This window comes from Ranitomeya variabilis, chromosome 4 (assembly GCF_051348905.1).
Source record: "Ranitomeya variabilis isolate aRanVar5 chromosome 4, aRanVar5.hap1, whole genome shotgun sequence".
Taxonomy (NCBI): Eukaryota; Metazoa; Chordata; class Amphibia; order Anura; family Dendrobatidae; genus Ranitomeya; species Ranitomeya variabilis.
This window is the reverse complement of record NC_135235.1, coordinates 276,806,514-276,878,602: the sequence shown is the minus strand read 5'-3', so window position 1 is coordinate 276,878,602 and position 72,089 is coordinate 276,806,514.

Sequence of the window (72,089 nt, the reverse complement as noted above, 5' to 3'; positions counted from 1 at the left end):
TAACGTCAGCTGTTCCCCTGCTGTGTGTGTGGCAATCCCTCCTACCTCCTCCAACCTCCTCCAACCTCCTCCTCCTCCACCTGTCCCTGGGCTCCAACACCGCCAGTTGCCGTCCAGAAGTGCTGTACGCACAGTCAACAGTCCCTCCTCTGTTATTGGGGTTCAGTAACGTCAGCTGTTCCCCTGCTGTGTGTGTGGCAATCCCTCCTACCTCCTCCAACCTCCTCCTCCTCCACCTGTCCCTGGGCTCCAACACCGCCAGTTGCCGTCCAGAAGTGCTGTACGCACAGTCAACAGTCCCTCCTCTGTTATTGGGGTTCAGTAACGTCAGCTGTTCCCCTGCTGTGTGTGTGGCAATCCCTCCTACCTCCTCCAACCTCCTCCTCCTCCACCTGTCCCTGGGCTCCAACACCGCCAGTTGCCGTCCAGAAGTGCTGTACGCACAGTCAACAGTCCCTACTCTGTTATTGGGGTTCAGTAACGTCAGCTGTTCCCCTGCTGTGTGTGTGGCAATCCCTCCTACCTCCTCCAACCTCCTCCAACCTCCTCCTCCTCCACCTGTCCCTGGGCTCCAACACCGCCAGTTGCCGTCCAGAAGTGCTGTACGCACAGTCAACAGTCCCTCCTCTGTTATTGGGGTTCAGTAACGTCAGCTGTTCCCCTGCTGTGTGTGTGGCAATCCCTCCTACCTCCTCCAACCTCCTCCTCCTCCACCTGTCCCTGGGCTCCAACACCGCCAGTTGCCGTCCAGAAGTGCTGTACGCACAGTCAACAGTCCCTCCTCTGTTATTGGGGTTCAGTAACGTCAGCTGTTCCCCTGCTGTGTGTGTGGCAATCCCTCCTACCTCCTCCAACCTCCTCCAACCTCCTCCTCCTCCACCTGTCCCTGGGCTCCAACACCGCCAGTTGCCGTCCAGAAGTGCTGTACGCACAGTCAACAGTCCCTCCTCTGTTATTGGGGTTCAGTAACGTCAGCTGTTCCCCTGCTGTGTGTGTGGCAATCCCTCCTACCTCCTCCAACCTCCTCCTCCTCCACCTGTCCCTGGGCTCCAACACCGCCAGTTGCCGTCCAGAAGTGCTGTACGCACAGTCAACAGTCCCTCCTCTGTTATTGGGGTTCAGTAACGTCAGCTGTTCCCCTGCTGTGTGTGTGGCAATCCCTCCTACCTCCTCCAACCTCCTCCTCCTCCACCTGTCCCTGGGCTCCAACACCGCCAGTTGCCGTCCAGAAGTGCTGTACGCACAGTCAACAGTCCCTCCTCTGTTATTGGGGTTCAGTAACGTCAGCTGTTCCCCTGCTGTGTGTGTGGCAATCCCTCCTACCTCCTCCAACCTCCTCCTCCTCCACCTGTCCCTGGGCTCCAACACCGCCAGTTGCCGTCCAGAAGTGCTGTACGCACAGTCAACAGTCCCTCCTCTGTTATTGGGGTTCAGTAACGTCAGCTGTTCCCCTGCTGTGTGTGTGGCAATCCCTCCTACCTCCTCCAACCTCCTCCTCCTCCACCTGTCCCTGGGCTCCAACACCGCCAGTTGCCGTCCAGAAGTGCTGTACGCACAGTCAACAGTCCCTCCTCTGTTATTGGGGTTCAGTAACGTCAGCTGTTCCCCTGCTGTGTGTGTGGCAATCCCTCCTACCTCCTCCAACCTCCTCCTCCTCCACCTGTCCCTGGGCTCCAACACCGCCAGTTGCCGTCCAGAAGTGCTGTACGCACAGTCAACAGTCCCTCCTCTGTTATTGGGGTTTAGTAACGTCAGCTGTTCCCCTGCTGTGTGTGTGGCAATCCCTCCTACCTCCTCCAACCTCCTCCAACCTCCTCCTCCTCCACCTGTCCCTGGGCTCCAACACCGCTAGTTGCCGTCCAGAAGTGCTGTACGCACAGAGCCAAACACCTCGCCAATGTGTTAGTGGGGTTCAGCACCGCCAGCTGTTCCCCTGCTGTGTATACGGCAACGTGTACTGCGACCGCCACGCAGACACAACAAGTTAAATGTAAGGGAACCTGACCCCCCCCCCCCCCAGGCGTTTGTTACTGAAGGAGCCACCTTGTGCAGCAGTAATGATGCAAAGGGAAAAAGTGCCTCTTTTCGTGATGCTCCTTGCACATGCTGAACCTAACACTTATGAAATGTGTCCCCACACAGCGTTAAACCGTCCGGTAGGTGGAACTTTCCTTTGTCGTGTGACGCAGCACAGCCATCATTTTTACCCCCTTGGCGCCGTGCGCCCCCTCCTCAGCGTTGTTTGAATCTGTCCCGGAGCCTGCGCTGTTAGGTTAGCCCTTGGCCATGCACACATGTTGCGCTGCCCGTCTTCTGACCTCATTTGGTGTCAGGCTGGCTGCGCCTGTGCGGGTGCGCTGGCCGAGATCCCGCCTCGCAGTGTCGTCTAATGTAATCCCACCGCGGGCCTGTGATCCGTGCCCGTGCGCAGTGCATATCCTCTCCTCTCACTCCCCTCCCTACGGCTTCTTCAGACTGTGCGATGTCAGCTGGTCCCTAATAGCATGCCACGGCCGTGACACCGCACAGTCTGAAAAAGCCGTAGGGAGGGGAGTGAGAGGAGAGGATATGCACTGCGCACGGGCACGGATCACAGGCCCGCGGTGGGATTACATTAGACGACACTGCGAGGCGGGATCTCGGCCAGCGCACCCGCACAGGCGCAGCCAGCCTGACACCAAATGAGGTCAGAAGACGGGCAGCGCAACATGTGTGCATGGCCAAGGGCTAACCTAACAGCGCAGGCTCCGGGACAGATTCAAACAACGCTGAGGAGGCGGCGCACGGCGCCAAGGGGGTAAAAATGATGGCTGTGCTGCGTCACACGACAAAGGAAAGTTCCACCTACCGGACGGTTTAACGCTGTGAGGAGACACATTTCATAAATGTTAGGTTCCGCATGTACAAGGACCATAATTAAAAGAGCTAAGTTTACCTTTTCCAGCATTAGTGCTGTACACAATGGCTCTTTCAGCTACAAACGCCTGGGGGGGGGGGGGGTTAAAGGTTTCCTTTCAACTTGCTCGAGTGCAGGCTTCGGCCTACACTCCGCTCCCCCTGCTCCTCCTGCTGACCCTGGGCTCTAACACCGCCAGTTTTTGCCCAGATGTGCTAGCTGCACAGAGAAAAACACCAGCCAATGTGTCAGTGGGGTTCAGCACCGCCAGCTGTTCCCCTGCTGTGTAGCCGGCAACGTGTCCTGCGACCGCCACGCAGACACAAGAACTGAAATTGAAGGGAACCTGTCCCCCCTCCCCCAGGTGTTTCTATGTTTTACAGCTACCTTGAACAGCAGTAATGCTGCATGTGTTCAAGGTGGCTCAGAAACTTATTCTCCTTGCCCATGTTGAAGTGAACACGTCTAAAATGTGTCCTCTGTGACCATTAAAACGTCCCTCAGGTGTGATTTGACTTTGTATTGACACACGCAACAAGCTCCTTGGTAACGCTGCCCGTCTTCTGGCATCATTGTTTGGCTGGCTGCGCCTCTGCGGCCGCCCTGACCCACACAACGCCCCTCGTTGTCTTATTTAATGGGACTGCGAGGGTGTGATTGATGGGCAGGATCAGTGCATCAGTTCGCCTGTCCCTCCTCTCCTTCCGCCTTCTTCGGACTGTGCGGCTTCATGGCCGTGGCATGCGATAAGGGATCAGATGACGCCGCACAGTCTGAAGCGGGTGTAAGGACCCGAGTGTGAGAGGCCAACATATGTGCTGCGCCAGGCCCTGAATCCCAGCCCCGCAGTGTTTTAACAATGTTAAGACACTGCGGGGCTGGGATTCATGGGCATCGCGAACCGCACCGGCCGACATTACATGATGCCAGAAGATGGGCAGCGCTAACGGCGCTAGGCCAGGGGATAACACGACAGCGCAGACTCCTGTACAGCAAATAACAACGCTCGGGAGGCTGCACCCAGCACCAAGGTGGGATTCTTGACACCTGTGCTGCGTCTCATTACAAAGGGAACTCTCGCCTCCATTACACAGTTTGACTGTATAAAGGGCTGAATGTTATACGTGTTCCATTCAGCGTGTGCAAGGAGAAAAATTACAAGAGCAACCTTTGACTTGCGCAGCACTGCTGCTGCATAAGCTGTGGCTCTTCTACTTTGTAACCCCTGAGGGGGGGTTAAAGGTGACTTTTGAAATCGGTTCAATTAGGCTTCGGCCTACACTCTGCTCCACCTGCAGAGCCCGGGCTCCAACAACGCTAGTTGCTGTCCGGAAGTGCTGGCTGCACAGAGCCAAACACCTCGCCAATGTGTCAGTGGGGTCCAGCACCGCCAGCTGTTCCCCTGCTGTGTAGCCGGCAACGTGTCCTGCAAAAGCCACGCAGACACAACAGACCCAAAGCTGCCGCCAGTGCAGGCTTCGGCCTACACTCCCCTCCCCCTGCTCCTCCTCCTCCTGCTCCTCCTCCTGCTGACCCTGGGCTCTAACACACCGCCAGTTGGGGCCCAGATGTGCTAGCTGCACAGAGAAAAACACCTCGCCAATGTGTCAGTGGGGTCCAGCACCGCCAGCTGTTCCCCTGCTGTGCAGCCGGCAACGTGTCCTGCAAAAGCCACGCAGACACAAGAACTGAAATTGAAGGGAACCTGTCCCCCCTCCCCCAGGCGTTTTTACGTTATCCAGCCACCTTGTACAGCGGTAATGCTGCATGTGTGCAAGGTGGCTCAGAAACGTATTCTCCTCGCACATGTGGAACTGAAAACACGTCTGAAATGTGTCCTCTGTGTGACCATTTAACCGTCCTGGTGGTGTGACTTTCCTTTGTAATGACACGCTGCAACCCCCTTGGTAGCGCTGCCCGTCTTCTGGCATCATTGTTTGGCTGCCTGCGCCTCTGCGGCCGCCCTGACCCACACAACGCCCCTCGGTGTCTTATTTATTGGGACTGCGAGGGTGTGATTGATGGGCAGGATCAGTGCATCAGTTCGCCTGTCCCTCCTCTCCTTCCGCCTTCTTCGGACTGTGCGGCTTCATGGCCGTGGCATGCGATAAGGGATCAGATGACGCCGCACAGTCTGAAGCGGGTGTAAGGACCCGAGTGTGAGAGGCCAACATATGTGCTGCGCCAGGCCCTGAATCCCAGCCCCGCAGTGTTTTAACAATGTTAAGACACTGCGGGGCTGGGATTCATGGGCATCGCGAACCGCACCGGCCGACATTACATGATGCCAGAAGATGGGCAGCGCTAACGGCGCTAGGCCAGGGGATAACACGACAGCGCAGACTCCTGTACAGCAAATAACAACGCTCGGGAGGCTGCACCCAGCACCAAGGTGGGATTCTTGACACCTGTGCTGCGTCTCATTACAAAGGGAACTCTCGCCTCCATTACACAGTTTGACTGTATAAAGGGCTGAATGTTATACGTGTTCCATTCAGCGTGTGCAAGGAGAAAAATTACAAGAGCAACCTTTGACTTGCGCAGCACTGCTGCTGCATAAGCTGTGGCTCTTCTACTTTGTAACCCCTGAGGGGGGGTTAAAGGTGACTTTTGAAATCGGTTCAATTAGGCTTCGGCCTACACTCTGCTCCACCTGCAGAGCCCGGGCTCCAACAACGCTAGTTGCTGTCCGGAAGTGCTGGCTGCACAGAGCCAAACACCTCGCCAATGTGTCAGTGGGGTCCAGCACCGCCAGCTGTTCCCCTGCTGTGTAGCCGGCAACGTGTCCTGCAAAAGCCACGCAGACACAACAGACCCAAAGCTGCCGCCAGTGCAGGCTTCGGCCTACACTCCCCTCCCCCTGCTCCTCCTCCTCCTGCTCCTCCTCCTGCTGACCCTGGGCTCTAACACACCGCCAGTTGGGGCCCAGATGTGCTAGCTGCACAGAGAAAAACACCTCGCCAATGTGTCAGTGGGGTCCAGCACCGCCAGCTGTTCCCCTGCTGTGCAGCCGGCAACGTGTCCTGCAAAAGCCACGCAGACACAAGAACTGAAATTGAAGGGAACCTGTCCCCCCTCCCCCAGGCGTTTTTACGTTATCCAGCCACCTTGTACAGCGGTAATGCTGCATGTGTGCAAGGTGGCTCAGAAACGTATTCTCCTCGCACATGTGGAACTGAAAACACGTCTGAAATGTGTCCTCTGTGTGACCATTTAACCGTCCCGGTGGTGTGACTTTCCTTTGTAATGACACGCTGCAACCCCCTTGGTAGCGCTGCCCGTCTTCTGGCATCATTGTTTGGCTGCCTGCGCCTCTGCGGCCGCCCTGACCCACACAACGCCCCTCGGTGTCTTATTTATTGGGACTGCGAGGGTGTGATTGATGGGCAGGATCAGTGCATCAGTTCGCCTGTCCCTCCTCTCCTTCCGCCTTCTTCGGACTGTGCGGCTTCATGGCCGTGGCATGCGATAAGGGATCAGATGACGCCGCACAGTCTGAAGCGGGTGTAAGGACCCGAGTGTGAGAGGCCAACATATGTGCTGCGCCAGGCCCTGAATCCCAGCCCCGCAGTGTTTTAACAATGTTAAGACACTGCGGGGCTGGGATTCATGGGCATCGCGAACCGCACCGGCCGACATTACATGATGCCAGAAGATGGGCAGCGCTAACGGCGCTAGGCCAGGGGATAACACGACAGCGCAGACTCCTGTACAGCAAATAACAACGCTCGGGAGGCTGCACCCAGCACCAAGGTGGGATTCTTGACACCTGTGCTGCGTCTCATTACAAAGGGAACTCTCGCCTCCATTACACAGTTTGACTGTATAAAGGGCTGAATGTTATACGTGTTCCATTCAGCGTGTGCAAGGAGAAAAATTACAAGAGCAACCTTTGACTTGCGCAGCACTGCTGCTGCATAAGCTGTGGCTCTTCTACTTTGTAACCCCTGAGGGGGGGTTAAAGGTGACTTTTGAAATCGGTTCAATTAGGCTTCGGCCTACACTCTGCTCCACCTGCAGAGCCCGGGCTCCAACAACGCTAGTTGCTGTCCGGAAGTGCTGGCTGCACAGAGCCAAACACCTCGCCAATGTGTCAGTGGGGTCCAGCACCGCCAGCTGTTCCCCTGCTGTGTAGCCGGCAACGTGTCCTGCAAAAGCCACGCAGACACAACAGACCCAAAGCTGCCGCCAGTGCAGGCTTCGGCCTACACTCCCCTCCCCCTGCTCCTCCTCCTCCTGCTCCTCCTCCTGCTGACCCTGGGCTCTAACAAACCGCCAGTTGGGGCCCAGATGTGCTAGCTGCACAGAGAAAAACACCTCGCCAATGTGTCAGTGGGGTCCAGCACCGCCAGCTGTTCCCCTGCTGTGCAGCCGGCATCGTGTCCTGCAAAAGCCACGCAGACACTTGCTCTTGTACCTTCTGCTCCCCATCCTGGTTCCAGTACCGTCAGCTGGTTCCGGGCAGAGCCTTTGGCTTAGGTGCCTCCCTTTGGTATCCGAGTTCCACCAACGTCAGGTGGTCCTTGGTAGTGCTTTCAGGCACGGGTACCTCCTGCTTAGTAACCGGGTTCCAGTAACGTCAGCTGGTCCTCGGTAGTTCCATTGGCTCTTGGACCTTCGGCTACCCATCCGGGTTCCAGCACCGTCAGCTGGTTCTCGGCAGTGTCTTTTGCTCTTGTACCTTCTGCTCCCCATCCTGGTTCCAGTACCGTCAGCTGGTTCCGGGCAGAGCCTTTGGCTTAGGTGCCTCCCTCTGGGTATCCGAGTTCCACCAACGTCAGGTGGTCCTTGGTAGTGCTTTCAGCACAGGTACCTCCTGCTTAGTAACCGGGTTCCAGTAACGTCAGCTGGTCCTCGGTAGTTCCATTGGCTCTTGGACCTTCGGGTAGCCATCCGAGTTCCAGTTCCATCAGCTGGTTCTCGGCATTTTCTCAGCCTTCTTGTACCTTCTGCTACATTTCCAAGTTCAAGAGACTAAACACAATGACCCAGAAGACCACCCCTAAGATGACGACGACACCAGAGACGACAACCACCGTGATGACGACGACCCTGGAGACGATGACCCCGAAGACCACCCCGATGACGACGACCCCGGAGACGACGACCCTGAAGACCACCCCGATGACGACGACCCCGGAGACGACGACCCTGGAGACGACGACGACCTGGAAGACCGAGAAGCAGAAGAACAAGAGGCTGCAGAACAAAGAGCAGAAGGACATTAAGCATAACACAAAATATCAGAGCAAAAAATATTATGTAAATTATAAGCAGAAGAAGACTAAGCAGTGTATGGGGGTGAGTCCGTTCCTCCTCGTGGTGCCCCTGGATAAAGCCTGATGCTGCAGGCCAAACTGAACGCGGACAAATGTAACTGTTTTGTGACAGGCAGAACGGAAGGTGTAATCTTCAAACTTTTATAGATAACAACTACGGGAATGCCTGTCACAAATAAGAATATGATGAAGAAGTTGAATATGATGAAGATAATAGTAAAATAAAAAGAATATGAACAATGTAACCCAAAAAATAATAGGTAGAAGATGAAGAAGAAGATGAATAAGGTGAAGAAGTTGATGTCAAAGAAGCTGATGATGAGGATAATTAAGAAGAAAGCGTGGGAGAAGTAAAAAAGAAGGTGAAGGGCGTGGAAGTAGTGAAACATCAATATCTGACATAAAAAAAAAAAAAAAAACATAGTCAAATTCTTTCTAACGCCGAACTTCATAAAAAAAAATAAAAAATCCTGCTATTCTATTACATTGGGCTAAACCTCTGTCCCTTTAATATCTCCGCCACGTCCCCCAATACATCCTACAATATTCTTAGTTGTTTTCCTTCATGTAGAATGAACCTACAAGTGTATAAAGGGTTTATTTTAATTCCGATATTTTCGTCCCATTGACTTGCATTGGGATCGGGTATCGGTATCGGATTGGATTCCGATACTGTGACGGTATCGGCCGATACTTTCCGATACCGATACTTTCCGATATCGGAAAGTATCGCTCAACACTAGTCCTGAGCTGCAGTACCTGTAAATAGCCACTACATGGGGTATGGAGTTGTGTCTTTCTGGCTCTTCTGCTGGATGCGGCTGAATAGTGACGTTATCAGGTGTTGTACCCCAACTGATCTGATATTAATTACTTCTCCAAAGGAAAGGACATCAACATTTTAGTGCTGGACAACCCACTTAATCTTTATGTCAATTCCTTTTCTATTTTTAGTTCTCTCATTTCACCTAGGAGGGTTTCAGAGCACATTCTTGATATTCTGCAGATATCAGGGCTCATACGTTTTTGACAATTAAAGAAGCACTCCCAAAGTTTTTACCCTCTTAATATACTGCAATCACCATATTATATAGCAATCTGTACTTTCAATTGCTCATTTTGCCTTTCTACCTAGTTAATTTATCATTTTTCCATTAGTTCTATGACATCATGTGACTAAAAACTGATTAGCTGAATACTTCAAAGCTCTATGTAGAAACAGACATTCTATTTTCATGCAAGAGTCATCATTTGATCTACAAGCCTACCTTACTGCAAATTCCCTGGCAGCCCATTTCTATACCCTCTTCAACCCAGCAGTTTCATTCCTCCCTGTACCAGGGGCATTGCATTTATAGAAAATTGTAGTTCTAATGATGACTCATGCAGGGAAAAAAGAATTACTGTTTCTACATAGAGCTCAGAAGGATACAACTGGTCAGTTTTTAATCACTTGATGTCATAGACCTTATGGAAAAGAGAAGAATTAACTGGGTAAAAGGGCAAAATGAGGAATTGTAAGTAATCAATTTATATACAGTATCAAGATTAACAGAAAATAATAAAGTTGAATATCTAAGGTTGAACAGTAGATGAAAGCAATAGTAATGGGATATTATGAAGTGAAGATACCATAGATGAGCACTCTTTCTTCTGTCATGCACATGATTTCTTCTAGATTTTGCAGATACATTAATGCTCCACACTTGATTTGAAGCAGCTATATTAGCAATCTGCCTTCTGAGAGCGCAAACATAATTAATGATAATTATCAAAAGGTTTGCTTGAATGATCATGTGTATATTGAATTTTCCTCCACGTTGGTGTTTATATGATGTAAAATTAAAAAAAGAAAAAGTTTAACTCTTTCTTGACAATTCTCAATATAGTTTCCTTCTACAGAAACCACACAGTGATATATTATAATATCTATATATATAATTGTCTAAGGGTTTTTCTGTCTGTCTGTCTGTCTGTCTGTCCTGGAAATCCCGCGTCTCTGATTGGTCGAGGCCGCCAGGCCTCGACCAATCAGCGACGGGCACAGTATCGACGTAGATGTCATAATGGTTGCCATGGCGACGATGATGTCATAAAGGTTGCCTCGACTAATCAGTGATGGGCACAGTCTGCCACGAATTCTGGAATCATCATTGTCCATATACTACGGGGACATGCATATTCTAGAATACCCGATGCGTATAGAATCGGGCCACAATCTAGTATATATATATATTATGACTACATACTTTGGCCAAAAAATGTAAGCCCGTCCACCAACGTCAAGGTAATCTCATGGATCGGATGGGTCCCTGACCTGACTGCATAGTGTGAACACTTACCTCTGGCTAATATCATGGTAAAGCCTGCATTTATAGGAAGGTCGGAACCAACTGTATTTGGATGTAATTAAAATCACAGCAAGGGTGGGGTGTTCAAGTCAGAAAAAATAGTACATAGCAAGTAATGATAAAACTGACTGAACAGAGAACTAGGTCTGAACTGGTGAATAACCAAAAACAACTTACATAGCAAATAGATAAATAGCTGCACTCAATTGTACTAAAGCAAGGGAATGTGTGATTCATGAAATGCGAATAGCATAATGGCTTGTGAAATCTATGAAAAAACACATGAGATGCTTAGCACAAAATTTGGCCAAAAAATGTGAGCCCATCCACCAACGTCAAGGTAATCTCAAGGATCGGATGGGTCCCTGACCTGACTGCCTAGTGTGAGCACTGGCTAATATTATGCACCAGTTCAGACTAGTTCTCTATTCAGTCAGTTTACCATTACTTGCTATGTACTATTTTTTTCTAACTTGAACACCCCACCCTTCACCATGCTGTGATTTTAATTAGATCCAAACACAGTTGGTTCCAACCTTCCTATAAATGCAGGCTTTACCATGATATTAGCCAGAGGTAAGTGTTCACACTAGGCAGTCTCTGTTCAGTCAGTTTACCAATACTTGCTATGCCTACATATTGTTTTACCAGCCTAGGAGTAAATTTATACACCCTGCACTAAAAATAACTATATATTTATATAAAAACTAGATGGAGGCCCAATGATATCGCATCGGGAGGGCAATAATGTCACAATGGGGGCAGGCATGCGGAGCTGTTGTTGCCTAATGGCATCCTGTGATAATCTAATGACTTTTGCATCAGGGGACTCATGTGCTTGACGCCTATGCTTATATGCATAGTTTTTGTCCCAGAGATGCTGTTGCTCTTCAAGAGTCTCATTTGCCCTTTGTTGTCTTCAATGTTGTGCCTTTGCTGCTTTCCTTTCATTGTCATTGGTGTACGTTTTATGAGGAGCCATGTCAGCGTTGATATTTGCTTTTTAAAGGGGTTTTCCCATGAACAAAAGTTAATTTTAAAAATTGTCTGTCTCTGACCGTGTACCGAACATACCACAGCTCTTGGGCAGGGGAGGAAGCAAAAGACAATACTGACATTACAGCAGGGGATCGCAGAGGATACATTTTGTGAGGTAAAATATTTTTAAAAAACAGTCAGTGAAATATTTTACCTCAGAAAATGAATCCACTGTGATCCCCTGATGTAATGTCAGTATTATCTTTTGCTTCCTCCCCTGCCCAGGGGATGTGGTATGCTCCGTACACTGTCAGACAAAGTCAATTTTTAAAGTGAATTTTCGTTCGTGGGAAAACCCCTTTAATGTGACCGGCTTCCTCTGCCTGTAGAATCAGCTGAATGATTCACTGCTCCTGTGCAGACAGATAGCGGTGTTCACATTAAAACTGTGCATGCACTCCTCCTGTACAAAGATGGCTGCAATTAGTGAATCATTCGACTGATCCCAGTGGTGGAGTGTTCGCGACGGTGTTCCGCTGGTGGTAACACGCAAGAGGCTGTGTGAGTGCGTGAGTGTTGCATACAGCATATAAAGTGTGTGTGTGGTGTTCCACTGGTGGTACCATCCAATAGGTTGGTACCAGCAGCAGTTTCCATATTGAATCACCCATCACTTAGGTGTCCCAATATGGTGGTCGGTGAACTTCCTCAGCTTGGAATTCTGGGACACGGTGACATATGGACCGAACAGGAGATGAAAACATTACAAGGCAATTATATAAATAGATTATTTTTTTATTTATAGAGTGTTAGGCACCAGGATTCTCCCTCTGCCCAAGATGGATCACAAGCCTTATCTTCTGCGGTATTCCATTCGGTCTCAACCGCAGTAGATGTTGCTCAGCAAAGATGTCGGTCTCAGCGTCTTGCTCAGACTCGGGCTGTATGCATTGTTACCGCTGCCTCTCCAGGTTCAGCTATGCTAACTAACAATAGTCATTCCTGAGACTAAGTCCAGGATTCGCTCTACTGAGCATGCTTGTGAGGTGGCAACCTCTCATTGGTGCTTGGTCGTCAGCTGCTCAGGTCCTGTTGCCAGCTCCGGATTGGCCCATGAGCAAGGTCCTGTCTGATTGGCACAGTCTATAAAAGGATCTTTGGCGCGCCCGGCAGTGCGCTAAGATCATAAGAGTTTTGTGAATGTGTGGAACTTAACAGTAGTGTGGACTAGTCTGCGTGTGCTCAGGGCACAGCCTCATGTGCTATACACTGAGTGACATTTAATTCAGTGCGAGCTAACTAGCTCTCGCAGTCTTGTTCCGCCATTGTTCATACTAGCTGCAGTTTTCCATCTCTGCACGTTGGACCCTGGGATGCGATAGCACTTCATCTTAATTTATATTTAGTACAATCCTCCAACCCTAACAAAGAGTCTATGATTTATTGCAAACTGTTATGTTTTCTTTCGGATAAGCATTTGGAGCATACTGGCCAATTGGCATCCGTGCACAGTGTAGATGCAAATAGATGGGCATGCTGCTCATGTTCCTCCTTAAAGAAACAATTATAATGTAATGTGAACTGTGATGTATAATGTGAATTGTGATGCACAATAAAGATGTTAGTAGTATTGATGGGTGTAGTTTGACAGTAGGTATAGTTAGAGTTAATGGTTGTGGATCGCCCCCACAGTAAGGGCAATGGGGTACTCGGTACCGAGTCCTTCGGTTTGGGGGATGTCACGGTGGCCTGACCCGATACCGTGGCCCTTAGAGGGGCGTCCAATGAAAGGGAGAATAGTTTGTATAAAGTTTGTGACACCACCTGTGGTATTCGGTCAGGGTGACCGACGCTGCGGTGAGGGGTCCGCTGGGGTGATGTTATGGCAGCTAGATGGTATACCTTCCTACAGGTGAAGTGTGTCCCCAGGGCTTCCCAGAAGAGTAGATGGTGATGGTGGACGATGTAAGGCGCAGGGAAGAACGAGGACACAAGGTTGCAGTCTCTTTACCTTTTACTGAAGACTTCAGCATCCACAGTTCAGGGTACAGACCACAGGGTAGGTAGAGTCCAGCCAGTCCGAAGGCAAATCCAGAGTCCCCTTCTCCAGGTGGAAATCAGTAGCCTTCCTACTAGCGCCTGTGTGTTGTAGTCCCTCCCTGCTGAGCAACTCGGTAAGGTCCTCACAACTCTTGTAGATGTTCTAAATGTTATTTCTTCCTCTCTGTCCCCCAGATGGTGTGGATAGGACAACCCGTATGACTGATGGCCTGAGGCTTGTTTATAGGGACCCTAGAGACGCCCCGACCCCCACAATTTGCCACTGTGTCTTCTTAGGTATTAAGGTCGGGCAGTCAACTTGGAATTGACTGTCCTGCCGGTCTCTGAAGTAATGCATAGAGTCAATTACTCCCTCATTGTTCCAGCCACCGGCTACGTGCCTCAGAAGGAGGCAGCCTATTTCAGGGCAGAACTCCTCCTGGTGTTTTCTCCTTGTGCTGTGACTTTTGTTTCTCACTCTCTACAATACAATTCTCTTCGTGTCATTTCTTAGGATGCTGCCGCACGTGGGGCAGGCGCAGCTCCGTGTCTTTCTGTCTCGCTAGGCCTCTGTCAGGATCCCACCCCTGACAGGGACCCTCTGTCTGCAGCTCAGATGTTCCTCCTATTACCCTGTCTGCCTGACAGGTGTTGCCTGGGCAAAGCCCAGCCAGCGTCTCTCTAACTTTCTATCCAGCCCACCAGTTTTACCCTTCTGTGAGGAGTGCCCTAGTAGATAGGAGCAAGGCTCCCCCTGGTGGACTGGAGTGTGAAGTGTAGTGTATGGTTTGTGATACCTGGTAGGAAGATCTCCTTTGTTAAATTCAGACGTAATATCACTCCCCCTGGTGGAAGAATGAAATTACTGCAATGACCAGGACTCTGGGGCGCTGCAGTTGGGTCTAGCCCAGAGTGGAAGGGACTCAGTTGTAGGGAAAGTGACAATTTCCTGGTAGCAAGGCAGATAGGGTCTGGAATGCATAGAAAATGGACTTAAGATCAAAAGTGAACAGTGTCGCATTTTCAGTGTCCCTAAGTGAGTGGAGAGCAGAGGAAAGAGATAGCTAGATCCAGAGCAGAAGTGACTAAGAGATAGAGTGCTCTACTAGACACGGGTCCTGGGAGATGACACCTAGCCGCAAGGTCCAGAGTTTACAACTTGATGAGGTAATGGGCTTAGACAGGATTGAGTAAGTAGGACGAGTAGAATTCCCCAGGCGAGAGTTCCAGAGCATCAGCACTAGAGAAGAGGAGTACAGACCATACTGGCTCCCTGAGAGGAAAAAAGACATGGAACTGCGGATCGAGTAAATGACTTGCTAAACAGGACTGTAGTGTCTATCTTGTGGTGAAGTAGTGAGAAACAGTAGAAACACAATTAAAGAGACTAAAGAAACTAGGTGAAGATAGAGAACAATAAATAAATGAGTGCAAAAGAAAAGTTCATTATTACTATTATTATTATTATTATTATTATTATTATTTATTTAGATAGCACCATTAATTCCATGGTGCTGTACATGAGAAAGGGGTTATGTTCAGAGTTATAGATATTGTTTACAGTAAACAAATTTACAATGACAGACTGGTACAGAGGGGAGAGGATCCTTTCCTTGCGGACTCACATTCTATGGGATAATAAGACTGCGTACCCACTATCTCTTGTACATATTCCCTACCAACTTCCTGTTCAGTAAAACGTTTATTTTTTGAAGGTGGTCTCCCTCATTGAAATGTTAAACATCTGGTCCTAGCTAACCAGCAACATTGGCTACATGGGGCCTGCATGGGCATAGCGCCCTCACAGCACAAGTCCAGACACCCAACCAGGACCCTCACCTTTATGTAACGTGCTGGGGCTCAAGTAACTTGCCTACAGCTACCACCATGCGCCACATTATATAGAGTTGAAATTTATTTTTTTTAATGGCGTCATGCCCCATTTCAAGGCCATGGTCTCTAATTTCATGTGCTCAGCCCACTTGACACCACATTTTCTGTCTCACTGAGACATTGCACATAAGAAACCTTCCAGAATCAAAGGATTGCGGGAGTTTCGTAGGATCCCAAGAGATTTGTTAACACTTTTCGAGTCCAGGAGGTCTGTGTTTTTCAGGGGAAGAGTTGGCAAGTATAATTATAAGAGGTTCTCTAAGATTTGAAGGATCTGTCATAGCAGACATGGTCCATGAAGATGAGTAGCGCTTTTTGGGGAAAAATTTATTATTTCTTCTAAACTAATTCAATTTGTTTAAATTCTCAATTCAGGAACTCGGAACTCAACACAAGACGTAAAATATGTTGTTTTATAGTATGAATATAAAGCTCATATATAGCTTTTAATGATTTTCCATGCCACCACCAGTCTAAATATTTTTATTGAAATGGGTATCCAAAAAATGTTGACATAACTGGTTATGTTTCTGAAAAAAAACCACACTTTTTTTCAAATCCTAGATGATTGTGGAGACACGGGAATAAGCGGGAGCTCTAGTCCGCATGGACCAGGGATCATCCCACTGAACGCCCCCTCTCCTTTTATTGTGGGCCTAATACAACTCAGAAAACACAGGGTGAGGGTGAAACAGGGTGGCAATAATTTATTGAACCATCACCAAACAATGACATATAGAGCAGTCTCAGCAAATACCCAAGATGGTGCAAATTACAGTCTACTCCTCTTGGCTTACTGAAAATGGACTTCTAGTTAATTAAGATGAAATGCTCTTTTTAAAAGGACTGCATCTTTTTTAACTAAAGAAACCAAGATAGAGACAAATATATTTTTTCGTCTCTGTTTATGAATATGGTCCTCTGTTAACAGCATCTGAATATATATATATATATATATATATATATATATCACAGCAGCATGATAGATTAAAATAAATAGAAGACTGGAGATGTAATATCTACAGGAGAGTGTCATGGACATGCTCTGTGATCTGAACTAAGGTCAAAGAGCAAGGAGGAGGTGAGCTGTGACATTACCTATTGTAAATGGTGGATCCTGTGTTATCTACTGTATATAGAGGTGTTATCAGTCATTGTACAGGAGGAGGAGGATGTGAGCTGTGACATCACCTATTGTGAACGGTGGATCCGGTGTTATTTACTTTATAAAGAGGTGTTATTAGACATTGTACAGGAGGGGGAGGTGAGCTGTGACATTACCTATTGTGAATGGTGGATCCTGTGTTATCTACTGTATATAGAGGTGCTATCAGTCATTGCACAGGAGGAGGAGGTGAGCTGTCATATCACCTATTGTGAATGCTGGATCCTGTGTCATCTACTGTATATAGAGGTGTTCTTATTGCACAGGAGGAGGAGGTGAGCTCTGACATCATCTATTGTGAATTGTGGATCCTGTGTTATCTACTGTATATAGAGGTGTTATCAGTCATTGTACAGGAGGAGGAGGTGAGCTGTGACATCTCCTATTGTGAATGGTGGATCCTGTGTTATCTACTGTATCTAGAGGTGCTATCAGTAGTGTTGAGCATTCCGATACCGCAAGTATCGGGTATTTGCGGTATCGGAATTCCGATATTTTCCGTATATCGGATACTGGAATCGGAAGTTCCCAGAATTCAATCTGCCCGAATTCAGCCAATGAGGACTGATTAGAAGTGTGGGCACATCCTGTTCTGCATGGTGGGCATGTAACTACTGGCATGGCTGTTAAATCCATTGTCCTTTTTTGCAATTAGTGCAGCCTGCTGCACATTTTTTCAAATATTTCCTATTAGTGGCTTTCCACCTGTATCCAGCTAAATTGTGTAAAAACACTACATAGGATTACATTGAGGAGCTTTTTTTGGCCTTGCAGTGCCGTTTACGGCTGTCTGCACGGTCTCTGTGTGAGTGCACATCGCTCTGTAGTCTGTCTGCAGCCACAGCCGGTTGTAGTCACCTTAGGGTGTGTCACTGCCTCATACCGTTAAATCCATTGTCCTTTTTTGCAATTAGTGCAGCCTGCTGCACATTTTTTCAAATATTTCCTATTAGTGGCTTTCCACCCGTATCCAGCTAAATTGTGGAAAAACACTACATAGGATTACATTGAGGAGCTTTTTTTGGCCTTGCAGTGCCGTTTACGGCTGTCTGCATGGTCTCTGTGTGATTGCACATCGTTCTGTAGTCATTTCTGCAAAACAAATAAATAAATAAATAATAAAGTTCGCCAAACACACCACTTTACAGTTGTGTAGGCCACATTAGCTCATATTAAAGTCTAGTCCACACTTTAAAAAATTAATGTTTCTTATACCTGTTAGGAGCTGTTCAGGAATAAGCACACTAAGCCCTTAGTACTTTTCTGCTTATCTTTATCAGTCAACCAAGATGAAGAGGGCAGGGAGTAAGGCACGTGGGTGTGGGCGTGGGCGCGAAGCAGGGAGAGGACGTGGGGATTCTGTGCCTGCTGCGGGCACCGGTGACTCATCATCACCCAGTTTCAGCAGGGAACAGTCCTTCATGCGCAGCTTTGTTGGAGATCGACGTACACCGCTGCTGCGTGAAGAACAAATTGAAGCCGTTGTCGGATGGATGGCAGCTAACGCATCGACTTCAGTTAGTGCAACATCCTCTCAGGCACAGAGCACTGGAGAGCACCCATCTGTCTCTTCACCACCTGCCAAATTGCCCAGGCAGTCAGAGAGCCCAGGACAGGAGCCATCTCTACTTCTGTTCTCTGAATCTCTTGGCTTGGAAACAGGGGGCCAGCCAAGCAGCATTGGAGAAATGGAAGAAGAGGCAGTGTGCAGTGATGCCCAACAGCTTTGTCTCTCTGACTCTGAAGGCAGGTGGGCCAGTGCCTCCGGTCACCACACCGCAGTACGCATCTGATGATGAGACTCAGGTGCCACTTTCTGGTGCGTACTGTGCTGCTGAGACTACCCAGGAGGAGCAGTTGGTGGCAGAGGGTAGTGTAGATCATAAGGTCCTTGACCCATCGTGGCGTGAGGTACAGGAAGGTGGTGGGAGCAGCTCTGAGGAAGAGATTCCCCGAACGGGCCAAAGAGGGAGAGGGAGGGGGAAGACTGCGGTTCCTGTAGCCTCCACTTCGGCACCCGTTAGGAGCATGCCTCTTCCAAAAGCCAAAACGGGAGCTCCCAAGACTTGCAGTGCCTGGTCCTTTTTTGACACAGTTGCAGATGACATTTGCTTTGTTAAATGCAAGGTGTGTCATCAGAAAGTCAAAAGAGGGAGAAATGTCAGCAACCTCAATACCACAAATATGTGGAAACATGTGCGGACCAGGCACGCGGTGGAGTTACAAAAACACACTGAAGACCTAGGCTAACCAACAGAGGCAGCTACCACCTCTTCAGCTCGTGTTGTTGCCTCTTCCTCCAGCTCCCACACAGCTGGTTCGGCTTCCTCACAGGATCGCCATGGAAGAACCTCTGGCACTGTTGTCCAGACACCCACTGTAATTCCACCCGCAGCACCACGTTCCCAGTCATCCTCACACTCCCAGCCCAATCTACAGCCATCGGTAGCACAGGCATGGGAGAAAAGGTGGCCATTCTCGGCAAACCACCCCCGAGCACAGGCTCTGATTGCTGGCATTGCAAAACTACTGTCCCTTGAAATGCTGTCATTCAGGCTGGTGGAGACTGACAGCTGCCGTAACTTGATGGCATTGGCAGTCCCACAATACAATGTGCCCAGCCACTTTTATTTCAGCAGTCAAGCCATCCCTGCCCTGCACAAGCATGTGGAGGGACACATAAAACACGCGCTACTGAATGCCGTTAGTAGCAAGGTCCACCTCACCACCGATGCGTGGACCAGTCACCATGGACAGGGGCGATACCTTTCCCTCACTGCCCATTGGGTTAATGTTGTTGAGCTGGGTACAGATCATGCGAGTGGTGCAGGATGTGTTCTGCCAACTGCAAGGATTGCAGGAATCCAGTCTGTACGCATTCACTCCTCCTCATACACAAGTTCCTCACAATCATCGCTGCAGGAGCCGTCACAGTCCACCTCCACATGGACCCGTGAACGTTTACCTGTTACGACCGATATGAGCACAACTGTGGCGAAATGTCAACAGGCTGTCTTGAAATTAATTTCTTTGGGGAATCGAAGCCACACAGCGCAGGAGCTCTGGAATGCCATCAAGCAGGAGAGCGACGTGTGGTTTGTGCCAGCGAATCTCCAGCCAGGTATGGTAGTGTGTGACAATGGCCGAAATCTGGTGGCAGCTCTGGCCCTAGGCAACCTCACTCACATCCCATGTCTGGCACATGTGCTCAACTTGGTCGTGCAGAGTTTTTTGAGGGACTATCCGGATCTTGATGCACTGCTGCACAAGGTCCGCCTAGAGTGTGCTCACCTGCGGCATTCCAGCATGGCAAGATCGCGCATTGCAGCGCCGATTCCACCTTCCGTAACATTGCATCATATGTGACCTACCCACCAGGTGGAATTCTACGTTACATATGTTGGAGCGGTTGTGTGAGCAGCAGCCAGCAGTAATGGAGTACCAGCTGCATCAGGCGCAAAGAAGTCGCACTCCGCACCGTTCAGACTTCACAACCACTGAGTGGGCCACTATGAAGGACGTCTGCCAGGTTTTGTGTTACTTCGATGATTCCACGCGGATGGCAAGTGCAGATGATTCACTAGTCAGCATGACTGTCCCCCTTATCTGCCTGCTTCAACAAACACTGCAAGCGCTAAGGGATGATGTTGTGGAAGAGGTGGAGGATGAGGAGTCACCAATTCCATCAGCTTCTAGACAGTCAGCGCTACGGGGTTTTCACAAAGGCCTAGGCAGGGGACACTTTGTGAGGAGGATGAGGAGGAGTCATTGGAGGAGGAAGACATCGGTCCAGAGGAGGGAGTTACACAATTCTCCAGTAGTCAGTGTGTAGAGCGAGGGTGAGGTGATGCAGAGCAGGCAGAGATCACGCTTCAAGCAGGGGACAGCATTTCTTGGCCAGTTGGCAGTCTGCAGCACATGGCTGATTACATGCTGCAGTGCCTGAGAAACTACCGCCGCATCACTCACATTCTCAACACGGCTGATTATTGGGTGTACACCCTCCTAGATCCTCGCTACCGGGACAACTTACAAAGCCTCATAACACCATTGAACTGGGAGCGTAAAATGCGGGAGTACCAAGACTTACTGGTGAATTCCATCATCTTCTCCAGTCCAACTGAGAGCAGTGCTGCTAGTGCTTTACAAAGCAGCTCAGTGCGTCGAGGCAGTGGAGGAAGCTCTGCACAAAGAGGGAGCAGAATCAGTGCCTCAGCACAAGGCAAGACCAGTATGGCCCAACTGTGGCACAGTTTTGTGTGCCCGCCACACATGTCTACACCATCACAGATGGCTCCAGTCAGCAGGAGGCAACGTTTCCGTCAGATGGTGACAGACTACATGTCTTGCCCTCTTACTGTACTCCCAGACGGCTCTTCCCCCTTCAAATTTTGGGTCTCTAAGCTGGATACATGGCCGGAGCTAAGCCAGTATGCATTGGAGGTGCTGGCTTGCCCTGCTGCTAGTGTATTATCGGAACGCGTCTTTAGTGCCGCAGGTGATGTAATAACAGACCGTCGCATGCGACTATCCTCCGATAACGTTGACCGGGTTACTTTTCTGAAAATGAACAAGGCCTGGATCTCGCAGGAATTTGCCACTCCTCTTCCAGATTAAATAATTGGTTGGCTACAGTATCCAGGTCTCCTGTTGCGTTCATGTTTCTACCACCTGAACTGTAATCCCTGGGCTCCAACACCGCCAGTTGATGCTCAGAAGTGCAGGCTGCACAGTACATGACCCAGTGTTATTGGGTTTCAGTAACGTCAGCTGATCCCCAGCTGTGTAGCCGGCAATGTGTCCTGCGACCGCCACGCTGACACAACTACTGAAATTTAAGGGAACGTGACCCCCCCAGGCGTTTGTTACTGAAAGAGCCACCTTGTGCAGCAGTAATGCTGCACAAGGAAAAGGTAGCTCTTTTAGTTTAGCTCCTTGCACACGCAGAACTTAACACTTATAAAATGTGTCCCCTCATACCGTGAGACCGTCCTGGAGGTGGGACTTTCCTTTGTAATGGGACACAGCACAGCCGTCATTCCTACCCCCTTGGTGCCGTGCGTCGCCTCCTCAGCGTTGTTTGAATATGTCCCGTAGCCAGCGCTGTTATGTTATCCCTTGGCCATGCGCACTTACCACTGCCCGTCTTCTGACATCATTTGTTGTCAGGCTGCCTGCACCTGTGCGGCCGCACTGCCCGAGATTCCACCTCGCAGTCTCTTCTGATTTAATCACACTGCGGGCCTGGGATCCATGGGCATGCGCAGTGCTTATCTTCACCTCAGGCTCTCACTCATCTCACTCTGCCTTCTTCAGACTGTGCGCCGTCAGCTGATCCCTAATAGCATGCCACAGCCGTGACGCCGCACAGTCTGAAGACGCCGGAAGGAGTTGAGTGAGAGGCGAAGATATGCACTGCGCATGCCCATGGATCCCAGGCCCGCAGTATGATTACTTTAGACGACACTGCGGGCTGTGCGGACGCACAAGCGCAGCCAGCCTGACAACAAATGATGTCAGAAGACGGGCAGCGCTAAGTGCGCATGGCCAAGCGATAACATAACAGCGCTGGCTACGGGACAGATTCAAACAATGCTGAGGAGGCGGCGCACGGCACCAAGAGGGTAGGAATGACGGCTGTGCTGAGTCCCATTACGAAGGAAAGTCCCACCTCCGGGACGGTCTCACGGTATCAGTGGACACATTTTATAAGTGTTTAGTTCTGCATTTGCAAGGAGCATAATTAAAAGAACCACCTTTTCCTTTTGCATCCTTAGTGCTGCACAAGATGGCTCTTTCAGCTACAAACGCCTTGGGGGTGGGGGTTAAAGGTTCCCTTTCAACTTCCTCCAATCAGGCTTTGGCCTACACTCTGTTCCTCTGCTCCTCTTTGATTCCCTGGGCTCCAACACTGCCAGTTGCTGCCCGGAAATGCTGTCTGCTCAGTCAACAGTTGATCCTCTGTTATTGGGGTTCAGTAACGCCAGCTGATCCCCTGCTGTGTTGTGGCAATACCTCCAGCCTGCTCCTCCTGCTATCCCTGGGCTTCAACACCGCCAGTTGCTGCCCAGAAGTGCTGTCTGCACAGTCAACAGTTGCTCCTCTGTTATTGGGGTTCAGTAACGCCAGCTGCTCCCCTGCTGTGTTGCGGCAATACCTCCAGCCTGCTCCTCCTGCTGTCCCTGGGCTTCAACACCGCCAGTTGCTGCCCGGAAGTGCTGTCTGCACAGTCAACAGTTGCTCCTCTGTTATTGGGGTTCAGTAACGCCAGCTGCTCCCCTGCTGTATTGCGGCAATACCTCCAGCCTGCTCCTCCTGCTGTCCCTGGGCTCCAACATCGCCAGTTGCTGCCCGGTAGTGCTGTCTGCACAGTCAACAGTTGCTTCTCTGTTATTGGGGTTCAGTAACGCCAGCTGCTCCCCTGCTGTGTTGCGGCAATACCTCCAGACTGCTCCTCCTGCTGTCCCTGGGCTTCAACACCGCCAGTTGCTGCCCAGAAGTGCTGTCTGCACAGTCATCAGTTGCTTCTCTGTTATTGGGGTTCAGTAACGCCAGCTGATCCCCTGCTGTGTTGCGGCAATACCTCCAGCCTGCTCCTCCTGCTGTCCCTGGGCTCCAATACCGCCAGTTGCTGCCCGGTAGTGCTGTCTGCACAGTCAACAGTTGCTCCTCTGTTATTGGGGTTCAGTAATGCCAGCTGATCCCCTGCTGTGTTGTGGCAATACCTCCAGCCTGCTCCTCCTGCTGTCCCTGGGCTCCAACACCGCCAGTTGCTGCCCAGAAGTGCTGTCTGCACAGTCAACAGTTGCTCCTCTGTTATTGGGGTTCAGTAACGCCAGCTGCTCCCCTGCTGTGTTGCGGCAATACCTCCAGCCTGCTCCTCCTGCTGTCTCTGGGCTTCAAAACCGCCAGTTGCTGCCCGGAAGTGCTGTCTGCACAGTCAACAGTTGCTCCTCTGTTATTGGGGTTCAGTAATGCCAGTTACTCCCCTGCTGTGTTGCGGCAAAAATTAAGGGAACCTGTCCCCCCCACCCAGGCGTTTGTTGCTGAAAGAGCCACCTTGTGCAGCAGTAATGCTGCCCAAGGAAAAGGTGACTCTTTTCTTTATGCTCCTTGCACACGCTAAACCTAACACTTATGAAATGTGTCCCCTCACACCGTGAGACTGTCCCGGAGGTGGGACTTTCCTTCATAATGGGATGCAGCACAGCCATCATTCCTACCCCCTCAGCGTTGTTTGAATCTGTCCCGTAGCCTGCGCTGTTATGTTAAGTGCGCATGGCCAAGGGATAACATAACAGCGCAGGCTCCGGGACAGAATCAAACAACGCTGAGGAGGAGGCGCACGGCGCCAAGGGGGTAGGAATGACGGCTGTGCTGCGTCCCATTACGAAGGAAAGTCCCACCTCCGAGACGGTCCCACGGTGTGAGGAACATAATTAAAAGAGCCACCTTTTCCTTTTGCAGCATTAGTGCTGTACAAGATGGCTCTTTCAGCTACAAACGCCTAGGGTGGGGGTTAAAGGTTCCCTTTCAACTTGCTCCAATTAGGCCTCGGCCTACACTCCGCTCCTCCTTGATTCCCTGGGCTCTAACACCGCCAGTTGGTGCTCGGAAGTGCTGGCTGCACAGAGAAAAACACCCGCCACTGTGTCAGTGGGGTTCAGCAACGCCAGCTGTTCCCCTGCTGTGTAGCCGGCAACGTGTCCTGCAAACGCCATGCAGACACAACAGACACTAAGCTGCCTCCAGTGCAGGCTTCGGCCTTCACTCTGCTCCTCCTGCTGACCCTGGGCTCCACAGCCATCATTCCAACCCCCTTGGTGCCGTGCGCCGCCTCCTCAGCGTAGTTTGAATCTGTCCCGTAGCCTGCGCTGTTATGTTATCCCTGGGCCATGCACATATAGCGCCGCCCGTCTTCTGACATAATTTGTTGTCAGGCTGCATGCGCCTGTGCAGCTGCGCTGTCCGAGATCCCGCCTCGCAGTCTTTCTGATTTAATCACAATGCGGCTCTGGGATCCATGGGCATGCACAGTGCATGTCTTCACCTCAGGCTCTCACTCATCTCCCTCCGCCTTCTTCACACTGTGCAGCATCAGCTGATCCCTAATAGCATGCCACGGCCGTGACGCCGCACAGTCTGAAGAAGCCGGAAGGAGGGGAGTGAGAGGCGAAGATATGCACTGCGCATGCCCATGGATCCCAGGCCCACAGTGTGATTACATTAGACGACACTGCCAGGTGGGATCTCGGGCAGCGCGGTCGCACAGGTGCAGCCAGCTTGACACCAAATGATGTCAGAAGACGGGCAGCGCTAAGTGCGCATGGCCAAGGGATAACATAACAGCGCAGGCTCCGGGACAGAATCAAACAACGCTGAGGAGGAGGCGCACGGCGCCAAGGGGGTAGAAATGACGGCTGTGCTGCGTCCAATTACGAAGGAAAGTCCCACCTCTGAGACGGTCCCACGGTGTGAGGAACATAATTAAAAGAGCCACCTTTTCCTTTTGCAGCATTAGTGCTGTACAAGATGGCTCTTTCAGCTACAAACGCCTAGGGTGGGGGTTAAAGGTTCCCTTTCAACTTGCTCCAATTAGGCCTCGGCCTACACTCCGCTCCTCCTTGATTCCCTGGGCTCTAACACCGCCAGTTGGTGCTCGGAAGTGCTGGCTTCACAGAGAAAAACACCCGCCACTGTGTCAGTGGGGTTCAGCAACCCCAGCTGTTCCCCTGCTGTGTAGCCGGCAACGTGTCCTGCAAACGCCATGCAGACACAACAGACACTAAGCTGCCTCCAGTGCAGGCTTCGGCCTTCACTCTGCTCCTCCTGCTGACCCTGGGCTCCACCACCGCTAGTTGGTGCTCGGAAGTGCTGGCTGCACAGAGAAAAACACCCGCCACTGTGTCAGTGGGGTTCAGCAACGCCAGCTGTTCCCCTGCTGTGTAGCCGGCAACGTGTCCTGCAAACGCCACGCAGACACAACAGACACTAAGCTGCCTCCAGTGCAGGCTTCGGCCTTCACTCTGCTCCTCCTGCTGACCCTGGGCTCCACAGCCATCATTCCAACCCCCTTGGTGCCATGCGCCGCCTCCTCAGCGTTGTTTGAATCTGTCCCGTAGCCTGCGCTGTTATGTTATCCCTGGGCCATGTGCATTTAGCGCCGCCCGTCTTCTGACATAATTTGTTGTCAGGCTGCATGCGCCTGTGCGGCTGTGCTGTCCGAGATCCCGCCTCACAGTCTCTTCTGATTTAATCACAATGCGGCTCTGGGATCCATGGGCATGCACAGTGCATGTCTTCACCTCAGGCTCTCACTCATCTCCCTCCGCCTTCTTCACACTGTGCAGCGTCAGCTGATCCATAATAACATGCCACGGCCGTGACGCCGCACAGTCTGAAGAAGCCGGAAGGAGGGGAGTGAGAGGCGAAGATATGCACTGCACATGCCCTTGGATCCCAGGCCCACAGTGTGATTACATTAGACGACACTGCCAGGTGGGATCTCGGGCAGCGCGGTCGCACAAGTGCAGCCAGCTTGACACCAAATGATGTCAGAAGACGGGCAGCGCTAAGTGCGCATGGCCAAGGGATAACATAACAGCGCAGGCTCCGGGACAGAATCAAACAACGCTGAGGAGGAGGCGCACGGCGCCAAGGGGGTAGGAATGACGGCTGTGCTGCGTCCAATTACGAAGGAAAGTCCCACCTCTGAGACGGTCCCACGGTGTGAGGAACATAATTAAAAGAGCCACCTTTTCCTTTTGCAGCATTAGTGCTGTACAAGATGGCTCTTTCAGCTACAAACGCCTAGGGTGGGGGTTAAAGGTTCCCTTTCAACTTGCTCCAATTAGGGCTCGGCCTACACTCCGCTCCTCCTTGATTCCCTGGGCTCTAACACCGCCAGTTGGTGCTCGGAAGTGCTGGCTTCACAGAGAAAAACACCCGCCACTGTGTCAGTGGGGTTCAGCAACGCCAGCTGTTCCCCTGCTGTGTAGCCGGCAACGTGTCCTGCAAACGCCATGCAGACACAACAGACACTAAGCTGCCTCCAGTGCAGGCTTCGGCCTTCACTCTGCTCCTCCTGCTGACCCTGGGCTCCACCACCGCTAGTTGGTGCTCGGAAGTGCTGGCTGCACAGAGAAAAACACCCGCCACTGTGTCAGTGGGGTTCAGTAACGCCAGCTGTTCCCCTGCTGTGTAGCCGGCAACGTGTCCTGCAAACGCCACGCAGACACAACAGATATTAAACTGCCTCCAGTGCAGGCTTCAGCCTACATTCTGCTCCTCTGCTCCTCCTGACCCTGGGCTCTAACACCGCCAGTTGGTACTCGGAAGTGCTGGCTGCACAGAGAAAAACACTCGCCACTGTGTCAGTGGGGTTCAGTAATGCCAGCTGTTCCCCTGCTGTGTAGCTAGCAACGTGTCCTGCAAACGCCACGCAGACACAACAGACAATAAGCTGCCTCCAGTGCAGGCTTCGGCCTACACTCTGCTCCTCTGCTCCTCCTGCTGTCCCTGGGCTCTAACACCGCCAGTTGGTGCTCGGAAGTGCTGGCTGCAGAGAGAAAAACACTCACCACTGTGTCAGTGGGGTTCAGTAATGCCAGCTGTTCCCCTGCTGTGTAGCCGGCAACATGTCCTGCAAACGCCACGCAGACACAACAGATATTAAACTGCCTCCAGTGCAGGTTTTGGCCTACATTCTGCCCCTCTGCTCCTCCTGCTGTCTCTGGGCTCTAACACCGCCAGTTGGTGCTCGGAAGTGCTGGCTGCACAGAGAAAAACACCCGCCACTGTGTCAGTGGGGTTCAGTAATGCCAGCTGTTCCCCTGCTGTGTAGCCGGCAACGCGTCCTGCAAACGCCACGCAGACACAACAGACACTAAGCTGCCTCCAGTGCAGGCTTCGGCCTACACTCTGCTCCCCCTGCTGACACTTGGCTCCAACACCGCTAGTTGGGGCTTTAGGAAGACAATCTTGACTAGGTCCCCCTGGTTCCAGTACCGTCAGCTGGTTCCGGGCAGAGCCTTTGGCTTAGGTGCCTCCTTCTGGGTATCCGAGTTTCACCAACGTCAGGTGGTCCTTGGTAGTGCTTTCTGGCATGGGTACCTCCTGCTTAGTAACAGGGTTCCAGTAATGTCAGCTGGTCCTCGGTAGTTCCATTGGCTCTTGTACCTTCGGCTACCCATCCGGGTTCCAGTACCGTCAGCTGGTTCTCGGCAGTGTCTTTTTCTCTTGTACCTTCTGCTCCCCATCCTGGTTCCAGTACCGTCAGCTGGTTCCGGGCAGAGCCTTTGGCTTAGGTGCCTCCTTCTGGGTATCCGAGTTCCACCAACGTCAGGTGGTCCTTGGTAGTGCTTTCTGGCATGGGTACCTCCTGCTTAGTAACCGGGTTCCAGTAACGTCAGCTGGTCCTCGGTAGTTCCATTGGCTCTTGTACCTTCGGCTACCCATCCAGGTTCCAGTACCGTCAGCTGGTTCTCGGCAGTGTCTTTTGCTCTTGTACCTTCTGCTCCCCATCCTGGTTCCAGTACCGTCAGCTGGTTCCGGGCAGAGCCTTTGGCTTAGGTGCCTCCTTCTGGGTATCCTAGTTCCACCAACGTCAGGTGGTCCTTGGTAGTGCTTTCTGGCATGGGTACTTCCTGATTAGTAACCGGGTTCCAGTAACGTCAGCTGGTCCTCGGTAGTTCCATTGGCTCTTAGACCTTCGGGTAGCCATCTGAGTTCCAGTTCCATCAGCTGGTTCTCGGCTTTTTCTCAGCCTTCTTGTACCTTCTGCTACATTTCCAAGTTCAAGAGTCAAGACCCTAAAGACGATGACACGGAAGACCGAGAAGCAGAAGAACAAGAGGCTGCAGAACAGAGCAGAAGAACATTAAGCATAAGACTAAACATCAGAGCAAAAGATATTATCTAAATTATAAGCAGAAGAAGACTAAGCAGTGTATGTGTGGGTAAGGGTGAGTCCGTTCCTCCTCGTGGTGCCCCTGGAAAAAGCCTGCTACTGCAGGCCTAACAGAACGCGGACAAATCCTGTTGTAACTCTTTTGTGACAGGCAGAACGGAAGGTGTAATCTTCAAACTGTTATAGATAACATCTACAGGAATGCCTGTCACAAATAAGAATATGATGAAGAAGTAGAATATGAAGAAGAATAATAGTTTAATAAAAAGAATATGAAGAATGTAACAAAAAAATAATAGGTAGAAGATGAAGAAGAAGATGAATAAGGTGAAGAAGAAGTTGATGTCAAAGATGCTGCTGCTGAGGATGATGAAGAAGAAAGTGTCGGAGAAGTAAAAAAGAAGGTGAAGGGCATGGAAGTAGTGAAACATCAATATCTGACAAAATAAAAAAAAATCTTAACATAGTCAATATCTTTGTAACTCCGAACGTCTTAAAAAAAAAAAAAAATCCTGCTATTCTATTTGATTGGGCTAAAACTCTATGCCTTTAATATATCCGCCACCTCCCCCAATACATCCTACATTATTCTTAGTTGTTTTCCTTCATGTAGAATGAACCTACAAGGAAAGAAAGGGTTTATATTAATTGCGATATTTTGGTCCCATACCGATACTTTCCGATATCGGAAGGTATCGCTCAACACTAGTTATCAGTCATTGTACAGGAGGAGGAGGTGAGCTGTGACATAACCTATTGCGAATGGTGGATGCTGTGTTATCCACTGTATATAGAGGTGTTATCAGTGATTGTACAGGAGGAGGAAGTGAGCTGTGACAACATCTATTGCGAATGGTGGATCCTGTGTTATCTACTGTATATAGAGGTGTTATCAGTCATTAACAGGAGGAGGAGGTGAGCTGTGACATCACCTATTGTGAATGGTGGATCCTGTGTTATCTACCGTATATAGAGGTGTTATCAGTCATTGTACAGGAGGAGGAGGTGAGCTGTGACATCACCTATTGTGAGTGGTGGATCCTGTGTTATATACTGTATATAGAGGTGTTACCAGTCATTGTACAGGAGGAGGAGGTGAGCTGTGAAATCACCTATTGTGAATGGTGGATCCTGTGTTATCTACTGTATATAGAGGTGTTATCAATGATTGTACAGGAGGAGGAAGTGAGCTGTGACATCACCTATTGTGAATGGTGGATCCTGTGTTATCTACTGTATATAGAGGTGTTATCAGTCATTGTGCAGGAGGAGGAGGTGAGCTGTGACATCACCTATTGTGAATGGTAGATCCTGTGTTATCTACTGTATATAGAGGTGTTATCAGTCATTGTGCAGGAGGAGGAGGTGAGCTGTGACATCACCTATTGTGAAGGGTGGATCCTGTGTTATTTACTGTATATAGAGGTGTTATCAGTCATTGTACAGGAGGAGGAGGTGAGCTGTGACATCACCTATTGTAAATGGTGGATCTTGTGTTATCTACCGTATATAGAGGTGTTATCAGTCATTGTATTGAGGGCGGAGGTGAGCTGTGATATCACCTATTGTGATTGGTGGATTCTGTCTTATCTACTGTATATAAAGGTGTTATCAGTCATGGAACAGGGGGAGGGGGAGGAGAGCTGTGACATCACCTATTGTAAATGGTGGATCCTGTGTTATCTAATGTATATAGAGGTGTTATCAGTCATTAACAGGAGGAGGAGGTAAGCTGTGACATCACCTATTGTGAATGGTGGATCCTGTGTTATCTACCGTATATAGAGGTGTTATCAGTCATTGTACAGGAGGAGGTGAGCTGTGACATCACCTATTGTGAAGGGTGGATCAAGTGTTATTTACTGTATATGGAGGTGTTACCAGTCATTGTACAGGAGGAGGAAGTGAGCTGTGAAATCACCTATTGTGAATGGTGGATCCTGTGTTATCTACTGTATATAGAGGTGTTATTAATGCTTGTACAGGAGGAGGAAGTGAGCTGTGACATCACCTATTGTGAATGGTGGATCCTGTGTTATCTACTGTATATAGAGGTGTTATCAGTCATTGTACAGGAGGAGGAGGTGAGCTGTGACATCATCTATTGTGAATGGTGGATCCTGTGTTATCTACTGTATATGGAGGTGTTCTCAGTCATTGTACAGGAGGAGGAGGTGAGCTGTGACATCACCTATTGTGAGTGGTGGATTCTGTGTTATCTACCATATATAGAGGTGTTATCAGTCATTGTACAGGAGGAGTAGGTGAGCTGTGACATACCTTGTGAATGGTAGATCCTGTGTTATCTACTGTTTATAGAGGTGTTATCAGTCATTGTACAGGAGGAGGAGGTGAGCTGTGATATCACCTATTGTGATTGGTGGATTCTGTCTTTTCTACTGTATATAAAGGTGTTACCAGTCATTGAACAGCAGGAGGGTGAGGAGAGCTGTGACATTATCTATGGTGAATGGTGGATCCTGTGTTATCTACTGTATATAGAGGTGTTATCTGTCATTGTACAGGAGGAGGTGAGCTGTGATAACACCTATTGTGAATAGTGGATCCTGTGTTATCTACTGTACATAGAGGTGTTATCAGTCATTGTACAGGAGGAGGAGGTGAGCTGTGACGTCACCTATTGTGAAGGGTTGATCCTGTGCTATCTACTGTATATAGAGGTGAAATCAGTCATTGTACAGGAGGAGGAGGTGAGCTGTGACATCACCTATTGTGAATGGTGGATCCTATGTTATCTACTGTATATAGAGGTGTTACCAGTCATTGTACAGGAGGAGGAGGTGAGCTGTGACATCACCTATTGCGAATGGTGGATCCTGTGTTATCTACCGTATTTACAGGTGTTATCAGTCATTATTCAGAAGGAGGAGGTGAGCTGTGATATCTCCTATTGTGATTGGTGGATTCTTTCTTATCTACTGTATATAAAGGTGTTATCAGTCATTGAACAGTAGAAGGGGGAGGAGATCTGTGACATCACCTATTGTGAATGGAGGATCCTGTGTTATCTACCGTATATAGAGGTGTTATCAGTCATTGTACAGGAGGAGGAGGTGATCTTTGATATCACCTATTGTGATTGGTGGATTCTGTCTTATCTACTGTATATAAAGGTGTTCTCAGTCATTGAACAGGAGGAGGGGGAGGGGAGGTGTGATATCACCTATTGTGAATGGTTGATCCTGTGTTATCTACTGTACATAGAGGTATTATCAGTCATTGTACAGGAGGAGGAGGTGAGCTGTGACATCATCTATTGTGAATAGTGGATCCTGTGCTATCTACTGTATATAGAGGTTTTATCAGTCATTGTGCAGGAGGAGGAGGTGAGCTGTGACATCAACTATTGTGAATGGTGGATCCTGTGTTATCTACTGTATATAGAGGTGTCATCAGTCATTGTACAGGAGGAGGAGGAGGTGAGCTGTGGCAACAGCTACTATGAATGGTGGATCCTGTGTTATCTACTGTATACAGAGTTGTTATCAGCCATTATACAGCAGGAGGAGGTGATCTGTGACATCCCTTATTGTGAATGGTGGATCCTGTGTTATCTACTGTATATAGAGATGTTATTATCAGTCATTGTACAGGAGGAGGAGGTGAGCTGTGACATCACCTATTTTGAATGGTGGGTCCTGCGTTATCTACTGTATATAGAGGTGTTATCAGTCATTGTACAGGAGGAGGAGGTGAGCTGTGACGTCAGCTACTGTGAATGGTGGATCCTGTGTTATCTACTGTATACAGAGGTGTTATTAGTCATTGTACAAGAGGAGGAGGAGGTGAGCTGTGACATTACCTATTGTGAATGGTGGATCCTGTGTTATCTACTGTATATAGAGGTGTTATCAGTCATTGTACAGGAGGAGGAGGTGAGCTGTGACATCACCTATTGTGAAATTGCCCTGACGATTGGAGGCAGTAGATTTGCCTTTCCTTGACAAACAGGTGACAGCAGGTGGATCTCTATGATCTCCCTGATGTCATCTGAGACAAAGTGGTGACAGCGGTGGAATCTGTGTGACCCCCATGGCTGTTATCCTTGTCACATAGTATAAACTAAGACTCAGCAGGATGAATTTATATCACATAAGATACACTGAGACTCTGCAATATGTATCAAGTGACATGCTGCTTTATATAAAAAAGAGCTTTTCCAAGTTGAAAAGAAATGTCTGCAGAATACTGAGCGAGAAATACAGGAGAGTGGAGATAGCATATGACAGCAAGTATGCGAATATGTAAAGTGCTGGGTGGCAATCAATCAGTGAGCCATGGGACCATCAGTAGGGGATAGGGTACATATGATGTATACATCTATCCAGAATTCATTATTAATTCATTTATTAGCTGAATACCAAAATATTTCTGATAAGTAGTAAGTACACAGACTAAACAGTGTCAGTAATTTGACAAAACATGTTGACATCTTAGCTTTATCGCGTGAAATGAGCTACAGAGCTGCAATGCTTTCCAAATCCATTTTAAGACCGGCTCTGCAATCTCCAGTGACCTTTTTTTTTTATAATGGTCTAGTTTTCTGCCATAGACTATTTGCATGTCATTATCCAAAATCCCCTGCTGCCATGGAAGCAGTGTATGATATGTGATTAAGTAGGAATTCAGGATGTTGGATTTATCCGAAAAATGCAAATATGCTCATAATTATTCTTTTTTTAATGCCATCAGGAAAAGCTCATGACTATCCACAAGGTGGCATCACTACCTTCTGAACGGGGCTCACGCGAAATATATCACTGCATGGAATCATAGGCTGCAAAAAAGCAGAAAGTATCCGAATGAAAGCATGCACATAGTCATCTAAAGGATGCGAATGTAGGAAGGTTATAATGATAAGATCAACCTATATTTAACAAATATATGAACTATATAATAATAATCTTTATATAGCGCTAACATAATCCGCAGCGTTTTACGGGTTGAACACATTATCATCGCTGTCCCCGTTGGGGATCACAATCTAAACTCCCTGTCAGTATGTCTTTGGAATGTGGGAGGAAACCCACGCAAACAGGGAGAGAACATACAAACTCTTTGCAGATGTTGTCCTTGGTGGGATTTGAACCCAGGACTCCAGCGCTGCAAGGCTGCTGTGCTAACTACTGCGCCACTGTGCTGCCCATAACTGTATTGTTAAGAACGATACACATGATATATTTTGCTGTATGCTTAGGCTGGGTATACACTTAGCGGTGTCGTGTGTCACAGCTATACCCTATAGCCAAGGCCATATTTGACATTCATGCTGCCCTAGGCACTTTAAGCGGTTACAGCTAGTGATGAGCGAATATACTCGTTACTCAAGATTTCACGAGCATGCTCGGGGGTCCATCGAGTATTTTTTAGTGCTCAGAGATTTAGTTTTTATTGCCGCAGCTGAATGATTTACATCTGTTAGCCAGCATAAGTACATGTGGGGGTTGCCTGGTTGCTAGGGAATCCCCACATGTACTTATGCTGGCTAACAGATTCTCAGAAGTCGACGACTTTTGGCAAAGTCGGGTTTCATGAAACCCGACCCCTGTGTTAATTCTTTATTTTACACATTAATATGGATCCCAGGGCCTGAAGGAGAGTTTCCTCTCCTTCAGACCCTGGGAACCATAGTATCCCATTGCACTGCATTGGGTTTCGTGATTCGGCTGACCCCGACCCCGACTTTTTTATAGGATCAACCGATTTCACTCGACCCGACTTTTGAGAAAGTCGGGTTTCGTGAAACGCGACCCGATCCTATAAAAATAAAAGTCGCTCAACCCTACTGATAGGTAAAAGATGTCAGAAAAGATGACCAAAAAATTTGCTTCAGGATAAAATGATGACTATGTGTCCTGAATAGTGTTGAGCGATACCGTCCGATACTTGAAAGTATCGGTATCGGAAAGTATCGGCCGATACCGGCAAAGTATCGGATCTAATCCGATACCGATACCCGATACCAATACAAGTCAATGGGACTCAAGTATCGGACGGTATCCCTGATGGTTCCCAGGGTCTGAAGGAGAGGAAACTCTCCTTCAGGCCCTGGGATCCATATTAATGTGTAAAAGAAAGAATTAAAATAAAAAATATTGCTATACTCACCTCTCCGACGCAGCCTGGACCTTACCGAGGGAACCGGCAGCGTTCTTTGCTTAAAATGCGCGCGTTTACTGCCTTCCGTGACGTCACGGCTTGTGATTGGTCGCGTGCCGCCCATGTGACCGCGACGCGACCAATCACAGCAAGCCGTGACGTAATTTCAGGTCCTGAATGCCTAATTCTGCATTCAGGACCTGAAAATTGCATCACGGCTTGCTGTGATTGGTCACGTCACGGTCACATGGGCGGCACGCGACCAATCACAAGCCGTAACGTAATTTTCAAATCCTGAATGCCTAGAATTAGGCATTCAGGACCTGAAAATTACGTCACGGCTTGCTGTGATTGGTCGCGTCGCGGCCACATGGGTGGCACGCGACCAATCACAAGCCGTGACGTCACGGAAGGCAGTAAACGCGCGCATTTTAAGCAAAGAACGCTGCCGGTTCCCTTGGTAAGGTCCAGGCAGCGTCCGAGAGGTGAGTATAGCAATATTTTTTATTTTAATTCTTTCTTTTACACATTAATGTTGTTTCGATACCGATACCCGATACCACGAAAGTATCGGATCTCGGTATCGGAATTCCGATACCCGCAAGTATCGGCCGATACCCGATACTTGCGGTATCGGAATGCTCAACACTAGTCCTGAAGTAGGAATAGGTAGCAGCTGGCAGCACTTCAATGCAGGGGTGCACGTTCCAGTCCAATGGCCCAATTTGAAAGAAAACACAGTCCAGTACAAAAAAGGAACAGCATCCCATCCACGTGATGAAAGATTAAAAGAGCTTTATTCTGCCATGATGCAACGTTTCGACCATTGTAGGTCTTTATCAACATCCTTTTTTGTACTGGACTATGTGTCCGGAAGAGTCTTCCATCTGAAAAACTCCAGGGATTAGCAGAAAACTAAAAGTAGTCGTGGGCATACCCATACCCTTGAGATAGTAGTTAAGACCCTCATACACATAAGACTAAATATGCCAAACCTGCCAATATCAACAGTCCAATGTGTATGAGTCGCATTTATTGATGATTGTCGGGGAGATAAGAATCCAGTATGTCCGATTTCGGACTGTAGATCCTTTTGTTCGTTAAGTCATAAGCTACTGCCAGAGATGTCTTTTACAGCAGCTCTCATAAAGAGCCCAAGAATGCTTGGCAGAGTGAACGATCCTGTATATGGTAGATCCAGGTGAGATAGTTGCTGGTCAAACTATCAGACAGCTGTCTATAGTGTTTGGGGGCTTTGGTCAATTCCTTGTTCAGCTGACAGACATTCAGAAAGCTGTATTTTCGGTTCAGCACACTGACCTTATAATGTTTTAATATCAAGTCTGATAAATTAAAGATTACAAAATCTACATGACTCCATCACCAGAACCACCATCAGTACAGTAATAAATCACCAGAACCACTGTTATTACATGAAAATGGAGCGGCCCCCAGATGCAGGGCAGCGGGGTACTCGGTACCGGGTCTCTCGTTCTAGGAATGTCACGGTGGCCCGACCCGGTCCGTGGCTCTGCTAAGGGGCGCCCAATAAAAGGTGTAGGTGATGGTGTAGGTTGCAGTAAATGACGAGGACACAGGGTTGCAGTCTCTTTACCTCTTTACTGAAGGCTTCGGCATCCACAATCCAGAGCACTGCTAACAGGGCTGGCTGAGACCGGCCGGTCCGAAGGCACATCCAGAGTTCCCTTTGCAGGTGGAAATCAGTAGCCTACCTACTAGCGCCTGGGTGTTGTAGTACTTCCCTGCTGAGCACCACGGGATAGTCCTCACAACTGTCGTGTATGTTTCTGTTCTTTCTCTCCGTCCCCCAGATGATATGGATAGGACGCACCCGTATGACGGGGTAGGCCTGGAGTTATTTTATAGGGACCCTAGAGACGCCCCTCTCCCACAATTGCCTCCGTTGTCTTCATTAGGTGTAAAAGGTGAGACAGCCAACCTAAAGTTAACTGCCCTGCCGTAGTTCAAGTAATGCGTAGAGTCTATTACTTCCTCGGTATTCCGGCCGCCAGCTACGCGCCTCAGAAGGATGTTGCCGATCTCGGGGCACGACTCCTTATGGTTCTATCGCCTTTGTGCTGTGATCTCGTTTCTCACTTCTCCACAATATACCTCGCTTTGTGTCCTTTCTTAAGATGCCGCTGCAATGAGGTGCAGGCACGGCTCCATAACGATCTGTCCTTTCGCTAGGCCACTGTCAGGATCCCACCCCTGACAGGGACCCCCTGAATCTTCCCAAGTAATGCTCTCCTCTCACTAGATGTTACCTGGGCAAAACCCAGTCAGCTTCTCCCTAACTTCCTATCCAACCCCCAGTTTTACCAGAGTGTGAGGAGTGGCCTAATACATAGAACCCTTTGCTCCCCCTGGTGGCCAGAGTGTGAAGTGTAATGTGTGACTGTGATACCTGGTCAGGTGAACGCCTTTAGTGCAATCAGACGTAACATCACTCCCCTTAGTGGCAGAGAGACATTACTGCAACGACCAGGACTCTGGGGCGCTGCAAAAACATCAACAGAACCAACGTTAGTATAGTAAATCACCAGAACCATCATCAATACAATAAAACATCAAAACAATCACTGTCAATACAGGGAAACATCAAGAGACCCACCGTCATTACATTAAATATCCAGAACCACCGTCAATACAGTAAAATATCACCAGAACCATCATCAATACAGTAACACATCACCATAACCACCATCAGTACTATAAACCATCGCCACAACCACCGTCAGTGCAGTAAAACATCACCAGAACCACCGTTAGTATAGTAATATATCACTAGAACCTCCATCAGTACATGAATACTTTGCCAAACTTAGAACAGCAATCAATTGTAGCTTCAAGTCACACCCATATACAACTGTATGGCATTAACCTTCAACTACCAGTATGCCCTTAACAATGGTAAGGAGATTCTTGGAGTTCTTGTTACCAGTCATCTTCAGACTGCAGACCATACAAGAACCATAGTACTGCATGGCCCTAGGCAGGAGCTTTATTAAACTTTTAAAGAATAACTCCTATTGGAAAATATCTTAAATGTTTTAGGTCCATTGATTCTCAGCAGATTGGTGTGAGTCTGAAGTTGGCTCAGACTGGAGAAGAGGCATCATATAGAGGGACCTGAGACCCCCTCCATTTGCTCAAAAGACCTCTTAGAAGTGCACAGCTGACAAGACAAGATTATGACTCTCTACTCACTGGATCCAGTCTTCACTGTTGTATGCTTTCCTGCCTCCTGAACTGCTGTCTTCTAGGAGGTCTTTGTTTAGCGACTGGGGGAGGCCTCAGCACTGGTGTCCCACAAATCTGTTCAGAATGGGCATAAAACCTAAAAAAACCCAAAAGTTTAGATACTCTTTAAAGCAGATATCTCAAGTTGGAAAGTTATTCCACCCGATAAGGAATAACATTCCCATCACTGAGGCTCCAACCACTGTGTTTCCCACCAATCCTGAGGACTGGAGATCTGCAGATCCCCGGTTGAATGAACCAAAGGCATCCGCAGTACTCAATTCATTCTAATGGTAATGCCAAGGATCAGCAGATCAGCACTCGGTAATCTCCCACACTCCCATTAAGAATGAATGGAGCGGCAGTGTGGATGACTGACCTCTGCTCGAGTTCTCAGAAATGCTGGGGGTCCCACCACCTGTGGATAGAGGATAATTTTCCAACTTGAAGAACCCATTATGAAGCGTTGGCTCCTTACCTGGCTGTTAGTGTTTAGGCACTTTTTTTCTACAAAGTCACAGATATCCCCTATAAATATGTCAATGCTGCAGAAACAACTCCATTCAGATGAATTCTCAGATATTAAAGAGGTTATTCAGAACTTTGCCAAAGCCCAAAAAATCCTTAGCACGTCATTGATACATGTTTGGTCGGTTTCTCATACCTGCCACTAACTGATTGGCTATTAGTAGGTCCTGTAGCTCTCTACACCATATAGTGGCCATTCTCGGTACTGCAGCTAAGCTCCCATTTACGTGAATGAGAACTTAGTGCAGTTTGTGAAAACTCTTATTATTCAGGTTGTGACCTCTAAGCAAATAACGTGGTGTCTTAAGGAAAACAGAACACTTCTCTGGTATCCTCTGCTGAGTACATATTCATTTATTCCTGTCCTCTGAAATAATTACTCATAAGTGGCAATGCATTAATATTTCCTACATTGTGTTCATGGAATCTCTTTATTTTATTGCCATGAGTATTATGTGACTCTGATCAAGCAAGGGGTTAAAGTGAGTCAAGACGTTGAAGCGTAAGCCTTGAATTTCAATGGGTTCACAAGAACTTCTTACAACACAACCCTTCAGCATTATTTTCAGCTAATTGAAGCTGGAGCTAGTTCTTCTTATCAGTATAATTGTATTGTATGGGGGAGAGGAACGGGAGCATCCGTCTTACCAAACTGACATTTATCTGCACTTCTCTACTTTTTAACTAGTGTGTTTTCATTTTCTGCATCATTGAGTATAAATATTTAATACAGATGATAATGGGAAGGAAAGAACTCAATTTAATTTGTCTAAACGTCATAAAATGAAATGTGTGTAGACACAGAGTAACAAGGTAAATCACAGAGATTAGCACTTGTGCGTAACGAAATTGACTGGATGCATAAGAATTGTCTCATTTCAGATTGCCCATAGGACATATTAGCAATTATCTAAGTTGCTAACTTTCACACTGGGGCAATGGTATGGTGGGATAAGCGAAACAAAGCTGTGATCTGATTTCTGTTTTTCGAATCCAAATCCAGCCATGTCAACTAAACTTCCGCTAAAATAAATAGCAAAAATTGGTTTAGGATGGGGGGATATACTTTTTTTTTGCATGAAGCAAAGTTGTTCAATTGTAGAAACTTAACAAGTCATCTTTTGTTAAAGGGAACCTGTCACCCCGTTTTTTGAAGATGAGCTAAAAAAAGCGTTAAATAGGGGCAGAGCTGGGCGTTACATTAGTGTCTTTTGTGTGCCTTTATTACCCACCTATGCTGCTGAAATACCTTTGTAAAGTCGCCGTTTTCTGCTGTCACTCACGCTGGTCTGGTCCTATGGGCGTGGTGACAGCGCTGTTTCTCCCCCAGATCAGGCTCATCATTCCGTTGGTGGCGTAGTGGTGTGCGCATGTCCAACAGAGAATATCCACTGCCCAGGAGATGCAAAAGAGCGCGATCTGCGCTATTTAGCCGTTTACCGGTGGGCGCGGCCATCTTTCCTGTGGCCGCGCGTGCGCAGATGGAGCGCTCTGCTGCCCGGGGCTTCAGGAAAATGGCCGCCGCGATCTCCATCTGCACACGCGCGGAATCCCGCGGCCATTTTCCTGAAGCCCCGGGCAGCAGAGCGCTCCATCTGCGCACGCGCGGCCACAGGAAAGATGGCCGTGCCCACCGGTAAACGGCTGAATAGCGCAGATCGCGCTCTTTTGCATCTCCTGAGCAGTGGATATTCTCTGTTGGACATGCGCACACCACTATGCCACCAACGGAATGATGAGCCTGATCTGGGGGAGAAACAGCGCTGTCACCACGCCCATAGGACCAGACCAGCGTGAGTGACAGCAGAAAACGGCGACTTTGCAAAGGTATTTCAGCAGCATAGGTGGGTAATAAAGGCACACAAAAGACACTAATGTAACGCCCAGCTCTGCCCCTATTTAACGCTATTTTTAGCTCATCTTCAAAAAACGGAGTGACAGGTTCCCTTTAAGGTTAGCTTCATATGACAGTATAAAAAATAGTTCAGAGTTTTATCCAGAAAAGTCACCCATTTTTTTTCCTCACTTGTCAGCCATATACAATCCATTTTTTTTGTCATAGGCTATTAATAGTTTACACAGCAATTTACAGTTTCCTATGTAACAGAATTGCAATGTATCCGTGAAAATCAAACACTATACTATGGCTACTTATGGAATCTGATTTTTTTTCACACACCCATAGATTTCAAAGCTTGAGTCTGGGGATGAACGGACCCATGGAAGTTCAGGTTCTGGTATCCAACCCAAACTTTAGTCCAAACTTTGGTTCAGGTACCAGAACTGTAATGAAACTTGAACCAGAACCCAATTAAGAAAAATATTGACCCGAACCTAGGAGCTGGAAAAATTATCTCTCTCTCAGCAACGGACTTAAGGTACCTTCACACTAAACGACGCTGCAGCGATATCGACAACGATGCCGATCGCTGCAGCGTCGCTGTTTGGTCGCTGGAGAGCTGTCACACAGACAGCTCTCCAGCGACCAACTATGCCGAAGTCCCCTGGTAACCAGGGTAAACATCGGGTTGCTAAGCGCGGGGCCGCGCTTAGTAACCCGATGTGTACCCTGGTTACCATTGTAAATGTAAAAGAAACAAACGCTATATACTCACCCTCTGCTGTCTGTCACACGTCCCTCGCCGTCTGCTTCCCGCACTGACTGTGAGGCACTCACAGTCAGTGCGGGAAGCAGACGGCGAGGGACGTGTGACAGACAGCAGAAGGTGAGTATGTACTGTTTGTTTTTTTTACATTTACAATGGTAACCAGGGTAAACATCGGGTTACTAAGCGCGGCCCTGTGCTTAGTAACCCGATATTTACCCTGGTTACCACTGTAAAACATCGCTGGCATCGTTGCTTTGGCTGTCAAACACGACGATACACGCCGATCTGACGACCAAATAAAGTTCTGAACTTTCCGCAACGACCAGCGATATCACAGCAGGATCCTGATCGCTGCTGCGTGTCAAACACAACGATATCGCTATCCAGGACGCTGCAACGTCACGGATCGCTATCGTTATCGCTGCAAAGTCGTTTAGTGTGAAGGTACCTTTACCCCAAAATTCTGAAAATTGCAACGGACTTCTGGGAAAAATCTATCCCTAACCTCAGTTCACTGTTGGTCTAGTAACATGCTTCAACAGTAATGTTTACCCTCTGTAGCACCCTGGGCTGTCACTAAAACCATCCAGAAGTTACGCCACTTTGGTTAAAATTGGCTGCCGCATTGCAGACTTTTAATGGAAATGAGTCATGTACCCAAAAACTATTAACCAACAGATATAGGGTTAATCTGCAGGTAAATATCATTGCAATGCTTTCTGAAAGTAAGTCTGACTGGAGAAATTTTACTTTTTGCCGGCTTTCAGTCATAGAAGCATGAACGCAGCGGCTTCAACAGCCTTGAGCACTTTGATTGACAGCTCGCTCTGCAGAGATAGACTATAGAGCGAGCTGTCAATCAAAGTGTTTAGCGGTGTTTACAGCCACTGTTCACTGTGTGCTGAGTAATGACTGTCTGCACACCTTATCATTATCTTTCTGGTCTTCCAGCACTGCTGTTCCAGCACTTGTTGTGTCCCCATAAGGAAGAAGCACAAGTCACTCAACGTAACAAAATAACACATTCATCGCATCCCTCATTTGATGTGTTGAGACTGGAGATAAATTAATTTATTTGAGTGGAATTGAATTTTCCTTAAATTTAGTGAGAATTAGTATTCTACAAACTACAGATATGTTTCCGATTTGCTCATTGCAAATTCAGCAAAATGGTGGTCAGCTGTGATTGAGCTCACTGCTCAAGTGCATGGTCAACAGTCTGGTCCTTCACAGTTCTTCTTCACAGTATGGTCCCCCACACTTCTTCATAACCTGGTGCTCCACACTTCTTCTTCACAGCCCGGTCCTCCACACTTCATCACAGCACTGTGCTCCACACTTCTTCACAGCCTGGTGCTCCACACTTTTTCACAGCACTGTGCTCCACACTTCTTCTTCACAGCCTGGTGCTCCACATTTCTTCTTCACAGCACTGTGCTCCACACTTCTTCTTCACAGTCCGGTGCTCCACACTTCAGCTACAGAGCCCGATGTTCCACACTTCTTTTTTTACCAGGGACTTCTGTCCTAAGAAGACCTTGGTTCTCACTGCGTACAATGCTGTAACAGCTCACGTGAAGGCATCACGATGTTACAATGAGCGTCACCCAAGGGATAACACGGCAGATGCAGAGTGATGCCTGAGGCCTAGTCAAGCCACAAGCCCTAGTCTGGTGGGAAGAACACCAAAGAGAATACACACAATGAAGGAAGAGAAAAAGAATGGGTGTAGAAGACTGGACTGCTGGCTGTGGAGGATGAGGGATGGGTAAACGGTGAGGTGACTATTGCTATGTTTATTATTGTGCTCTGGGTTTGGAGAGACCAGTGAACCTTAGGAAGGAACATTAAATTTGCAGAGAATAACTTTTGCTAAATTGAATCCCTGTAAAATATGAGCAATTTGATGAATTCGACTCTCGCAAGATGCCCTCATCTTCAGTCTAGTCGAGATGAGTCAGTAAGGAAAATGTAGTAAAAAGGGATTTTTATTGGTTTCTTTCTTTCATAGCCTAAAATATGTTTATAAATTACAAGAAAACATCTTTATCGTATCTCAGCCATGGGCTAAAAAATATTGTAACCAGCCTGTGCTGACAATGTGACATGTTTTATAGATGAAATCATTGCTGTGGTAAGTAAATCAATAAAGTAAATTTATCTTTATCTTGCCATCTTTAATAGAGTCCTCCAGACTTTAGGCTTTTTCGATGACAAGACCAACAGGACATGGTAGATGAACAGCCATTCTGCTGTACATTTACAGCATTAGCTTGATTTTCTCCTCTTTTTCTTCCTCGCATCGTGGTGGCATTATTCAGAAACTATGTAATCCAGTTTAAGAAGGCTGGTTTCCACGGCAACACATTAGCCTTTCAATAACTGTGGAAACGCGGTACTTCAGCGCTCACCTGAGCACAATCAGCTCTCACTTGTTCCTAAAACATTTCCATGGGAAATATGGAATAATTACCCATGGCGATGTTGGAGAAATGTTCCTACCTGTGATATCTGAGCAATATGGCATGAGCAGGAGGACCTCATCAGGAGCTTTAGGTGCCAGAATGGAGGATAATATGTAAATCTATAGAGATTACTAGGAGGGGATCAATTCAGCACAATATGGTAACTTGGTTCTAATGTTTATGCTGTTATGTCGCCTCGATGAGTCACTTTTTACAACATTATCCATTTTCTAAAAGTGGAAATTCAGCTTCGAATTCTTTCACATCAGTAGGTGAGCAGGAGATGCGCTGTCCTGTCCATAGACCTGCCGCTCACACACATGTGCCAGAAGATATCCTTAGATGTAATGTTACCAGCTCTGATCAATGCATTTAATTTGGCTCCCCATACATTACAATGAGAGATTTTATGATTAAAAAGGTGAAGATCAAAAACAATGTCACCATTTGTGTATTGAGTTGAATCTGAAGGAGCTCGTGGTCATAATTTCTTTACCTCTTAGTGTAAGTCCATAAAGTTAACAAAACCCTCTCATTAAAATGTGTTTCCTCAAAATATGTTGCAACAATCATATCTGGTCTCTGGTGGTTTTAACCATAGCAGGATCCTATCTAGCGACATAAATGCAGGCTTCAACCTGGGAGAGGATTCACATTACGTAGGTTCCCAGCAATTAGAATTGCCTTATCGCGGCTGCTGGGTATACATGAATTGGCCAATTTATGCGCTAAGTATTCTCAATTTTTCCTATTTTCTAGAACAGTAATGCAATTCATATATCATATATTTCATGTTTTCATGCTATAGCACCACAGAGTGCTACTTTATTTGTTGGTTATATCTGGCTGCCCATTCATTACAGGATACAATTCAAAGTACTTGTTCTCACCCACAAAGCTCTCCACAGTGTGGCACCCCCTTACATCTCCTCCCTCATTTCTGTCTATCGGCCTAACAGACCACTGCTCTCTGCAAATGACTTTCGACTAACCTCTGCACTGATCCGTACCTCCCACTCCCGACTCCAAGACTTCTCCCGCTCTGCGCCAATCCTCTGGAATGCTCTACCCCAAGATATTAGAACCATCCACAATTTGCATAATTTTAGGCTCTCGCTCAAAACACATTTGTTCAGAGCGGCCTACCACGTTCACTAATCAAAGTCATTTTATGTTTGTGTGTGTGTAGCCCATTCACTATAATCATCTATCCCCCAACCCCTGAAGATGGCTGGACCATCATTGTAAATACATCATTGTAAATACACACCTGTGCTTTGTATCTCCCCCACCTCATTGTAGATTGTAAGCTCTCACGAGCAGGGTCGTCTTATTGTGCTTTAATTATTGTATTGTTAACGTTGTTACTTATGACTGTTGTGTTTGAAACTGTTAAACTGTAAAGCGCTGCGGAATATGTTGGCGCTATATAAATAAAGATTATTATTATTATTATAGAAGTTCAGCAGAATAAACACATTGGCAGAAAGAAAAGCAAGATTGGCCGATTACATTATCATATCATATCAGAGATTATTGTTACGTGTTTGGGTACAATGTGCCCGAGACCCCTTTTCTAAGAAAACCCTCTTATTTGTAAAAATAACCCTACTGATTTCTTCAAAATATCCACAAAGTTTTCATTATTCATTCCTAAAACGAGCAACATAATCAATTGTGAAAAAAAAACCCAGAAAGTATGAACCTTCAAAAGTGAGAACCATTAGGTGCAATGACCCTTCGAAACCACGGAGGTCTCACCTGCTCTCCACAAGGACGGCGGTAAAACTGAGTTGGTGAGTTCAAGCAGCACCTAAAGATAGAAAGGTACTGGGACTGGTGAGATTCTCTGCCGCCTTGGAGAGGAGAGGGAAACAAAAATGTGTGAGCTGTGCCAGTCAGGCTTATTGTGCCTGATGAAGGGTTACAAAGAAAATGAAAAGTAATGAGTAAGTCTAGTAACACTAAGAGTATTAAATAAGAGATGCAATTATGGTGAAAGACCAAGTTATAAGAAAACAAGAAGACCAATGAGATTATAATAGTGAACTGAATAAATCAAAATAAGAAAAAATTGTAATTTCGCAAGAAAATAATTCTGTTAAAGGAAACACAGAGCGTAAATAGATTAAATCTAAACTATTGAGATGGGAGAACCTCTAGTGGTGAAAAATTAATAAGTATAAAATATTTTACAATGCACTGACCATGATGACCTTAGAAATAGTTTCAAGTCAGCTGAAGTCAAAGTTGAAAGAATTCTTGATGCTTCAAACCCCAGAAAAGTGATAGCGTGTACATGAAATAAGATCACCCTAATGATGTCTCCAGTATGTATTCTGCCCATCTATTAGTGAATGTAATGTCATTTATTGTGTTTTAAATACTGGTATCTGACAATTATGGTCATTTAACAATTGTATCTTTGCCCTTGTTAGTGTTTACTTTGGATACTTTAGATCACAAGTCTCCATAGTTTCCTCCATGATGTCCTCAATTCCAACATCCAATTGTGGCAATTCGATGTAGCTGAATGTTGCGATATTGGTGAATATATGAAATCTTTTTTCAGTAGGCTTGCTGACATTCTTTTGACTTAACCATGGTGACATGATATGGGGGAGCACAAACAGAAGCTGATGTCTGGCTACACATTTTGCAGGTTATAACAGTCATAGGTGTTCTGTTAAGATTTACAGCAGGTCATAATAGCCAGAGGCGCTCTACGAAGGATTGCAGCAGGTCATAACAGCCAGAGGTGCTCCACGAAGGATTACAGCAGGTCATAACAGCCAGAGGTGCTCTATGAAGGATTGCAGCAGGTCATAACAGCCAGAGGTACTTAGTCAAGTGCTAAAGACGCTGGTCATGAAGGGGTAAATAATTCTGAGACTGTAGTAATCAGTAAAATGGCATTTTGTCCTGAATTTGGAGCAACCACTTGTTATACTAGTTTTGTAGAGCTATTAACATCATTCTTGTTTGATTGGTTTATTGCAAAAAGAAAAAAGTTGGTACATTTTGCTACAAAATTGAATTTGCAATATAAGTTAAACAATTTTCGTTGCAATTGTAAATAATGTATTTCTTAAGGAAATTGACTACATTTGGTGCCACATTTACACATATAAGACTTTTATCATTTACATTCATCTATAACCTAAATCCATGCAGCTTCTTTGAAGTTTATGGACCACTTGAAGTTCATCATTTACAATTCAAAGGGTTACTTTGTTGAACACCAAATTGCAGCCCCGAGTTCATATCCTTGTTCAGTCAATAATTAAATCATCAGAAAGATCAATACAGTGCAGAAGACAGTAATAAAATGCAGGCAGGCAGAGGAAGACACATGATCAAATGTAATGAGGGGAGAAGTTAATCATCATAAAAACACATCAATCATACCGGAGATTTCACTTTACCCACTCATAGTTTAGGATGCTGGAATATGGATGTACACCATGTCTAGTAAATAGGTTCAGGCAATTATTCCACAGCGGAGCTGAATATCTTATGTTGTCCTTATGACCATTAGCTAATTGGACACTTCTAAAGAAAATGTATTAAGGACTTTATTTTAGCTTCATATAATATGCTTTTCCATGGTGATGCATTGCTCTATTTCAGTATATGGGGAGATCTGTCAGTCAAGTATAGTGGGGAAATTAGAAGCCAGTAGGGACCTGACACAACGACTAGGCATCCATTGTCATGTGAGCACTGAGTTTTTTTGAGTTCAGAAAAAAGCATGAGTTTTCTAGTGGAAACCTCCTCAGGGAACATTTGTCCTTCAGGGAGTTTTTGGAGGACAGTATGTTGCATCAGTGGTTAGCATTGTAGCTTTGCAATACTGGTTTTACGCAAATGGTTGTGGAAACACTGAGCCATCGTCCAGAAGATCTTGGAGAGGAGTATCTAAGTGAGCACCTGGTTCTTCACTAGGGCCCCTCATGGTGTTGTTAGACTTGAACTCAGGTAGACCCCAGGCGCTACTCCAGAACGGACCATCAGAGCCATGGCTTATGACCCCAAGAGGACAGGGAAACAGGACTGGCCATAAACTGGCTAGCATGATGAATGCTGCAGATTGACAGATGTGGGATCAGGGCCAAGCAGGACTGGTACAGGAACATGGGACATGAACACTAGTGCAGGTACACAGGAGCAGAATAAGATGGATCAGGAACAGGACCAGGAACAAGCAGGAATAGAATGGGTGTAGATACAGGAACTTGACAACAAAATAGCAGGATATAGACTGGTAACTTGAGTTTCTAAGGCACATCCCAATAGGGGAGGGTGCCTTAAATACCAGACATCTCCCAGCTATTTCATGGGGACATTTTTAGCAGTACACCTTTGCCTTTTAAGAGGAAGGGAGCACACTCCCTAAGCAGGAGATCTATGTGCCGTGCTCAGGTCCTGGGAGGAAGCAGATGCCAAGTGAGCAAGGATGGGTAAGTGTTGTGAACAATACTTTTTGGCTCCCTCTTGTGGTCTCTTGTGGTTTGGCACTTGGATTGTCTTTTCCCAGGTTGGTACTCACCTGCTTAGTTAGGCCTGGGGTGTTGCTATTTAAACTTCCTAGATTCATAGTCCAGTGCCTGGCATCGTTGTAATCAGTTCATTTCTGTTTGCTCCTGTCTTCAGGTCCTGGTTCTTTGCAAGATAAGCTAAGTCCTGCTTTCTTACTTTTGCTTATTTGCATTGTTCTTATTTTTGTCCAGCTTGTACAAAATGTGATTCCTGATATCGCTGGAAGCTCTAGGGGGCTGATATTCTCCCCCCTCACCGTTAGTCGGTTTGGGGGTTCTTGGATATTCAGCGTGGATATTTTGCAGGGTTTTTTGCTGACCATATAAGTCATCTTACTATCTTCTGCTATTTAGTCAGTGGACCTCTCTTTGCTAAAATCTAGTTCATTCTTATGTTTGTCTTTTCTTCTTGCCTCACCGTTATTATTTGTTGGGGGCTTGTATTTCTTTGGGGTCTTTTCTCTGGAGGCAAGAGAGGTCTTATTTTCCCTGATAGGGTTAGTTAGTTCTCCGGCTGGCGCGAGACGTCTAGGATCAACGTAGGCACGTTCCCCGGCTACTGTTAGTGTTTGTGCTAGGATCAGCTATATGGTCAGCCTAGTTACCACTTCCCTATGAGCTGGTATTTATGTTTTGCAGACTTTGCTTTAATCTCTGAGATCCCTTGCCATTGGGATCATAACAGTATGCCAGGTCATTAATAGTTAATGCATTGCTGAAGTGGGATTAAAAGAAAAGAAGTTCTGAGTTTTTTTTTTCCTTTCTTCCTCCCCTTTATCTCTGAGTGGCTTGAAGCTTTGCTGCAGACATGAATGTTCAGACCTTGATTACTAGTGTGGATCAGCTTGCTGCACGAGTGCAGGGCATTCAGGATTTTGTTGTTAGCAGTCCTATGTCAGAGCCTAAGATACCTATTCCTGAGCTGTTCTCTGGAGATCGATTTAAATTTAGGAATTTTAGGAATAATTGTAAATTGTTTCTATCTTTGAAACCTTGTTCGTCTGGAGATTCAGCTCAGCAAGTTAAAATTGTTATCTCCTTCTTACGTGGCGACCCTCAGGATTGGGCTTTCTCGTTGGCGCCAGGAGATCCGGCATTGGCGGATGTTGATGCGTTTTTTCTGGCGCTCGGATTGCTTTATAAGGAGCCTAATCTTGAAATTCAGGCAGAAAAAGCTCTACTGGCTATCTCTCAGGACCAGGATGAAGCTGAGGTGTACTGCCAAAAATTTCGGAAATGGTCCGTGCTTACTCAATGGAATGAATGTGCTCTGGCCGCAAATTTCAGAAATGGCCTTTCTGAAGCCATTAAGAATGTGATGGTGGGTTTTCCAATTCCTACAAGTCTGAATGATTCTATGGCGCTGGCTATTCAGATTGATCGGCGTTTGCGGGAGCGCAAATCCGCTAATCCTCTCGCGGTGTTGTCTGAACGGACACCTGTATCAATGCAATGTGACAGAATCCTGACTAGAACCGAACGACAAAATCATAGACGTCAGAATGGGTTGTGTTTTTACTGTGGTGATTCTACACATGTTATATCAGCATGCTCTAAACGCCTAACCAAGGTTGTCAGTCCTGTCACCATTGGTAATTTGCAGCCTAAATTTATTTTGTCTGTGACTTTAATTTGTTCATTGTCTTCCTACCCTGTTATGGCATTTGTGGATCCAGGTGCTGCCCTGAGTCTTATGGACTTTTCATTTGCCAAGCGCTGTGGTTTTGTTTTGGAGCCTTTAAAAGTTCCTATTCCTCTCAGAGAAATTGATGCTACGCCACTGGCGGAAAATAAACCGCAGTATTGGACACAAGTGACCATGTGCATGACTCCTGAACATCGGGAGGTGATTCGTTTTCTTGTTCTGCATAAAATGAATGATTTGGTCGTTTTAGGTCTGCCATGGTTACAGACCCATAATCCTGTTTTGGATTGGAAGGCTATGTCTGTGTCGAGTTGGGGTTGTTAGGGAATTCATTGCGATTCTCCGCCGGTGTCTATTGCAACTTCTACTCCTTCAGAAGTTCCTGAGTATTTGTGTGACTATCAGGATGTATTCAGTGAGTCCAGGTCCAGTGCTCTTCCTCCTCATAGGGACTGCGACTGCGCTATAGATTTGATTCCTGGCAGTAAATTTCCTAAGGGACGATTAGTTAATTTGTCAGTACCCGAGCATGCCGCGATGCGTTCTTATGTCAAGGAGTCTTTGGAGAAGGGGCATATTCGTCCATCCTCTTCCCCTCTTGGTGCGGGATTCTTTTTTGTGGCCAAGAAAGACGGGTCTTTGAGACCTTGTATAGACTATCGGCTTCTGAATAAAATCACTGTTAAGTTTCAGTATCCTTTGCCACTATTGTCAGACTTGTTTGCTCGGATTAAGGGTGCCAAGTGGTTCACCAAGATAGATCTTCGTGGTGCGTACAACCTTGTGCGCATTAGGCAGGGAGATGAATGGAAAACTGCATTCAATACGCCCAAAGGTCATTTTGAATACTTGGTGATGCCCTTTGGGCTCTCTAATGCCCCTTCAGTGTTTCAGTCCTTTATGCATGATATCTTCCGGAAGTATCTGGATAGATTTATGATCGTTTATCTGGATGATATTCTGGTTTTTTCTGATGATTGGGATTCTCATGTAAAGCAGGTCAGGATGGTGTTTCAGGTTTTGCGTGATAATGCTTTGTTTGTGAAGGGCTCAAAGTGTCTCTTTGGAGTGCAGAAGGTTTCCTTTTTGGGTTTTATTTTCTCCCCTTCTGCTGTGGAGATGGACCCAGTCAAGGTCCGAGCTATTCATGATTGGACTCAACCCACGTCTGTTAAGAGTCTTCAGAAGTTCTTGGGGTTTGCTAATTTCTACCGTCGCTTTATCGCTAACTTTTCTAGTGTTGTTAAACCTTTGACGGATATGACCAAGAAAGGTTCTGATGTGGCTAATTGGGCTCCTGCAGCCATGGAGGCCTTCCAGGAGCTGAAGCGCCGGTTTACTTCGGCGCCTGTTTTGTGCCAGCCTGATGTCGCACTTCCCTTTCAGGTTGAAGTGGATGCTTCTGAGATCGGTGCTGGGGCTGTTTTGTCGCAGAGAGGCTCTGGTTGCTCTGTGATGAGACCATGTGCCTTTTTCTCTAGGAAGTTTTCGCCTGCTGAGCGGAACTATGATGTTGGTAATCGGGAGTTGTTGGCCATGAAGTGGGCATTTGAGGAGTGGCGTCATTGGCTCGAGGGTGCTAAGCATCGTGTGGTGGTCTTGACTGATCACAAAAATCTGATGTATCTCGAGTCTGCTAAGCGCCTGAATCCTAGACAGGCTCGTTGGTCATTGTTTTTCTCTCGTTTTGACTTTGTGGTCTTGTACCTGCCTGGTTCGAAGAATGTTAAGGCTGATGCTCTTTCTAGGAGCTTTGTGCCTGACTCTCCTGGAGTCTCGGAGCCAGCTGGTATTCTTAAAGAGGGAGTAATCGTGTCGGCCATATCTCCTGATTTGCGACGTGTGTTGCAGAGATTTCAGGCTGGTAGACCTGACTCTTGTCCACCCGACAGACTGTTTGTTCCTGATAAATGGACCAGCAGAGTCATTTCCGAGGTTCATTCCTCGGTGTTGGCAGGGCATCCGGGAATTTTTGGTACCCGAGATTTGGTGGCTAGGTCCTTTTGGTGGCCTTCCTTGTCACGGGATGTGCGGTCATTTGTGCAGTCCTGTGGGACTTGTGCTCGGGCTAAGCCTTGATGTTCTCGTGCTAGCGGGTTGCTTTTGCCCTTGCCCGTCCCGAAGAGGCCTTGGACACACATTTCCATGGATTTCATTTCTGATCTGCCGGTGTCTCAAGGAATGTCTGTAATCTGGGTGGTGTGTGATCGTTTTTCCAAGATGGTCCATTTGGTTCCCTTGCCTAAGTTGCCTTCCTCTTCCGATCTGGTTCCTTTGTTTTTTCAGAATGTGGTTCGTTTACACAGCATTCCGGAGAATATCGTGTCCGACAGAGGATCCCAGTTTGTGTCCAGATTCTGGTGATCTTTTTGTGCTAAAATGGGCATTGATTTGTCGTTTTCATCTGCCTTTCATCCTCAGACTAATGGTCAAACGGAGCGAACTAATCAGACACTGGAGGCTTATTTGAGATGTTTTGTTTCTGCGGACCAGGATGATTGGGTGACCTTCTTGCCATTGGCTGAGTTTGCCCTTAATAATCGGGCTAGTTCCGCTACTTTGGTTTCGCCATTCTTCTGCAACTCTGGTTTTCATCCTCGTTTCTCCTCGGGTCATGTTGAGTCTTCTGACTGCCCTGGGGTGGATTCCGTGGTGGATAGGTTGCAGCGGCTTTGGAATCATGTGGTGGACAACTTGAAGTTGTCACAGGAGAAGGCTCAGCGTTTTGCCAACCGCCGCCGCGGTGTGGGTCCCCGACTTCGTGTTGGGGAATTGGTTTGGTTGTCTTCTCGGTATGTCCCTCTGAAGGTCTCCTCTCCTAAGTTTAAGCCTCGCTTTATTGGTCCTTATAAAATTTTGGAATTTCTTAACCTGGTTTCTTTTCGTTTGGATCTTCCTGTGTCGTTTGCCATTCACAACGTGTTCCATAGGTCTTTGTTGCGGCGGTACGTTGTGCCTGTGGTTCCTGCTGTTGAGCCTCCTGCTCCGGTGTTGGTTGAGGGCGAGTTGGAGTACGTGGTGGAAAAGATCTTAGATTCTCGTCTCTCTAGACGGAGGCTTCAGTATTTGGTCAAGTGGAAGGGCTATAGTCAGGAGGATAATTCCTGGGTGGTCGCCTCGGATGTTCATGCGGCCGATTTGGTTCGTGCCTTCCACGCTGCTCATCCTGATCGCCCTGGTGGTCTTGGTGAGGGTTCGGTGACCCCTCCTTAAAGGGGGGGTACTGTTGTGAACAATACTTTTTGGCTCCCTCTTGTGGTCTCTTGTGGTTTGGCACTTGGATTGTCTTTTCCCAGGTTGGTACTCACCTGCTTAGTTAGGCCTGGGGTGTTGCTATTTAAACTTCCTGAATTCTCAGTCCAGTGCCTGGCATCATTGTAATCAGTTCATTTCTGTTTGCTCCTGTCTTCAGGTCCTGGTTCTTTGCAAGATAAGCTAAGTCCTGCTTTCTTACTTTTGTTTATTTGCATTGTTCTTATTTTTGTCCAGCTTGTACAAAATGTGATTCCTGATATCGCTGGAAGCTCTAGGGGGCTGATATTCTCCCCCCTCACCGTTAGTCGGTTTGGGGGTTCTTGGATATTCAGCGTGGATATTTTGCAGGGTTTTTTGCTGACCATATAAGTCATCTTACTATCTTCTGCTATTTAGTCAGTGGGCCTCTCTTTGCTAAAATCTAGTTCATTCTTACGTTTGTCTTTTCTTCTTGCCTCACCGTTATTATTTGTTGGGGGCTTGTATTTCTTTGGGGTCTTTTCTCTGGAGGCAAGAGAGGTCTTATTTTCCCTGATAGGGTTAGTTAGTTCTCCGGCTGGCGCGAGACATCTAGGATCAACGTAGGCACGTTCCCCGGCTACTGTTAGTGTTTGTGCTAGGATCAGCTATATGGTCAGCCTAGTTACCACTTCCCTATGAGCTGGTATTTATGTTTGCAGACTTTGCTTTAATCTCTGAGATCCCTTGCCATTGGGATCATAACAGGTAAGTAAACATGCTGGCATTCCTGCAGGGAGGAGAAAGGGGGACACATGCAGGGGTGCTGGCACTGTTGTTACACCACCCACCCTTACTTCATGCCCTCTCTTCTTCAAGCTTTTAAGGAAGACCTGTTTTCTTATTTAAATATTTTCTAATGTCATATTTATATGAGCAAGTTAATTGGAGACTCTGATTAGTATGTAGTATAATCAATGTTTAAAGATTAAGGTAAAATGCTGTGGATCCACTGAAGCAAGCCTGAGAAATAAACCCTGCTTATCAAGTCTGATCACCCATGATAGGGAAGAATGAAGAATACTTAAAAGGAACATGTCACTCGGTTTTCCCAATATAAAGTGCAGCCAGCAGTTTTAAGCTCTCTTCTACAGCATATTAGTATGCTGTATATTTGTCCCCAATTACCTCTGCAAGATACAAAAAAATATATTTTATTATACTCACAGATGGCGCAGTCTGGTCCAATGGGCATCACTGGTCTTCATCCGGTGGATGATGCATCCTACGTCATTCACACAGTGTCCTCCATCGCGCTCCTGTGCAGGCGAACTTCTCTCTTCTCTGCTGAGGGCAGAGCAAAGCACTGATGTGCACATGCACCGGGAACGGTTAAAGATTGCCGATGACCCATGGGTAAAGCCGGCACATGCGCACTAAAGTACTTTTTTCTGACCACCCCAGCAGTTTAGGGAGAAGTGCACCTGTACAGGATCGCGATAGGAGACACTGTATTGATGACATAGGACGCATCATCCACAAGAAGCAGGGAAGGAGGATAATGATCGCTAGAACAGACGAGGCGTCAGATCAAGACCAGCAACCAACGGATCGCGCCATCAGTTAGTATAATAAAAGGTATTTTTTATGCCTTGTATAGAAGATTGGGGACGTACATGCAGCATACCAGAATTCTGGAGAAGAGGGATTAAAGGTGCTGGCCGCACTTTATATTGGGAAAACATGATCACAGCTTCCCTTTAAATGGGATTGACTTATCTTTCCATGACCTCTATAGGGCAAGTAAGCATCATAAATGTTCCAGTCTATGACTCAAAGCATAAGCCTTGATGAACAAGCGGCAATCTCTCCGGGCTGCCAACCACACATAAATTACTGAACAGTCAACAAAAGCTGGGATTTTTTTTTCCAGAACCAGGGAAAAAAATGTAAGTTTCACAGATTTTTTTGAAAAGGCGTAAGAGCATAAATAGATAAAATTTTAATTTTCTTTAAAAAAAATTATTAATTGTACTTGATTTTTAAAAAATTGATGAGAAAAGAAGAAATAATCAGGTTTTGGACCTCATCTATCCAGAAATTACCTGCATGTGGACATATCTTCCTCAATATCTGACAACAATTTCTCCTGGCAAAATCATACTTTTTTTTCCCCATAGGTCTGGATTGGCTGATCGATGCAGCATCTCTCCTAAGAAAGTGTTTTCCTGTGATCACTAACAATTTATGGTGAAAAGTGATAGCCATGCCTTGCCTCGAAGATATGTATATAGATCATATACCATTGACAGCACAATGCATCATTCTGAAAATAGATTCTATTAGCTACGGTTTTCAATTTTTCAAGTACACGTCTTGAGAATATCAGGGTATTGGATGACATAAAAATAATCTATAAAAGGTGCTGTAATTGATACTATGAGTCGTAGGAGGTAATGCATTTGGATGCAGCACAGTCGATACCTCTACCGGAGGAACGGACAATCGCTTCTGTAAAATATTCTTTGCTTTTCCTATAACATAAACCAGATTGTATCTTTTCTTCCTAAGCACTCCTTCTACCCACAAACAAATGTCAAGAACAGGATCTAATCAGATTTAGTGCCAGTAAGAGCACCGATCCTTAAAATTAAAACATCAAAGCTGTGTATGCAGTGTTCACAATGGCGGCTTGTATTGTTGGTCAGGATACCTATTCAAACATACGGTTCTGGTCTGAGCTCATATTAATTTCTAATGTGGGATATTACAAAGGGAGAAAATAAATGTAAAATAAATGTAAAAATATATAACATCAGCTCAACCTGTCCAAGTATCGTTGAATTTAATAAGGGTGCGGCGCACGGACAGAGACCACGGGCCGGCTCCCAGGTGAAAATGATCAGGTAGAATGCAGGAAGACATCAAGCAAATGCAATGGAAAGGACTGTAATAAGATTATTTATTAGTAACTATTATCCAAAGGGAAAAAATAAAAACAGAACAGGCTAGGTCTACGAGTTTCGAGCACTAAGCCTCTTAATTAAGAGCCTTAGTGCTCGAAACGCATAGGCTTAGCGTATTTATAAGCATTAAGCCTCTTAATTAGGAGCCTTAGTGCTCGAAACGAGTAGGTTTAGCATATTTATAAGCATTAAGCCTCTTACTTAAGAACCTTAGTGCTCGAAACGCGTAGGCTTAGTGAATTTGTTTGTATTTTTTCCCTCTTTTTCTTCTAATAGTTACTAACAAATAGTGTCTTCATAGTCTTTTGTGTTGCACTTGCTGGATGTCTTCCTACTTTTTACATTATGCTTAAGTATACATTGTACATTGTATTATGTGCATCGAACGGGGTATGGAGATCAACAGGATAATATATATGCAATCAATGACAGTAATGTCACCCATTTATTACAATTTGGAACTTTTACCTGTCACCCGTTAAATAATATCTTACTTATTTTGCTTCACATGGACTGTGTGATAGCAAAATGTTTTTACATGTAGGGATCCTGTGATGTGATTCATGCAGCTAAAACCATGAGTAGCATTTCTAAAAGCTAGGCTGCTCAATTTCAGCCAGGTATGATTTCCTCTGAAATACAGGCGCATATATAGGTAGAAGATCCAGTCGAGGACCATGGGCAAAGATGAAACTTGTCTGTCACCACCTTGGGCAGCTTATCCCAGCGCTACTGCAGGTGATCTCCCGTAAGGAGAGACCTATTGATCACCGGCACAGTAATCATCATCCTCCTGAGAAAACAACAGGTGAAACGTGCGTTGGGGTGCAGTCATCCTTATGATATTTGGGTAATTATGTTTCATTTATACTTGTGATCATGCTTTATTATTGTGTGTTCATGTATAGGGGTATAAATCATATAAGTAATGCACATTAGCCAATAATATGTTCTTGTTTAGCATATATTTCTGACATCTCCCTATGCTGATACCTTTACCTATGCATGTTACATTTATGTTTTTATTCCCATGTTTCTTTTTAGTATTTATATGATAGTATTATGTAATGTTTTTATGTTAACTAATAAAATTATCAAATTTTTATTCTGTGGTGGTGTGACAAATAATTTTTTGTAGGGATATTAAATTTGATTGTGCACATCTCATGTTATATATTGCCTTTGTGTAGGTTTTCTCATCTTGAGCGAAGCCATGTTAGTCTCGTCTCTGCATATGGTCCCCGATCAGATTCTCTGACTATATTTTCTCTGATACACCAGTGCTCCAGTGTTTCAGAAAAAAAATACCTGGCTGCGATTGTACAGCAAAGCCCCGATTCATGCTACCTGTGGTTTGGACAGCATGAATCAAGTGACAGGTTTATTTTAATAGCAATGAGCACATGTAACATGGAAAAATGATTTTTACATATGTTAGAGATGGAGATGATTGGATTGATCTGCAAAAGATCGACATAGAGTTTAATTTCCTGAAATTCAGGGTGACTCGTGAATTCGAACACTTCGAGAATGCATTTACGAAGATTGCAAAAAATACAACATGCCCAGCACTATTTCCAACACTACTGAAGATAAAATAAGAGTACAAAGGATTACTCAGAATAAAATGTTAGAAGAGGAACCAGTGGTAAAACCACTTAGGTCACCTAGGTGCTAGAAAAATAGAATGCCCAAAGCCACAGCCAAAACACAGAACTTCATTCCAAATAGGACATTAGGGTAACATCCAAAAGCGTATACAGTAGATGGCACAGCTGATGTTGAATAAAGCCGCAGGAGGGATTGTCTACTAAATCCATCTACTGATTGGCTCCATGACTGACTCTTGTGATTGATCAGCCTGACCACTTCATCAGCCCACACTATTGTCCATCATGCAGATAGCACATTGGTTGCACAGCCCAATGTCCTTCTCGGTGCCAAACAAGAACGATCAGGAATAGGAACTGGTAATCATGTGACACCAATGACTCCATGAAAAAATATCGAGGAGATGGGAGACACTCATTTGGGACCTTTCTCTACCAGCAAGACCAAAAGGATGTTCGACTTATTGGAGTACTCAAAACATCCTTGCATTAAAAGGACTGATTTCATTGGGACCATGAATGGTTTAATTTTCCTGATTTAGCAAAGCAGAAAAAAGAAACATTCAACAAGGTTTTTTGGTAGATTACATCTAATCATTGAAGTCCCAGCAGAAGAAAACTCTAAAAGGGATAATGAAAAGCCAATACCCCATTAAGGCTATGGCCATTCAGGAGTGGGGATGACAGACGTGTTGCACATGTAGATGATGCTCTATGATTAAATATTTCTAATTTAAGCATTACTGTTGCTTACGTGATGTCAGCATATTTTGCCGAGTTTTCCATTACTCACATCTGTCCCTCATTTAGGCTCACACAACCTAATTTCCTTACATTAATCACCCCTATTAGCATGCTTTTGGAGTGTATGAATAAAATGAAGTGCTTGGAGGAACACATACAGAAAGTACAAACTCCATACAGATCTTTTCCTAGATTGGATTTTAACTTAGGACACCAGTGTGGCAAAGGAAACCATATTCTGTCTCTCAAAGAAAACAAGCTGAAAAATAAGCACAAACACTAAACTAAACTAAATAATGCATCTATATTTGTACTCTCCTATCCATTGTTTCCATTAGGAAAAAAGCCTTTTCAGAAATGAAATGATTTAGTAATGCATTACCTTATCTGGGATTATATGTAAAATGACGGTTTATTTACATACATTATTGTAAAACATAAGTTGCATTTTTACAGAAAAATTGCAATAAACTAACAAAATTGTAAATTTTCAGAGCTTAGAGTATTGAAAGTAGCATTGTTCTTATAAAAAAAATCTAAAAAGTGGACACAAATTGTCTTACAGAGCAATGGTTTCCAACCAGTGACACGCCAACTACCACGGGACAACTAAAACTACAACTCCTCTAACTTTGGTGGACCAAATTCTCCCATTTATCATGTAAGTCATCCATTCATTAAACAGTGTGTAATAATACTTTCCACAGGCAGGCTATGTTTGGTTGTATCTAAAACGTGACCTGAAGCAATGTTCGGGTTAGCCATAATTCAGAAAGGTTATATTTATAAATGCAATGCCTTTGATATGAAGAAATAAATGATAATTTTTGGAGTCAGTTGGCTATTCAATGTCTCAGGGGCAGATACAACATTGGTGCAACTTCTTCAGCAGCACAGGAGCCCAAAGGTAAGGGGGTGTCCACTTCTACCTCCAAAACAGTAACCAGATTCTGTCACAGACACAGTAATGAGTTGCAAGGGAACCCAAAACTGTTCTTGAACAGGGGCTCTCTTCTGCCTGTGTCTGCCCCTCCATTGCTTACTCTCTTTATGGGTCAAACATTAGCAATGGAATTTCAAAAGGACAATTAGAGATGATCAGTGGAGGATGGACTTAGAGTCAAATTTCTGCACTAAAATTTGCTTTGTGAGGAGCCTGGTGCAATGTTACTCAATACTGAAGGCTAAGAAAACTAGGTAATAACATCAGGGGTGGCCGCTTGGACTGCTCCATAATGCTCATGGTCTGGCCCAGGCAATATAGGTGGACTATTGTAGCCAGTATAAAAGTCAGGGGCCAGTCAAACAGCTGCATTTTAGGCTTTTCTAAAATCGGGATAGGAGCTTAGATTGCTCAGCTTATTCCACATAAGGATAATAAAACACCTAATTTGATTGTGGTGTACTACTTAGGTGCTAAATCACATTGAAATGGGAGTGGTAGTCTGAGTCTGTGAATAATAATTCAAATGACATCGTCAGTGTGAGTGTGGATTGATTGACCTATGATATACTGCAGAAACAGTACCTTAATAATAGTCTATTTCTTATTTTGCAAACACTACAAACAAGGAGGGCAATATGAAAGTCCTCAGTGCTCATTGTGCTACTAAATCCTGAAACCAAAGCTTGTGTGTAACAGAATGTGTGCTTACTGCATTATGAGATGGGCAAGCCATTTTTTGTTAAAAGCCCAAAGAAAAGTCTCAATATTCCAAAATTTTAAACAAAACTGTCTAGTCATGGCCTGAAGTTTTGAAACACATTTTTTTGGTTTCCACAGAGTTTTCTGTTTCAGTGTCTTTAGATCCTTCAATTAGATTTTTTTATGGTTACTGAAGTACATTTACATTTTGCAAATGTTTAATCATCAGTGACAAATGCATTGTATATGCAAAATCTCAACATTTACAGTGTTGACCCTTATTTTTCAAGACACCTGCAATTTGCCCTGACAGCTGGTTATCAAATCCTAGGAAATATAAGAAAACTGACTGAACAGCAATATAGTCTGAACTGGTGCATAACCAGAAAAGTCATATAGCAAATAGATCAATGGCTGCACTCAAAATTTACTGTGCTAAGGCAAGGAAATGTGCAATACATGAAATGTATAGTTCAGACTATATTGCTGTTCAGTCAGTTTTCTGTTGTGAAATTGGATTCCGGGCTCCCCCGGTGGCCACTTGTGGAATTGTACTTGTGTGCATCATCCCCTCTGTTCACCTGCTCCTATCAGGATGTGGGAGTCGCTATATAACCTTGCTCCTCTGTCAGTTTCATGCCGGTCAACAATGTAATCAGAAGCCTTTCTGTGCATGTTCCTGCTACTAGACAACTCCCAGCTAAGTTGGACTTTTGTCCTTGTGTGTTTTTGCATTTTGTTCCTGTTCACAGCTGCTGTTTCGTTACTGTGTCTGGAAAGCTCTTGTGAGCGGAAATTGCCACTCTGGTGTTATGAGTTAATGCTAGAGTCTTAAAGTAATTTCTGGATGGTGTTTTGATAGGGTTTTCTGCTGACCATGAAAGTGCCCTTTCTGTCTTCTTGCTATCTAGTAAGCGGACCTCGATTTTTGCTAAACCTATTTTCATACTACGTTTGTCATTTCATCTAAAATCACCGCCAATATATGTGGGGGCCTCTGTCTGCCTTTTGGGAATATTTCTCTAGAGGTGAGCCAGGACTGTCTTTTCCTCTGCTAGGATTAGGTAGTTCTCCGGCTGGCGCTGGGCATCTAGGGATAAAAAAACGTAGGCATGCTACCCGGCCACTTCTAGTTGTGCGGCAGGTTTAGTTCATGGTCAGTATAGTTTCCATCTTCCAAGAGCTAGTTCTCATATATGCTGGGCTATGTTCTGTCGCCATTGAGAATCATGACAGTTTGACCGGCCCAAAAAAAAGGGTTAAATTACTGGCTGAGAAAGGAGAGAAAAAAGAAGTCTGCTTTTTTTTTTTTTTTTTTTTTTTTTTCTCCTCTAGTTCTGAGTGTGCTCTTAATTAATCTCTTGCTAGTCTGCCTATACTGCAGCCTTCCTCTCTTTCTCTCCTTCTTATCCTTGAATGGCTCTGTGTTCACCTGTTTCAAATGGATCTTCAGAGTGTAGCTACAGGTTTGAATAATCTCGCCACAAAGGTACAACATTTGCAAGATTTTGTTGTTCATGCACCTATGTCTGAGCCTAGAATTCCTTTGCCTGAATTCTTCTCGGGGAATAGATCTCACTTTCAAAATTTTAAAAATAATTGCAAATTGTTTTTGTCCCTGAAGTCTCGCTCTGCCGGAGACCCTGCACAGCAGGTCAGGATTGTAATTTCCTTGCTCCGGGGCGACCCTCAAGACTGGGCTTTTGCATTGGCACCAGGGGATCCTGCGTTGCTCAATGTGGATGCGTTTTTTCTGGCCTTGGGGTTGCTTTATGAGGAACCTCATTTAGAGCTTCAGGCGGAAAAGGCCTTGATGTCCTTGTCTCAGGGGCAAGATGAAGCTGAAATATACTGCCAAAAATTCCGCAAATGGTCTGTGCTTACTCAGTGGAATGAGTGCGCCCTGGCGGCGATTTTCAGAGAGGGTCTCTCTGATGCCATTAAGGATGTTATGGTGGGGTTCCCTGTGCCTGCGAGTCTGAATGAGTCCATGACGATGGCTATTCAGATCGATAGGCGTCTGCGGGAGCGCAAACCTGTGCACCATTTGGCGGTGTCTACTGAGAAAACGCCAGAAAATATGCAATGTGATAGAATTCTGTCCAGAAGCGAGCGGCAGAATTTTAGACGAAAAAATGGGTTGTGCTTCTATTGTGGTGATTCAACTCATGTTATATCAGCATGCTTTAAGCGTACTAAGAAGCCTGACAAGTCTGTTTCAATTAGCACTTTACAGTCTAAGTTTATTCTATCTGTGACCCTGATTTGTTCTTTGTCATCTATTACCGCGGACGCCTATGTCGACTCTGGCGCTGCTTTGAGTCTTATGGATTGGTCCTTTGCCAAACGCTGTGGGTATGATTTGGAGCCATTGGAGGCTCCGATACCTCTGAAAGGGATTGACTCCACCCCATTGGCTAGTAATAAACCACAATACTGGACACAAGTGACTATGCGTGTTAATCCGGATCACCAGGAGGTTATTCGCTTTCTGGTGCTGTATAATCTACATGATGTTTTGGTGCTGGGATTGCCATGGCTGCAATCTCATAACCCAGTCCTCGACTGGAGAGCTATGTCTGTGTTAAGCTGGGGATGTAAGGGAACTCATGGGGACGTACCTTTGGTTTCCATTTCATCATCTATTCCCTCTGAGATTCCTGAATTCTTGTCTGACTTTCGTGACGTTTTTGAAGAACCCAAGGTTGGTTCACTACCTCCGCACCGGGAGTGCGATTGTGCCATAGACTTGATCCCGGGTAGTAAATACCCTAAGGGTCGTTTATTTAATCTGTCTGTGCCTGAACACGCGGCTATGCGAGAATATATAAAGGAGTCCTTGGAAAAGGGACATATTCGTCCTTCGTCATCTCCCTTAGGAGCCGGTTTTTTCTTTGTGTCTAAGAAAGACGGCTCTTTGAGGCCGTGTATTGATTATCGACTTTTGAATAAAATCACGGTTAAATATCAATATCCGTTACCACTGCTTACTGATTTGTTTGCTCGTATAAAGGGGGCCAAGTGGTTCTCTAAGATTGATCTCCGTGGGGCGTATAATTTGGTGCGAATCAAGCAGGGGGATGAGTGGAAAACCGCATTTAATACGCCCGAGGGCCATTTTGAGTATTTGGTGATGCCTTTTGGTCTTTCAAATGCCCCTTCAGTCTTCCAGTCCTTTATGCATGACATTTTCCGCGATTATTTGGACAAATTTATGATTGTGTATCTGGATGATATTCTGATTTTTTCGGATGACTGGGACTCTCATGTCCAGCAGGTCAGGAGGGTTTTTCAGGTTTTGCGGTCTAATTCCTTGTGTGTGAAGGGTTCTAAGTGTGTTTTTGGGGTTCAAAGGATTTCCTTCTTGGGATACATTTTTTCCCCCTCTTCCATCGAGATGGATCCTGTCAAGGTTCAGGCTATTGGTGATTGGACGCAACCCTCTTCTCTTAAGAGTCTTTAGAAATTTTTGGGCTTTGCTAACTTTTATCGTCGATTTATTGCTGGTTTTTCTGATGTTGTAAAACCATTGACTGATTTGACTAAGAAGGGTGCTGATGTTGCTGATTGGTCCCCTGATGCTGTGGAGGCCTTTCGGGAGCTCAAGCGCCGCTTTTCTTCCGCCCCAGTGTTGCGTCAGCCTGATGTTGCTCTTCCTTTTCAGGTTGAGGTCGACGCTTCTGAAATCGGAGCTGGGGCGGTGTTGTCGCAGAGAAGTTCCGACTGCTCCGTGATGAGACCTTGTGCTTTTTTTTCCCGTAAATTTTCGCCCGCCGAGCGGAATTATGATATTGGAAATCGGGAGCTTTTGGCCATGAAGTGGGCTTTTGAGGAGTGGCGTCACTGGCTGGAGGGGGCCAGACATCAGGTGGTGGTATTGACTGACCACAAAAATTTAATTTACCTTGAGTCTGCCAGGCGCCTGAATCCTAGACAGGCGCGCTGGTCGTTGTTTTTCTCTCGGTTTAATTTTGTGGTGTCTTACCTACCGGGTTCTAAGAATGTTAAGGCGGATGCCCTTTCTAGGAGTTTTGAGCCTGACTCCCCTGGTAATTCTGAGCCCACAGGTATCCTTAAAGATGGAGTGATATTGTCTGCCGTTTCTCCAGACCTGCGGCGGGCCTTGCAGGAGTTTCAGGCGGATAGACCTGATCGTTGCCCACCTGGTAGACTGTTTGTTCCTGATGATTGGACCAGTAGAGTCATCTCTGAGGTTCATTCTTCTGCGTTGGCAGGTCATCCTGGAATCTTTGGTACCAGGGATTTGGTGGCAAGGTCCTTCTGGTGGCCTTCCCTGTCACGAGATGTGCGAGGCTTTGTGCAGTCTTGTGACGTTTGTGCTCGGGCCAAGCCTTGTTGTTCTCGGGCTAGTGGATTGTTGTTACCCTTGCCTATCCAGAAGAGGCCTTGGACGCACATCTCGATGGATTTTATTTCGGATCTGCCTGTTTCTCATAAGATGTCTGTCATCTGGGTGGTGTGTGACCGTTTCTCTAAGATGGTCCATCTGGTTCCCTTGCCTAAGTTGCCTTCTTCTTCCGAGTTGGTTCCTCTGTTTTTTCAAAATGTTGTTCGTTTGCATGGTATTCCGGAGAATATCGTTTCTGACAGAGGGACCCAATTCGTGTCTAGATTTTGGCGGGCATTCTGTGCTAGGATGGGCATAGATTTGTCTTTTTCGTCTGCTTTCCATCCTCAGACTAATGGCCAGACCGAGCGGACTAATCAGACCTTGGAGACATATTTGAGGTGTTTTGTGTCTGCGGATCAGGATGATTGGGTTGCTTTTTTGCCTTTGGCGGAGTTCGCCCTCAATAATCGGGCCAGCTCTGCCACCTTGGTGTCCCCGTTTTTCTGTAATTCGGGGTTTCATCCTCGATTTTCCTCCGGTCAAGTGGAATCTTCGGATTGTCCTGGAGTGGATGCTGTGGTGGAGAGGTTGCATCAGATTTGGGGGCAGGTGGTGGACAATTTGAAGTTGTCCCAGGAGAAGACTCAGCTTTTTGCCAACCGCCGTCGTCGTGTTGGTCCTCGGCTTTGTGTTGGGGACTTGGTGTGGTTGTCTTCTCGTTTTGTCCCTATGAGGGTTTCTTCTCCTAAGTTTAAGCCTCGGTTCATCGGCCCGTACAAGATATTGGAGATTCTTAACCCTGTGTCCTTCCGTTTGGACCTCCCTGCATCCTTTTCGATTCATAATGTTTTTCATCGGTCATTGTTGCGCAGGTATGAGGTACCGGCTGTGCCTTCCGTTGAGCCTCCTGCTCCGGTGTTGGTTGAGGGTGAGTTGGAGTACGTTGTGGAAAAGATCTTGGACTCTCGTGTTTCCAGACGGAAACTCCAGTATCTGGTCAAATGGAAGGGATACGGTCAGGAGGATAATTCTTGGGTCACTGCCTCTGATGTTCATGCCTCCGATCTTGTCCGTGCCTTTCATAGGGCTCATCCTGATCGCCCTGGTGGTTCTGGTGAGGGTTCGGTGCCCCCTCCTTGAGGGGGGGGTACTGTTGTGAAATTGGATTCTGGGCTCCCCCGGTGGCCACTTGTGGAATTGTACTTGTGTGCATCATCCCCTCTGTTCACCTGCTCCTATCAGGATGTGGGAGTCGCTATATAACCTTGCTCCTCTGTCAGTTTCATGCCGGTCAACAATGTAATCAGAAGCCTTTCTGTGCATGTTCCTGCTACTAGACAACTCCCAGCTAAGTTGGACTTTTGTCCTTGTGTGTTTTTGCATTTTGTTCCTGTTCACAGCTGCTGTTTCGTTACTGTGTCTGGAAAGCTCTTGTGAGCGGAAATTGCCACTCTGGTGTTATGAGTTAATGCTAGAGTCTTAAAGTAATTTCTGGATGGTGTTTTGATAGGGTTTTCTGCTGACCATGAAAGTGCCCTTTCTGTCTTCTTGCTATCTAGTAAGCGGACCTCGATTTTTGCTAAACCTATTTTCATACTACGTTTGTCATTTCATCTAAAATCACCGCCAATATATGTGGGGGCCTCTGTCTGCCTTTTGGGAATATTTCTCTAGAGGTGAGCCAGGACTGTCTTTTCCTCTGCTAGGATTAGGTAGTTCTCCGGCTGGCGCTGGGCATCTAGGGATAAAAAAACGTAGGCATGCTACCCGGCCACTTCTAGTTGTGCGGCAGGTTTAGTTCATGGTCAGTATAGTTTCCATCTTCCAAGAGCTAGTTCTCATATATGCTGGGCTATGTTCTCTCGCCATTGAGAATCATGACAGTTTTCTTATATTTACTATGTACTATTTTTTCTGACTTGAACGCCCCGCCCTTCACCATGCTGTGATTTTAATTACATCCAGACACAGTTGGTTCTGAGCTTCCTATAAAAGCAGGCTTTACCATGTTATTAGCCATAGGTAAGTGTTCACACTAGGTAGTCAGCTCAGGTACCCATCCGTTTTGAGATTGCCTTGACGTTTGGTGGATGGGCTCACAACTTTTGGCCAAATCTTGTGCTAAGAATCTCATGTGTTTTTTCATATATTTCCCAAGCCATTATGCTATTCACATTTCATGTATTGCACATTTCCTTGCCTTAGCACAGTAAATTTTGAGTGCAGCCATTGATCTATTTGGTTATCAAATCCTGACTGATGACAAACCCATTATTGCCAAGTCAGTGCTTGGAATTTATCACAATTTTCCATGTTTTTGTTTGTTCGCCTGCCTTTTAGAAATGTTGTAGTTTGTGTAAATCTCATCATCGAAATCTTTTACTAAATACTAGAGAAGATCAGATCTTTTGAAATTCAAATTCACCATCTTTTCCCCAAAAATTTGATTCCTGGTGAATAAATTTGCTTGAATCTCAATACAAGAAAGCTTGTAATTGCTCAGAAAATTCACGTGTTGGAGAGGGGAGTGTGAGAACCCTGCTGCTGACCATAAGAACTTACACTTTACACGTGGGAGAGTAGACCCTGGTGACCACAAGAGCTTATACTCTACAAGAGAGAAAGCGAGATAACCACACTGATCATAGCAGCTTACACTCTACAGAAGAGAGAAAGAATGCAGATGACCATAAGAACATAGACACTACAGGAGAGAGAGACTTAACCGGTGACTCTGGAGATGGAATAATGACTCTACCATACAAACTGTGCTCCACTGGGTTCCGCTGATCTCTGAAGGCCCAAGTATTGACCACCTTTGTACAAGGTATGTCATAGCTGCAGGGCATTATCGAGAGGCCCGTATAGCAATGCAAACTGAAATTAGCTATCTCTATTATGCGTCAGTATGGGAAATAGTACCGGGCACTTTTTTTTCCCCCTGGAAACTTCAAATCAAATCTCAAATGTTCAAATTCCCAAATTTCAGGAAATTCATCTTGAACTCGATCCTTTGTGGACCGATCTGCTACTAAATTCCATCTGATTTGATGTCATAGTCAAAAGTTGAATAATTTTGACCTCAATGTAAAATACAAGGTCCACATCTTATTGTGCCATGTGACATTTAGAACACTGGTGGCTTCTTTTGTTCAGGGGTTACTTAAGCCCCTGAAGGTATTAAAGCTACATCTGCACCCACTATAGTTATAGTAAGAAGCATGGCATACAGCTTCAGTGTTAAAGTTTATTTCTTTTGTCCCATAAACAACATATATCATCTATGCTTAGGATAAGTTATAAATGTATGATCATCGAGGGTCCATCTGCTGAAACCTCCAGAGGAACTGGGGCTCCAAAGTTCCCTTTGTGAGCAGAGTGGTCATAATCATATGGGACCACCACTCTTATATACAGTAAATGAGCAGTATCACTATCACTTCTTTCACCGAGGAACGTCTTGGGATCCTCTGTTTTCATGATCAGTGAAGGTTCCAGTGGTCAGACTTCCAGCGACGATACATTTATCAACTGTTTTATGGATGGGGGTAATAAATGTTGTTTATGAGACAGTCTCTTTAAATGCGTGAACACAAATAAATGAAATATCTGTAATGTTTTATTAAATTAGGTATTCAACAGACATGATAAAATGCCAAGCTCCGCATAAGGGGAATTCATTATATTGTAAACTATTGATCCACTGAGAACTTAGTTCAGTAGAATGTACTATATCAGGCTAACTTGTCTGATAATTCAATGTGTCTTTGCAAGAGATTAACTAAGATTTACAAAAAGGCAATTTGGCAGCGACATGACAAGCTTGTAATTAAATGGTGCCTTTTGAAGCCATGGAAAAATATCTGGGCAACAAATTAACACACAATTTTGTCAGAATAGGATTCAATTCGATGTCACATGGAAACCATAAATTTGACACTAATTAGCTTTCATTAAATGTGTGTCATCTGTGGTAAACAGAATTGACCCGGATGATAAATCACTGGCATAATTCTTAGATAAATTACTGTATGTTCTTAAAAAAATAAAAATATTAAGAATTCGAAAAAAAACAACCAAACTTCTTCTGCATAAATCATGAAGGGCATCAGGGGACCGATAAAAAATAAGGAAAGAAAATAAAATTTAAAAAAATACATGCAAGAATACACAAAATAAATAAGTTACATATCCCTGAAGAAGGAATCTGCCATCTGTTAATCTATCCTTATCAATTCTTACTGAGTTTGGCTTAACTTTAGTCTCACGGACTTCAATGCAAACTCAGTAACAAGATACAAGCCCCCCCATCAGGCATGTACCATTTATAATTCTAGTGGCATCAATTGTGACCCATGTGCCCTTGGGCTCTCTCTATAACAAAAAAACTATTGCATCTTAATACTGTGGTATATTGGTTTCTCTTTCTTACTTGGTACCTTAAGGGGGCTAAAGGTCATTTTGCCACCAATGAATTAGTTTAAGTAAGGGTACCGTCACACAGTGCCATTTTCATCGCTACGACGGCACGATTCGTGACGTTGCAGCGTCGTATGATTATCGCTCCAGCGTCGTATACTGCGGTCACACGTTGCAATACACGGCGCTGGAGCGATAATTTCATGACGTATTTGCGATGTAGAAGCCGTTGGTTACTGTGCGCACATCGTATACAACCTGTGTCACACGATGCAATCATGCCGCCACAGCGGGACACTAGACGACGAAAGAAAGTTTCAAACGATCTGCTACGACGTACGATTCTCAGCGGGGATCCGGATCGCAGTAGCGTGTCAGACACAACGATATCGTAACGATATCGCTAGAACGTCACGAATCGTGCCGTCGTAGCAATGAAAATGGCACTGTGTGACGGTACCCTAACAGTCCAGTTTTTCTTTAATTTATCATGTGGATAGTATTGCCCCCCCAATAAACACCATTCAGCTAGTGTTAACTTATTTAGCTGCTCCTTTCTCTCCAAAAATTCATAGATTTCTTTTCTTCCTTGAAGTCATGTGAGCTGACGGTGATTACCTAGCAATTATATGCCTTTATTTTCTCTGAAGGAGGTCATTATTTCTATCAGCCGAAGTTCCTTCATGATGAAATTGTATGGACTACACCTCAGATGTTTTCCACCGAGTAGGACAAAAACTCAGATCACAGTTACTGATGATGATTGCACAGCTTGAGTCACAGTAATAGTGTAGAAGTTTATAGTTCAGCCTCCCAGACTGTACGCTTGGAACATATTAAGGTATTTAGTCCCCAATTTTAGTGACCAAAGAATCCTATTATTATTGAATAATCTATAATGCATCCATGTGTGCCTCAAACTTTTATAAATATTGCATCGTTTTCCAACGAGTGGCATAATATATAGGCATTGTTCTAAAAAATAACTATACAGTTCCCTGTGGAATGCCTACTATAACTATATCACAGGAGCATTAAGGATCATAATATACTTGAGATGACCAAAATAAAATTGTGGGGTATATAAGAGCTGGGGAGACAATAAAGCACTATAGGGTCTTATCTGGTATAAGAGAGATATAGTGCAACACACTTTGTGCTCATCTTAGGGTTGTGAAAGTCACAACTTTTATTTGGCTAGCGGAGGAAGAAGGTTTCAGCAGATTCATCGGACCAGATAAAATGTAGATAAGAGGAAAAATGGATCTGATGCTGAGCTGCCAAAAATCATCCAGACAATGAGAGGACAATGAAGTATATTTAAAGGCAATCTTCATTTGTCAAAGCGCTTCAAAGCATACAAGTCACAACTTTTGTTGGCTAGTGGAGGGAGAAGGTTTCTGCAGATTCATCAGAACAGATAGAATGTAGATAAGGGGAAACATGTATCTGATGCCGAGCTGCCAAAAATCCACCAGACAATGAGAGAACAATGAAGTATATTTAAAGGCGGTCTTTAGTTGTCAACGCGTTTCGAAGCATGCAATTCTTCTTCATTGGGTCAAACCACTATACTCCTGTATAGTGGTTTGTCCTGATGAAGAATTTTTGTATGCTTCAAAAAAAGTGGTGACAAATAACAACCGCTGTTATATATACAGGTAGTCCTCGGTTTACGACGGTCTCGGGTTACGTCGTTTCGTGTTTACGACGCTTTATACGACGCCTCATTCCGACTTACGACGTTTTGCGTCGTAAGTCGAACTACGTGCAGGGGCGGAACTACTGTACACTGTACCCGGTTACAGAGGAAACTGAGCCTCCTGCACACCATAACACACTTCATTATGGCTCCCAAACGCAAGGTAGACTCATCTGACACCAGCAGTGAATCAAAGAAAAGGAAGGCCATCACCATGGAGGTGAAAGTGGATATCCTAAGGCGATCTGATAAGGGGGAAACACCAACAGAAATTGGCAGGTCATTAGGACTTAGTCGTTCGACTGTTGCTACAATTATCAAGGATAAAGATCGTATCCTTGAACATGTGAAAGGATCTGCTCCTATGAAAGCGACAGTGATAACAAAGCAGCGGAGTGGGCTTATTATTGAGATGGAAAGATTATTGGTGCTTTGGTTGGAAGACCAAAATCAACGCCGTATCCCTGTGAGCCTTATGGTTATTCAGGAGAAGGCTAGGCGACTGTTTGAGGCGTTGAAAACAGATAAGGGGGAAGGAAGTGAAAGTGAAGAATTTGTGGCGACGAGTAGGGGTTGGTTTATGAGGTTTAAGGATCGTGCCAATTTCCATAACATTAAAGTGCAAGGTGAAGCTGCTAGTGCTGATGAGAAAGCAGCAACTGAGTTTCCTAAAGCATTGGCTGAGATAATTGAGGAGGGTGGTTACTGTGCTCAACAAGTGTTCAACGTGGATGAGACAGGCTTGTTTTGGAAACGTTTGCCTAACCGTACGTACATCGCCAAGGAGGAGAGGTCAGCACCAGGTCATAAAGTCGGCAAGGAGAGACTGACTTTGCTTCTTGGGGGCAATGCTGCTGGCGACTACAAACTGAAGCCCATGCTGGTGTATCAGGCTGAGAATCCAAGGGCACTCAAGGGCATTTCAAAGAGTCAACTACCAGTCATCTGGAAGTCTAATAGGAAGGCATGGGTGACACTCGCAGTGTTTGATGACTGGTTCACCCACCATTTTGTGCCAGGCGTGGAGCGGTATTGTACCTCCAAGGATATCCCCTTTAAGGTATTGCTAATTCTGGACAATGCCCCTGGACACCCTGCCCGTCTGGATGACTTTAACCGTAATGTCAAGGTGGTTTACCTTCCACCTAATACCACTGCCCTAATACAGCCTATGGACCAAGGAGTCATTGCTACATTCAAGGCCTACTACCTCCGAAGGGTCATTGGTAATGCTTTAGCAGCAACTGAAAAGAATAAGGACTTGACTCTAAAGGCCTTTTGGAAAACATACAACATCCTTGATGCTGTGAATAACATTGCTGATTCCTGGGATGAGGTTAAGCAGACCAGTATGAATGGTGTGTGGAAAAAACTGTGTCCCCAGTTTGTGAAAGATGTCACAGAGGTCCAAGAGTCAGTGACTAGTGTCATAAAGAACGTTGTTGATATGAGTAAGACAATGAATCTGGAGGTGGAGGAGGATGATGTCACAGAGCTACTGGCATCTCATGGAGAGGAGTTATCTGCTGAGGACCTTATGCAACTGGAGAAGCAGATGATAGAGGAAGAGGAAGACGTACCAACCCCAGAACGTAAGAGATTTACAAGGCAGGGCTTGGCAGGAGGTTTTGCCCTGATACAGGAAGGATTGTCAAAGTTTGAGGCTGAGGATCCCAACATGGAAAGGTACACTAGGGTTGCCAGAGGAGTCATGGATTCCCTTAGGTGTTACAAGGAGATCTTGGAGGAGAAGAAGATGG